This window comes from Ceratotherium simum, chromosome 26, assembly GCF_057802395.1.
Source record: "Ceratotherium simum simum isolate JZ-2026a chromosome 26, ASM5780239v1, whole genome shotgun sequence".
Classification (NCBI taxonomy): domain Eukaryota; kingdom Metazoa; phylum Chordata; class Mammalia; order Perissodactyla; family Rhinocerotidae; genus Ceratotherium; species Ceratotherium simum.
Window position 1 is genome coordinate 16,531,766 of NC_141925.1, and position 72,089 is coordinate 16,603,854.

A 72,089-nucleotide genomic window follows, 5' to 3' on the forward strand; every position below is an offset into this window, starting at 1 on the left:
CTTAACGAGTTTTTGGGGGCAGCATCCAAATTAGTTGGAGTTAGGTATTATAGGCCTAAACTGCCTAAAAATAAATTGATTCAAGTTGATCTATTCTACGGGTCTGTTGTCAAACAGGATTATCTTATTGCTGAAACTGAGGAGGAGGGGGTTAATTGTTTGCGGTGATAAAGTACTTGAATCTCAAAGATGTTTGCAAAGTGGCTTTCTTCAGGCAACTTTCTCATGGAAAGATAGTTCTAGCTTGAGGCAATTTGCACAATCAAACTTCAAGAAGGACCCTATAAGTGAGGGTTCTGTTCCCATGTTAGGGGTATTTGTTGGGATCTGGAGCGGCACAGAAGCTGCATTTCGTATGTCAGTTCTAATGGATTGGTAATAGCCGCCCGGAAGCTGTCCTGGGGAAGACCCTGAAGCTAGATCCCAGTCCAACGGAGAAGGTGCTGTGATGTTAACCTGGTCTGTCCTGAGTATGGTGGTGTATATTTGTCAACACTCTTATTTATAGTCTCAAGTGACAGAAACCTAATCTCAGGCAGGAAAATTGGTTGGCTTGTAGAATCCAGGACAGGATATTAACAAGAGAGGAGTAGAGATGTAGAAGGGCCTCCGGAACAGTGTGAATCAGTGACTTGAACTCCTCTGAGATACTCTCTGCCCCTCATCTCCACGTCTCTGCACATCAGTTTTCTTCTCTCATGTAGAGTGGATACCTCCACATGACGGAAATAATAACCACAGACAATTCCCAAAATGTGCATTTTATGGCTTCCACCAGAGAGAGACTGCCTGATAGCCTCTTCAGTAACAAGCACATACACAACAATTTTGGAGAGGGATTATGATTAGCCCAGTTTGGATTTGAAAATTGTGGGAAATGACTGCTAAACCCTGAACCAATCAACTTTAGACAGGAGTTGGAATCATCTAAAAACATGACAGCTGGGCTGGCCCCGTGGCTTAGCAGTTAAGTGCGCGTGCTCTGCTACTGGCGGCCCAGGTTTGGAACCCCGGGCGCGCACCAACGCACCGCTTCTCCGGCCATGCTGAGGCCGCGTCCCACATACAGCAACTAGAAGGATGTGCAACTATGACATACAACTATCTACTGGGACTTGGGGGGCAGGGGAAAGGAGGAGGATTGGCGATAGATGTTAGCTCAGAGCCGGTCTTCCTCAGCAAAAAGAGGAGCATTAGTGTGGATGTTAGCTCAGGGCTGATCTTCCTCACCAAAAAAAAAAAAAAAAAAATGACAGCTTCTATGAGAACCATATTTTTGTTGGGCTCAGCGGGAAGACAGGTCTCAAGAGCAAGGATAGCATGGGATATAGGACTTTCAGAATGGTGAGTTTCTACCACAAAGCAGATGTCCACACGGCTGCCATCCTGAGCTTAAATCCCAGGGGGTGAAGGAGAAGACCCTCAGGAACGAGTACCAACCTCATCTAGTATCTACAGCTTCTCCCTGTCATTTTCTACCCTGTGCTTCCTCAGCTGGGAAGAACATCCCCACCTAAATCAACAAGTTGTGCCCTCCAAATTCCAGTGAGCTGAAACAAAGCCATAACTCTCGCAGTTAACCAGGAACGTGCCTCCTATTTTGTGGAGGAAATTCCTGCTCCATGACCAATCTATTAGCCATCTCTTGCCAAGGCAGATGGTGACCTGAGAATTCTGTGCCTGCTTCCTGAGGACTGCCCACCATGCAGTGGCTGATGAGGTTCCGGGTCCTCTGGGGCATCTACAAATCCTGCCATGGGGGCTTCGTCCCTGCCCCTTGGCACCTGCGCTGCCAACCTTTATCAGGAGGTGAATCCCCAAGATGGAATGACCATGACACACCTGAGGAATTTAACTTTGCAAGTGATATACTGGATTATTGGACTCAAATGGAGAAGGTGAGGAGGCATCTGTGATCGGAGGTGAGAACAGGAGTGGCCTCACTGGCCTTATCTTGCTCCTAGTAGGCTGAGGGGCACAGAACCAAGAATAGCTTCTGCCTCAGCTTACCAGTGTCATAGATAAAACTTATGTTTTGGGGTTCAATTCTCAGCCTAGTGACTTCTTCACTTCTCTGATCCTCAGTGGTTTCATCTGTGAAATGGGGATAATCTCATTTAAGAAACAAGACAGCAGGTACACAGTCAGTGCTCCATAATTGTGAACAAGTACAAAGTTCTAATCACAAGGTCAACAAATTGATGTTAGTCTGAGTCTGTTAGTCTTCAACGAATGGGATTGTGAATCTAACTGGAATTCATCTCATCAAACTTGGGCTTGACTTCAGGCTACACTCAGAGGGAGGGGACAGACCACCTCATTGTGCACATGAGCATCTGACACATGTAGGTAAGTCATGTCATCCATCTTCCTGTGAGGATGGCATGTCCAACTGGCGTCCTCCCTATCAACTACCTATGGGAACATGGCTTTAGGGTATGTCCAGAGAAACCTGTCCCTGTGGCCTCTAAAGTTTACATATCTCTGCAGAAAAACTCAATTTCTTGGTTTGCCTTTTCCCCAGAGACAGACCGGGAGAGCAGCAGTGGTAACACTAGGACTTAGGGTAGATGATGGGTGGTGTTCCGGCTACTAAGTTCCAGCTGGTGATGTCCACCACCCAACACTGTCTTTGTACAGAAGAGAGAATTCGCCTGAGATGGAGTCAGAGATTTGGTATAATTTTTAAGTTTCCTATGAACGTGTTTTCATATGTTAGTACTCAAAGCTTATATGCCTTTCATGGGGGCTTCCTCCCCACCTCCTTTTTTTCCCTTCCTCTGAATTTCTGTAATAACCCCAAGGAAAATAGAGAGCATCTTTTATTTGCCATGTCAACACTTTACATTTAATACTCTGATTAGATGAGTGCTTTTTTTTTTTTAATTTTATTTATTTATTTATTTTTCCCCCAAAGCCCCAGTGGATAGTTGTATGTCATAACTGCACATCCTTCTAGTTGCTGTATGTGGGACGCGGCCTCAGCATGGCCAGAGAAGCGGTGCGTCGGTTCGCGCCCGGGATCCGAACCCGGGCCCCCAACAGCAGAGCGTGCGCACTTAAATGCTAAGCCACGGGGCCGGCCCAGATGAGTGCTTTTATTACCCCAGTTTCCAGATGAGGAAACTGAGGTTCCTAGGGTTTAAATAGCCTATAGAAATCACATACCTAATAAGTGAAGGAGCAGAATTTGGGTCCAGGCTGATTCTGTAATCCATTACAATTATGCATTGCATAAGGACATTTTGGTCAATGACAGACCGCATATACAACGGTGGTCCTGAAGATTAGTACCATATAGCCTAGGGATATAGTGGGCTATACCATCTAGGTTTGTTTAAATATACTCTATGATGTTTGCACAACGATGATACCGCCTAACGGTGCATTTCTCAGGACTCAGAATAGTATGCTCATCGTTAAGCGATGGATGATTGTTTAACCTAGTCTCACAACTGATTATGCCAAAACATCTCTGCCTTCAGACGATAAACTGAGTTTCATTGCTGCCCAGACCAGAAATCTGGTTAAGACCTTTGGAATCACGGTATGGGCTGGAGAGGGAGGAGGTAGAGAGGAGGAAGTGATGCCATCACTTTTCCCTCGTTTATCTTCATAAAGTCCTTATTAGTTAGTTCATGCATCAACCCATTTAGATAACCATCAAGTAAATTCCCCCAGAGAATGCCAGTCTTTGTTGGGTTTTACATCTCATTATCAGTCATGGTCAATTCCTCCATGTATCCAAATTTCTCCCACCCCCAGGATCCCCATCCCAATAATTTTCATTCTCACAACACTTCTGATCTGTCTGTTTCCATTTTTCCAATTGCCTTGATCATGGTCAGTGTCTTTCTAATGATACATGATGCCTGACACCTAGCAGTCCCTTGATAAATGTTTGTAGAATGAATTAATTTTGAAACTTACATTATAAGCACCATAGGTTTTATTGCCGCTCCTATGAAAGACCCCTCAGAGGGCATGCCACCACAGTCCACTCTGGCTTCCTGGACCTCCCCTTACAACTTAATGAACATCACCCAGAAGCTGATCCATGGCTAACACATTACAGCCCAACAACACAGCCCAAACCATAACAGATTGACAGAATTTATTTTGACTCACTTTTCAAGACATTTTACCTGTAAAATGTAAGTTAGAAATCCAACATTTTTATGTGAAATCTTCTGATTATTTTTTTAGTGTTTCCAAAGAATTCATTATAAAACAAAAGAAAATGCATTGTAAGCTAGACAACATAGGTCCATGGGTGGAATACAGTTGCTCATTCAGGCCACCAATTTATAACCCCTGACTGTCCTTGTAAATTAAACCCTATGTTACTCTGGGTTCCTAGAGGGAAATTAAACCTTATGTTACTCAACTTCAATTGATTCCTGGAGCAGCTTCTCAAATCTATTCAGGAGAGGTCACATTCATGTCCAGATTCATTCATTCTGTCTCCTTGATACTGTATTCATTCATTCAGCTAAGACTTGGTGAGTACCTCACATGTGCCAAGCATTATTGTAGATAATAGGAATAGAAAAGTAAGCAAAACATAGAACTCTTCATTTTTACTCTTTAGATAATGTACTTCCCCACTTCATGTCTTAGGAAAGATGAGTACAGCATCTGTGACACTAACTTCTGTTTGTTTTGGCAAAAAATCATGACATAAGCAAATTCTTCCTGCCAGTCTCTGATGAAATTTAACATTAAACATTGCTCAATAAATATAGTCAAATATGTATTAACCGCAAAGATTAAAAAAAAAACAGCTGAATGTCATTGCCACATAATGTCTGGCTCTTTGTCCTATAATGTTTGCTCAAGGAAATTAATTTATATGCTGCCACACATTCCAAATGCCTTACTATTCAATATTCGTGTCTGCCTAGATTTCTTTGAGCCAATCAGTCTGTGTTCTGTGGCTCCTGAATTTAATTCTGTAATTTTACGTAAACAATTAGTAACAGTCCTAGGACCTATACAATTTTAAAGGGTCCTCATGTTCCTATGAAACTATTAGACTTTTGTCCCAACATCCCATAAAGGACTCCTCCATGGTATTCACAAAGAGTCTAAATCTTTTGTAATTCTTATACACATGTAGTGTCATTGGCACTACAGTGTAAGCTCCATGAGATCATGGAACTCTTGCTGTTTTGTTCACTGTTGTATCCCCAGAGTACAGAACATGCCTGGCACATTAACTATTTGTTGAAAGAATCTAAATGCATGCAGACCCTGGACAGCAACACAAACAGCACAAGAAACACAACATGGGGGCCTGGCCATGACTTGGTTGTATTTTGGCAAAGGGCTGTTTACTTTCTCATGGATGTATTGTAAACGTGCCTGGGAAAATACGGGAAGCTTTGGCACAGGCAGCCCTCATGCAGAGAAGGCAACAGAGTTCAGGAACCAGAATTGGGCTTTGGGGCTTCTTATGTAAAAATCACATCTCAAAGTGAACATTCATTCCTGTATGGCAGCAGTTGGTAGAGCTAAATGGTTGCTGCCCCCTTGGGAGGTGTGTGGCTCTCCAGTTTGCCCCAGAGGAACCTGGCAGGCTTCTCTCATTTATGTTACTTGCCTGGTCCCTGTAGGCTCTGGGTTTCCGACCTCTGGTATAAAAACAAGATTATCTCAACTTATCTAAATATTAATGGAATAATACATATTATTTCCCAATTAAACATAATGCAAAAAGTTTTAACTTCCAGACCTTTAGAGTAGTCTTCCTTGGTAAATTCTTTTAAAGTCTGGGTATCAGTTAATTACTGGTTCATCCATGTGAGTTGATTCTCCATGACTGTGTCTCCCAGTTTGACATATTATACTACATATTAGTCATTTGGTGAGCCTGTAAGGAGTTCATCCATTTTTTATCAATGGCAATCTACAAAGGAATAGCATGCCATTTATCATTTTAAATTACATTTAAACTACTTTCTTTGTAAGTTAAATTACAATCAATCTTATATGTAGCCATATTTAAAATGAATAGTTTGGTCGTAATCTACATCCAGAAAATTTGATCACTGCCCAATTTAGAAAAACAAATCATTCCCTTTATCCAAAGAAATAAAAGCCTGATCTCATCTTTAGATTTAATTTAACCCGGAAGTTCCTTATCATTCCTTATTTGTATCCCAGAGTTGTTTTTTATTTATTCCTTCAATAAATATTGACCGAACATTTACAGTGTGCCAGGTGCTCTTCTAAGTGCTTTCATAAAGAATTTAAAAGTTTATTACTATTTTCTTTTGTTGTTGTTTTATTGAGAAATAATTGACATATATCACTTTTCTTAAAAAACCAAAAAACATCAATTTTTCAAGTCAAACTCAACACACTTGTATCCATACAAAAAATTTTAGAAATAAAATCTAGGGTTTTCATTGTAGGAAAGCTTTTAGTAATAGACTTACTTTCTTGAATAGATACAAGGTTATTAAGATTTCAATTCTATCAGATTTGACAAGTTGTATTTTTTTTTTACCATAGTCATCTTATTTTTTTTCATTCTTTTTTTTTTCTTTCTTGTGAAATTTTTGTTGTACATCAGTGTTTGTCAGTCACCATATAAATGCATCCCTTCACCCCTTGTGCCCACCCCCCACCCCATTGCCTCTGGTTACCACCAAGCAGTTCTCTCTGTCCGTGTGTTGGTTTTTCTTCCACTTATGAGAGAAATCATGCAGTGTTTGTCTTTCTCTTTCTGGCTTATTTCGCTTAACATAATACCCTCCAGGTCCATTCATGTTGTTGCAAATGGGACGATTTTGTCTTTTTTTATGGCTGAGTAGCATTCCACTGTATGTGTGTGTGTGGTGTATATATATATATAGATATATATATATATACCACATCTTCTTTAGCCACTCATCAATTGAGGGACATCTGGGTTGCTTCCATGTCTTGGCTATAGTGAATAATGCTGCAATGAACATAGGGGTGGGTAAGCCTCTTTGGATTATTGATTTCAGATTCTTTGGGTAGATACCGAGCAGTGGGATAACTGGATCATAAGCTATTTCTATTTTTAATTTTTTGAGGAATCTCCATACTGATTTCCAAAGAGGCTGCACCAGTTTGCATTCCCACCAGCAATGAATTACGGTTCCCATTTCTAAACAGCTTCTCCAGCATTTGTTTTTTTTTGTCTGGGTGATTATAGCCATTCTAATGGGTGTCAAGTGATATATTAGCGTGGTTTTGATTTACATTTCCCTGATGATTAGTGATGTTGAACATCTTTTCATGTGTCTATTGGCCATCTGTATATCTTCTTTGGAGAAGTGTCTGTTCGTTTCCTCTTTCCATTTTTTGATCAGGTTGTTTGTTTTTTTGTTGTTGAGTTGTGTGAGTTCTTTATATATTATGGATATTAGTCCCTTTTTGGATATATAGTTTGCAAATATTTTTTCCCAGCTGGTAGGCTGCCTATTCATGTTGGTCCTGGTTTCATTTCCCTTGTAGAAGCTCTTTAATCTGATGAAGTCCCACTTGTTTATTTTTTCTTTTGTTTCCCTTGGCAAAGTAGACATGGAATTCGAAGAGATCCCTTTATGACCAATGATGAATAGTGTACTGCCTATATTTTCTTCCAGGAGTTTTATAGTTTCAGGTCTCACTTTCAGGTCTTTGATCCATGTTGAGTTAATTTTTGCATATGGCAAAAGAAGATGGTCTACTTTTGTAAGTGGCTGTCCAGTTTTCCCAGCACCATTTATTGAAGAGACTTTCCTTTCTCCACTCCTTTGTCGAAGATTAGCTGTCCATAGATGTGAGGTTTTATTTCCGGTCTTTCAATTCTGTTCCATTGATCTGTGTATCTGTTTTTGTACCAGTATGATGCTGTTTTAATTACTGTCACTTTCTAGGATGTTTTGAAGTCAGGTATTGTGATGCCTCCAGCTTTGTTCTTTTTTTCTCATGATTGCTTTAGCTATTCGGCGTCTTTTGTTGCCCCATATGAATTTTAGTATTTTTTGTTCTATTTCCATGAAGAATGTCCTTGGGATTCTGGTTGGGATTGCATTGAATCTGTAGATTGCGTTAGGTAGTATGGACATTTCAGCTATGTTTATTCTTCCAATCCAAGTGCATGGAATATTTTTCCATTTCTTTATGTCATCATTGATTTCACTCAATAATGTCTTATAGTTTTCATTGTACACGTCTTTCACTTCCTTGGTTAGATTTACTCCTAGATATTTTATTCTTTTTGTTGCAATTGTAAATGGGATTGTCTTCTTGAGTTCTCTTTCTGTTAGTTTGTTATTAGAGTATAGAAATGCAACTGATTTCTGTAAGTTGATTTTGTACGCTGCAACTTTGCTGTAGTTGTTGATTATTTCTAATAGGTTTCCAATGGATTCTTTAGGGTTTTCTATATATAATATCATGTCACCTGCAACCAGCAAGAGTTTTACTGCTTCGATGCCTATTTGGATTCCTTTTATTCCTTTTTCTTGCCTAATTGCTCTGGCCAGAAGCTCCAGTACTATGTTGAATAAGAGTGGGGAGAGTGGGCACCCTTGTCTTGTTCCTGTTTTCAGAGAGATAGCTTTCAGTGTTTCCCCATTGAGTATGATGTTGGCTGTGGGTTTATCATATACAGCCTTTATTATACTAAGGTACTTTCCTTCTATACCCATTTTTTGAGAGTTTTTATCATGAATGGATGTTGGATCTTGTCAAATGTCTTCTCTTCATCTATAGAGATGATCATATGGTTTTTAACCCTTGTTTTGTTAATGTGGTGTATCACATTGATTGATTTGCAGATGTTGAACCATCCCTGTGTCTGTGCTATCAATCCCACTTGATCATGGTGTATGATGTTTTTAATGTATTACTGTATTTGGTTTGCCAATATTTTGTTGAGGATTCTTTCATCAATGTTCATCAGGGATAATTGTCTGTAGTTTTCCTTCCTAGTATTGTCTTTGTCTGGCTTTGGTATCAGGGTCATGTTGGCCTTGTAGAATGTGTTGGGAAGTGTTCCATCTTCCTCTGTTTTTTGGAATAGTTTGAGAAGAATAGGTATTAAATCTTTGAATTTGGTAAAATTCTCCAGAGAAGCCATCTGGTCCTGGACTTTTATTTTTGGGGAGGTTTTTGATTACTGTTTCAATCTCTTTACTTGTGATTGGTCTATTCAGGTTCTCTATTTCTTTTTGATTCAGTTTTGGGAGGTTGTATGAGTCTAAGAATTTATCCATTTCTTCTAGATTGTCCAATTTGTTGGCATACAGTTTTTCATAGTAGTCTCTTATAATCTTTGATATTTCTGTAGTATCTGGTGTAATTTCTCCTGTTTCATCTGTTTCATTTCTAATTTTACTTATTTGAGCCTTCTCTTTTTTCTTGGTGAGTCTGGCTAAGGGTTTGTCAATTTTGTTTATCTTCTCAAAGAAGCAGCTCTTTGTTTCATTTATCCTTTCTATGGTTTTGGTTTTGATTTCATTTATTTCTGCTCTGATATTTATTATTTCCCTCCTTCTGCTGACTTTGGGCTGTGTTTGTTCTTCTTTTTCTAATTCTCTTAGGTATAGTTTGAGGTTGCTTATTTGAGCTTTTTCTTGTTTGTTAAGGTGGGCATGTATTGCTATGAGTTTCCCTCTCAGGACTGCTTTTGCTGCATCCCATATGAGTTGGTACAATGTATTTTCATTTTCATTTGTCTCCAGATATGATTTGATTTCTCCTTTCATTTCATCAATGATCCATTTGTTGTTCAGTAGCGTGTTGTTTAGTCTCCACATCTTTGTCACTTTCCCAGTGTTTTTCTTGTGGTTGATTTCTAGCTTCATGGTGTTATGGTCAGAAAAGATGCTTGTTATGATTTCGATTTTCTTCAATTTATGGAGGTATGCCTTGTTTCCCAGCATGTGGTCTATTCTTGAGAATGTTCCATGTGTGCTTGAGAAGAATGTGTAATCTGCTGTGTTTGGATAGAGTGCTCTATCTACATCTATTAAGTCTATCTCGTCAAGTTTTTCAGTTCAGTCCGTCATTTCCTTGTTGACTTTCTGTCTGGATGATCTATCCATCGATGTAAGTGGAGTGTTAAGATCCTCTACTATTATTATGTTGGTATTAATATCTCCTTTTAGGTTTGTTAATAGTTGCTTTATGTACTTTGGGGCTCCTGTGTTGGGTGCATATATATTTATAAGTGATATGTCTTCTTGGTGGAGTGTCCTCTTTTATCATTATATATTGCCCCTCTTTGTCTCTCATGACCTGTTTTATCTTAACAGTCAACTTTGTCTGATATAAGTATGGCAGCACCTGCTCTCTTTTGTTTGCCATTAGCTTGGAGTATTGTCTTCTATTCGTTCACTCTGAGCCTGTGTTTGTCTTTAGAGCTGAGATGTGTTTCCTGGAGGCAGCATATGGTTGGATCTTGTTTTTTAATCCACCCCACCACTCTATGTCTTTTGACTGGAGAGTTCAGTCCATTTACATTTAGGGTAATTATTGATATATGAAGGCTTAATGTTGCTATTTTATCGCTCATTTTCTGGTTCTTTTGCATTTCCTTTGTTTCTCTCCCCATGTGTTTCAGAATACCAATTCAGTTTGGTAGTTCTCCTAGTTTTCTCTTTATTTATTGTGTGTGACTCTGTTCTGATTATTTGGTTAGTGGTTACCACGAGGTTTGTATAAAAAATCTCATGGATGTGATAGTCCATTTTTTGATGGCTTCTTTTTCTCTTAGACTAAGTAGATTCAATCCTCTTCCTCTTCCCCTTCTAAGTTATTGTTGTCATGTCTTATTCCATCTTGCGTTGTGAGTTAGTCTTTAAAGTGATGAGATTATAAGTTATTTTTGGTGTCTCCCTTCCCTTGATCCTTGGTTTTATAATTAACTGTTTGCTAATCTATTCTGATAGAGAGCTGCAATTTTTCTGGTTTTGTTGCCCTATCTTCCTCCTTATTCAAAACTTTGTATCCTCTTTCTCTTTTTTTTCTCAAACATGAGGGCCTTCTTGAGTATTTCTTGTAGTGGGGGTCTTGTGGCAATGAACTCCCTTAGCTTTTGTTTATCAGGGATAGTTTATTATTTCTCCATCGTATCTGAAGGATATTTTCTCCTATGTGATTCCACTCTCTCCTAGCCTGTAAAGTTTCTGTTGAGAAATCGTCTGTAAGCCTGATAGGAATTCCTCTGTACGTTATTTATTTATTTTTTTGTCTAGCTGTCCTTAGTACTTTTTCTTTGTTGTTGACTTTTGCCAGCTTTACTACTATATGCCTTGGAGAGGGTCTTTTCATGTTGATATATTTAGGAGATCTATTGATTTCATTCACTGGTATTTCCAGCTCCTTCCCCATGTTTGGGAAGTTCTCAGCTATTATTTCTTTGAACAAGCTCTCTGCTCCTTTTTCCCTTTCTTCTCCCTCTGGAATACCTATAATCCTTGTATTGGATTTCCTAATTGAGTCGGATATTTCTTGGGGAGTTTCTTCATTTCCTTGTAGTCTTAGTTCTCTCTCCTCCTCCATCTGGAGCATTTCTGCATTGCTGTCCTCAGTATTGCTAATTCTTTCCTCCTTATTGTCAGCTCTGTTGCTTAAGGCTTCTAGATTTGTCTTTAGCTCCTCTATTGTTTTTCATTTCTAAGATTTCTGATTGGTTTTTCTTTATTGTTTTAATCTCTTTTGGGAAGAAATTCCTGATTTCATTTAATTGTCTATCTGTGTTTGATTGTATTTCATTTAGCTTTTTTATGATAGCTGTTTTGAATTCTCTGTCATTAAGGTTATACATTTCTGTGCTTTCAGGGTTGATTTCTGGGTGCTTGTCATTTTCCTTTTGGTCTGGAGATTTAATATATGTTTGCATAGTGCCTGTCAGTGTTAACTTGTTTCCTCATAGTGAAAATATCTGGTCGCAGTTTCCTCTTGTCGCCGCTGGCTGGGGGTTAAGACCTGTGTATTCTGTGCCCAAGTCCATCCATGGGTGTTCTGGTTGGCCTGCAGCTGAGCTGGGGCACGGCGGAGCTGAAGCGTGGCTGAGCTGAAGTGCGGCTGAGCAGAGGCTGCTGGGGCTAGAGTGCAGGAACAACTGGAGTTGGAGTGTGGGAACAGCTGAGACTGGAGCATAGCTAGGCTGAAGCACCTGGGGCTCAGGTGTGGGTGTGCTGAAGAAGCTGGAGCTGAAAGGTGGCCCAGCTTCAGTGCGGCTGAGCAGAAGCAGCTTGAGCTGGAGTGCAGGAAATGCTGGAGCTGGGGTGTGGCTGGGTTGATGCAGCTAGAGTTGGAGTATGGCTGGGTTGAGGCAGCTGCAACTGAAGTGCAGCTGGGCCGAAGAAGCAGGAGCTGGAACCCTGCTGGGCTGAAGAAGCTGTGACTGGAGTGCAGCTGGGCTGAAGCAGCTGGCACCAAGTCAGCTGGAGCCTGAGCGTGGCCACACCAAAGCAGCTGGAGCTGGGGGGTGGTCGAGCTGAAGGAGCTGGGAGCAGGGCATGGTTGAGCTGAAGGAGCTGTGGCCAGGGCGCCATTGAGCCCATGCAGCTGGGGCCATGGCGCAGTTGAGCTGGGGCAGCTGGGGCCTGGGCGCAGTCAGGCCTGAGTCACTGGGGCTGGGGCGCCAAGGAGCCAGAGCTGTTGTGGCCGGGGCATAGGCACACTGGAGCCGCCGTGGCCAGGGTGCAGGCAGGCTGCTGCCATTGGTGCCTGGGCACCAGGGTCCGCCACCTCTGGGGCCAGGGCTCTGGGGAGCCACTGCCTCTGGTGCTGGGGACGGGCACCCTGCTGCTGCTGGGGGGACTGGGGCACTGGGTGGTCACCACTGCTAGGGCCGGGGTGTGGGTGTGCCACCGCCACTGCCACTGGTGCCTGGATGCTGCGGGGCTGCCACCTCTGGGGCTGAGGCATGGGCATGGTGCCGCTAGGGCCAAGGTGCAGGTGCGCCACTGCCACTGGTGCCAGGGTTCCGGGAAGCCACGGCCTCTAGTGCCGGGGTGTGGGAGCACTGGTGCCACTGGTGGAACCAGGGTGCTGGGGGCTTGCTGCTGGTAGGGCCCGGGCACAGGCGCACCACCACCGCTGGTGCCTGGGCACATGGGGACCGCTGCCTTTGGGGTCTGGGTGTGGGCACACCACCTCCACTGGCACGGGGGCTGGAGTTGAGCTGAAGCTCTGCTGAGCTGAGGCTTCAGGGCCGCTGTGCTGAAGCGCCAGGCAGGCAGGGTGGAGGGACGCTTACTTTGCCTCCCCAATCCCAGATGTTTCTCGCTTCACTGTCACTCTCTGCTCTCCTGAAGGGCTAGCTTGTCGAAAGTACCCTCACGACAAGGGGGGAGCAATTCCCCACGGGCTGTGAGGGATCTTGGAGAGCACTGGTTTTCTTGTGGAGGGCTGCCCCTCCCCCCTCCCTGAGAGCTGCGTGGTCTCAGTCTCAGGTTTGCTGTCCTTTGGGAGTGAGGGGAGCTCCTCTTACCTCCTTCCACTTCCTCTGGGGATTCCAGCACCTCAGTCCTCGGGTGTACAGCTGCGTGAGTGCCTCAGACGTCCCTTGTGTTGTGTTAACAACTTCTGTTGGAATGTGAATGTCCTTTTTGTTGTGTCTTAGACAGGAAGAGTTCAATAGGGGAAGCTCACTCAGCCATGATGCTGACATCACTCTTCAAGTTGTATTTTTTTCCTTTGAACAATTTGTCCATTTCATCCAAATTGTCAGATTTAATGACATAAAGTTATTTATAATTTTCTCTTATTGCTGCTTTAATGTCTGTAAGAATTGTAATAATGTATACTTTTCATTCCTGATATTGTTAATATGTTTGTTCCCTATTTTTCTCTTGATATGTCTTTCTAAGAGTTTATCAATTTTATTAATCTTTTCAAAACCAGCTTTTACTGGTATTCTCTATTGTGTATTTGTTTTCCATTTCATTGATGCATGCTCTTATCTTTATTATTTCTTTTCTTCTACTTTCCTTTGATTTGATTTGTTGGTATTTTTTTAGCTTCTCGAGATGGAAGCTTACATGCTTACTCTTCAGCCTTCCTTCTTTTCTAATATATGCATTTAAAAATTTGAATTTCCCACTAAGCACTTCTTTCAGGTGCATTACACAAATTTTGATGTCATATTTTAGTAACACTCAGTTCAAAATATTTTCTATTTGCCTTTTTGATTCTTCTCTGACCCATAGATTATATAGAAGTGTATTGATTAGTTTCCAGACAGTTGGGGTGCATTTCTCGTTGTCTTATTGTTGATGATTTCTAGCTTAATTTCATTATGGTCAGAAAACATACTCTATTTTAATCTTTGGAGATTGGTAAATGTTCCAAATGCAACGGAAAATAATGTGAATTATATCACTGTTGGGGAAAAGTGTTTTATCTATGTCAACTAGGACTTAAATTTTCTCAGTCTGTCATATTCTATCATTAATTTACAGAAATCATGAAATTTCAACTTGTGTTTCATTTTAATTAATACTGAGGCAAACTCTTTCTATAGACAATAAACTCTGGTGTGTTTTAATATTCAGAAAGAATCTTCTCACTCATGAATCACCTAAGTATTTGATAAGCCTTTCAATTTTCCTTTTTCAAAGTATATTTTAGTTAGAGATTAGCAAGGAGTAGCTATGTAGGTTTTTGTTTATTTAAATCAACTATATTGATGTATGACTTACATAGAATAAAATGCACACATTTTAAGTGTAAAGTTTAATGAGTTTTAGAACATTTTATCACCTCAAAAGTTTCGTTTTGTCCTTTCCCAGTCAATACCCACCCATCCCCACCCCGAGTCTGAGGCAACGACTGATTTGCTGTCACAAAAAATTATATTTCTCTCCCCTGAGTTTCATGGAAATGAAATAACACAGGATGCATCCTTTTGTGTCTGGATTCTTTTACTCAGAATCTCAGCATAGTGTTTTTTTTTTGTTTGTTTTTTTTTTTTTGCCCCCAAAGCCCCAGTACATAGTTGTCTGTCACAGCTGCACATCCTTCTAGTTGCTGTATGTGGGACTCGGCCTCAGGCTGGACAGAGAAGTGGTGCCTTGATGCACACCCGGGATCCGAACCCGGGCCGCCAGCATTGCAGCGCGCGCACTTAACCACCAAGCCACAGGGCCGGCCCTCAGCATAGTGTTTTTGAGATTCATCCACGTTGCTTTGTGTATTAGTTGGTCATTTATTTTTATTGCTGAGTTGCTTACTCAACATTTTATCTTTTAAAATGATTTCTTGATTTTCCTTGGCTTCAAATCTCACTGCATGAAACTTTAAATTTCAAATCCAGTGTAAGGGTTGTATTTTTTCTTCCACCCTTCTCTTAATATCACATTATCAGATTACTCCTTAGCACAAAAGTCCATAACTGCTTAAACAATATCTTCTTTAAGTTGTGAAAGTTAAGGGCTAAAATACTGTCTGAATTTTGAGCAACAACAGTTGTTTTCTACCTTGATATGCCGGCTCTTCCATCATTTTTTAAACTCCTACAGGAACATTCCATGCTCTGCTCCCCTTATATAAACAGTGCACACCAGTCATTTACACTTGCTAATATTCTTTAATCTGTTGGGCAAGGATGTTTTTCATAGCACTGATGTTTTCATAGATATGAATACATATATATGTATATACATATATATTAATCTTATCTCAAACGATACTTTCTTTTGTTCCAATCATCTGAGTCAAAGGTAGTAGGGTCATGTTTGTACATATGTGGAAAACATTCCTGGAAGAATATGCACCAAACAGTTTTCAGTGTTAACATTCAGGGAGTGAAGATTTGATGAGAACTTTGAAGAAATTTTTCTGTTTCTAAGAAATTTTCCGCTCATAAGCCTCTGCATTGCCTGAATTTTTACTCTGAACATGTTTTGTTTTGGGAATAAAAAAAAATGAAATCTTTAAAAAAAAACATGCTCATTATAGAAAATGTGGGGAAAATAAGAAAGTTGATTTAAACAAGAAAACAAAAATTGACCATAAATATTAAAAACCATTTACATATGTGTGTATATGTGTGTCTTGTTCACCATTACATCCTTTTGGTCTAAGAACATGATGGCCTCTAAAAACATTTGGCCTCAGAAATAATGAGAACTTGGAAATGTTTAATGAAGGAATGAATATTACTATATAAACTTGGATTATAATGTAAATATGGTTTTGCTTTTCTTTCTTTTCTTTTTTGGTGAGGAAGATTGGCCCTGAGCTAACATCCGCTGCCAATCTTCCTATATTTGCTGAGGAAGATTAGCCCTGAGCCAACATCTGTGCCTGTCTTCCTCCACTTTGTGTGTGGGACGCTGCCACAGCATCACCTGATGAACAGTGTGTAGGTCCGCACCCAGGATGATAAACCTGCAAATCCCGGTTCTGCCAAAGTGGAGCGTGCAAACCCAACTACCACGCCACCGGGCCTGCCCTGGTCTTGCTTTTTAAAATTGATATTATATTCTGGGCATTTTTTATTGCAGGAACATTTCTGAGAGTTTTTTTTATGGGTTTTATCATATTCTATCATTTTGTAGACAGCATACAATTTGATCCTGTTCTTTTTATTGATTCTGCCAATATTTGTATTTTGATTGGGAAATTTAGTCCACTTACATTTAAAGTAGTTACTGATAGGGAAGGACTTACTATTGCCATATTATTAATTGTTTTCTTGATGTCATAGCTTTTTTTGTCTCTTATTCCCTCTTTTACTGCCTTCTTTTGTGCTTGGTTGATTTTTTGTAGTGATATGTTTTGATGCTCTTCTCATTTCCTTTTGTATTGTACATATTACATATAATATCCTAAAGTTATAACAATCTACTTTAAGCTAATAACAACTTAACTTCATCCACATACAAAAATCTATTCCTTTCCAGTTCCATCTCACCTCTCCACTTCATATTATTGGTGTCACAGATTACATCTTTATATATTGTGTACCCATTAACATAGATTTATAATTATTTTTATGCTTTCATCTTTTAAATTTTGTTACAGAATAAAAACCAGAGTTATGCATAAAAATTACAATAGTGGTTTTTATATTTGTCCATGTTTTTACTTTTATCAAAGAACTTCCTATTTTCACATTTGAGTTACTCTGTACTGTCCTTTCATTTCAACTTGAGGACTCCTTTTAGCATTTCTTACAGAGAAAGTCTAGTGGAAATGAACTCCCTTAATTTGGTTATCTGGGAATGTCCTAATTTCTCCCTCATCTTCAAAGGATAAGTTTGCTGGATATAAAATTCTTGGTTAACAGTTTTTTTCCCCCTCAGCACTTTAAATATATCATCCCACTGCCTTCTGGCCTGCAATCCACTGATAATCTTATTAAGCATTTCTTATACATGACTTTTCTCTTGCTGCTGTCAAGAGTCTCTCTTTGGCTTTGGCTTTTATCATTTGATTATAATGTGTCTCTGTGTGGATCTCTTTGTGTCTTCCTACTTGGAGTTCATTGAGCCTCTTGTATGTGTATATTCAGGTCTTTACTCATATTTGGGAAGGTTTCAGCTGTCATTTCTTCAGATAAGCTCTATGTCCCTCTTTCTATCTTTCTTCTTCCTCTTTGACTCTCATAATGTGTATATTTGTCTACTTGCGATTGTTCCGTAAATCCCGTAGGCTCTATTCACTTTTCTTCATTTGTTTTCTTTTTGGTCCTCAGACTCCATAATTTCAAATGACTTGTTTTAAAGTTTACTGATTCTTTCTTCTGCCAATTTGAGTCTGCTGTCGAACCCCTCTAGTAAGGTTTTTTATTTCAGGTACTGTATTTTTCAGCATTTCTGTTTGGTTCTTTTCTGTAATTTCCATCTCTTTGTTCATCATCTCATTTTGTTCATATATCATTTTCCTGATTTGCTTTAGTTCTTTGTTGGTGTTTTCCTTTAGGTCTTTCAGCATATATAAGATGGCCATTTAAAAGTCTTTGTCTAGTAACTGAAGGCTGTGTTTCTTTAGGGTCAGTTTCTAGAGATTTATTTTGTTCCTTTGAATGGGCCATATTTTCATGTTTCTTTGTAGGCCTTGTGATCTTTTGTTGAAAATTGGAGGTCTGAAAAAAGGAGCCCCCTCTCTCAGTCTGTGCAGATTGGCTCCATGTGGGGGAAGACCTTCAGTAATTTTCTCAGTGTGAAAACTTAAGGCCTTCTCAGGTCTTTTCTGGCATGTTTCTTTCCTGGGCCTGTGCGTGTTCTTTTTTCCAATTTTCCCGTACACATGGCTGATCTTATATACCTTAATTTCCATAAAAGTCTCATCCTTGCTTCTTCTTGGGGCCTTAGCGGTTCTATTGTATTCCTCTGCCTGCAGTTTGTTGCCCCTAAGTGGCTACGGGTCTACAGTCTTCACACACCATGGCATCTGCCAGTGCTTCCAGAGACCTTCAACCTGATATTCAAACTATGCCACCCTTCCCATCTGAGCACCAAGTCAGACGAGACAGAAACCAGTCCCTCAGGCAGCCGCCAGACAAGCCGGAATGTTGCAAACAAGTTACACAATTTTTCTTCTGTCCCAGGGAGGGGCTTGGAATTGGGTGGCTTCCTCCTGACTGTGCTGTGCCACATCAGAGAGGGGGTGGTGCAAGAGTAGGCAAAAACATCACAAAATGTCCTACCATTTTGAGTATGGCTCTTATTGTTTGGGCATTTGTTGGTTGCTGCAGACCCTCGACTATTTCAAGAGCTCCCATAAAACCATTTTAGTCTGTTGTTTACTTGATGTTTCTCTGAAGGAATGAGGGCCTGGAGCTTCCTAGTCTGCCTTCTTGCTGACTTCACCTCTAGAAGTAATTTATTTAAAAATATTCCCCCAAATATTCAGGAACTAAATTAGCCTATTTTATTTTATTGTGTAGCAATAATAATAATAGTAATATTTATTGAGCACCTACTTGATCCAGGCACTGCTTTGTACACTTTATTCATTTAAATAGCTCATTTAAACTTCACTACCTTCTAGGTAGTATTATTGTTGCCATTTCATAGATGAGAAAACTGAGGCATAGAGGGGAACCCACTGTCTATATGGAACTAAGACAGACACATGGGGGAATGGAGCTTTAAGTCTTCAATAGGAGACATGAAGGTTATTCATGGTTTTATGTGACTTGAGAGGAGGTGGCTACAGTAGGCCAGAAGAACTTGGTTGCATCACACCCACTCCTAACTTCTCTTGGCTCTTTAATTGCTTTAAAGTTGGGTCTCAGTGCTTGAGCTGTGCTCATACTGGAATATGACTATGGCAGTGGATTGGCCAAATAAGTGCCCTTTTCCTTTGAAGCAGGAAGTAACACATGGTGTATGATCTTGACCAGGAGGGCAAGAGAGGTCCAAACCCAGCCCTGTGGTGGTTGAATAACCAAGGGGATGAAGTGAAGTGGAGTTTCAGAGAGATGACAGACTTAACCCGCCATGCAGCCAACGTCTTCACGCAGACCTGTGGCCTGCAGCAGGGAGACCGTCTAGCCTTGATTCTGCCTCTAGTGCCTGAGTGGTGGCTGGTGACTGTGGGCTGCATCCGAACAGGTCAGTGACTCAGAGAGACCCCAATAGACCTTAGGGCTGGCCTAGAGTCAAGTGGTCCTGGAATATTAGGTGCTTTCTCTTCCCCTACCTCCTTTCTTCTTCACAGTCTTTCTCTTTCTCAGACTCCCTCATGTATTCTTTTATCCTTTGTCACTCACTCTCCCTCACACTCATCCACTCTCAAACACAATGTCGTAATTCTCTCCCATTCACACACACACACACACACACACACTTTCTTTTGTACAGTCTCAGACATTACTACTTTCTTTTGAAGATTCATCAATTGTTAACATTTTGCCATATTTAAGCCCCCTTCCTCACTGAATCATGTAAGAATCAGTTGCAGACATTGTGATATCCATAAATACCAGAAAAATACCCATAAGCACTGGAGTATGTATCTGCTAAGGTCCAACACATTCCCCTCACGTAAACACAACAGAGTTATCACACAAGAAGTTTAACACTGATACAATATAGTTACTGATACACATGCATAGTCAAAATTCCTCAATTGTCCCAATAATGCCCTTTATAGACTTTTTTTTCTTTAAATCCAAAATCTAATCAAGGATCATGCATTGCATTTAGTTGTCATGTCTCTTCAGTCTCTAATATAGAATGGCTCCCTAGCCTTTGCTGCATGACAATGACATTTTTGAAATATCTAAGCCAGCTGTTTTACAGAATGCCTCTCAGAATTTGTATTTCTGACTCTTCCTTTATGATTATATTCAGGATAAACATTTTTAGCAGAAATAGTAGATGGGCAATCTTGTGTCTTTCTCAGTGCATCACATCAGGGGGTATATGAGTTGGTTTGTTCCACCACCAGTGATATCATTGTATCACTCTGGTAAGGTGGTACCCACTTTTGTAAAGGCAATTTTCCCCTTGCAATTTCCCCTTGCGATTAATAAGTAATCTGTGGTGTAATACTTAGGAGACTGTGTGAATATCTCTTTCCCCAACAGTCTTTCAGCCTGTGGTTTGAGTATCCATTGATGATTCTTGACGGAATTGACTATTATTATGGTGGTTTTATATGAGGATTTTCTATTTATATCATTCCCTCTACATTTGTTAGTTAGCATTTTTCTGTAGAGATTTTCCTTCCCCTTTTAAATACCTATCAATTTAGCTATATAATTTGGAATCAGTCTGGGATTCATGGATTTTTTAAATCACTTCAGTTATTCTATGCATGCTCATACAACAATCCATCATGCTCCTGCTCATATTTGTCTCTCTCTCTCTCACTCATATTCTCTCACAAATAAAATAGTTGGTTAATCAATCAAGGTCATGTGGAATCAAGAACTTGTAGCAACGACAGAGGGAGCATAGAGAAACCGTGTCATCTGTAGATCTAAGAGAAGGCCCATGGGAAATCCAAAACATGAGCAGAGCACCCTGGGATGAGCAGAATTACAGAGGAGTAGAAGCAAAGGAGGGGAATTCCGTGAATGGGCATCGCACATGCAGAAGCTTAGAGTCAGGCGTAGCCTAGGTGAGAATGGCCATTTTGAAATAGAGATTAGAGTTGTGGGAGAGAAAGGTGGAGAGTGGGCAGCACCTTCAATGTCAGGAAGGAGAGTGTGGTGCTTTCTTGGAGAGAGGGCACAGGTGTTAGTGCAGAGAAGTGTGGTGGGGAAAAGTCAGTGCTCTGTGGAACTTAAGCAGGTAATAATATGAAAGATGGGTGGCTGGAAGATTCAGGGCAGGGCATCTGGTGGAGAGATTAGAATCCAATAGGAGCACACAAAGGCTTGACCTAATTGTTGGTGATGGAAGATGGAGAGGAAGGGAGGAAAGTTCAAAGGACAATGAGGTTAAATTTGGATATGAGGAATGAAGGAAAGAGAAGAGATTCAAGATGACAACAGGGAACTGACAGAGAGGGAAGTGAGAGGAGAAAGACGGGGATGGGGATGTGCTAGTCCTGATGTCAGGGACACTGTCCTACTTGCACCTGTATTCCCAGATCCCATGTGAAATTGTGTAAAGTAGGGTCCATCTGTCTACCAGCTGGATCCATCTGGTGTAGGAAAGGTGAGGGCAGCATTTTCACACTTTAATGTGCATGGGAATCACTTGGGCATCTTGTTAAAATGCAGATTCTGATTCAGTAGGTTTGAGGTGGGGTGTGAGATTCTGTGTATCAGTTGGTGCTGATGCTGGTGGTCTGCAGACTGTACTTTGCAAGCAAGAGGTTAGGGGATTTCTATGCAGACAATGCAGACTTGAAGCCCATGGTTGTGAAAGAGAAACTAAGACAAACTTTTCCTTTCTCATCCCCAGGGATTGTCTTCATGCCAGGGACCACCCTACTGAAGGCCAAGGACATTCTCTACCGACTACAAGTGTCTAAAGCCAAGGGCATCGTAACCACTGATACCCTTGCCCCAGAGGTGGACTCTATGGCTTCTGAGTGTCCCACCCTGAAAATCAAGTTCCTGGTGTCTGACCACAGCCGTAAAGGGTGGCTGGACTTCCGATCACTGATTGAGTGAGTTTCTGGTCTGATGAATGTGCTTTCTGAGGAATGGCGGGAGAAGGCCCTCCAGTCCCAAGTGCTGGTAGACAAGCAGCCAGTGACAGGAAGCTCACCAGGTCTAAGGCCAGAAAACTTTTCTTCCCGGCTATGCCACTGCCTTGCTATGTGACCCTGGGCTAGTTCCTTCTCCTCTCTTGGCTGTGGTTGCTTTATCTGTAATATAAGGAAATTGAACTTCTGTGCTTCTCTCACTAAAGTATAATCACCCTGGGACTGTGCAAAGGAGATGTCTAAGGTCGGATGGTTATTGTGTTACATCTTCCTTGTAGATAGGAAATCTAAAATATTTTTTTATATAAGAAATAAATATATGAAGAATTTGGATGAAAGATTAAAATGAATTTTTAAGATGAAACTGGAGACTGCAAGGAAAATTGAGGCTGTGGCTGGCAGGAAGCTTTGGGAGCAAACACTCCATCTCCCAGGGGCTGAGTGCCTTTAGGGACATTGCAGGAAAAGTTAGGGAAGTGTTGGCAGTTAGGAAGACTCCCTTCCACCTCCAAAACTCTGATTCTGTGAGCCTTCTGGCACTTTTCATATCACACACACAAACCACACTGGGTCTGCTTTCCTGAGGCAACCCCTCAGTTTTTAAAGCTCTTTACTTCAACTCCCAAAGGCAAACATTACAGTGAATTCACATCTTATTCTAGATTCTGAAGTCAAAGAATTAAATGAAATAGTTAAATAGAGAATACTTTTTGAAAATTCCTTAAATTGACCAGTCAGTATGGTCTTGCCTTCTCAGCAAGACCAGTGGAGCTATTGTTTCCTCCAGCACTGGGATGATTTGCAGTTCTTTGACTGAACACCACAGGAGGCTGGGATTTACCCTCATAGATGCCCCAAGAGACTCCCAGTCTAGGAGAAGAGCCCGGGCATCCAGGCTGACTGCAGGAACTGCAGGTTCTATCTGTCATCTCAGGCTCATGCCAGGGCAGATGCACAAATGTGTTTCTTTCACTCTCACTCTCCCTCACGTTCTCTTCCCACCCCTCATCACCATGGTTATGGAGTTAAATTTTTTGATTTCTCCTTTGATTTCTTCATTCATTCAATTGTTGTTCAGTAGCATTTTGTTTAATCTCCACATATTTGTGACTTTTCCAGGTTTCTTCTTGTAGTTGATTTTTAGTTTCATACAATTGTGGTAAGAAAAGATGCTTGGTATTATTTCAGTCTTCTTAAATTTATTGAGACTGGTTTTGTGGCCTAGTATGTGATCTATCCTGGAGAATGTTCCATGTGCATTTGAAAAGAATGTGTATCCTGCGGTTTTTGGATGGAATGTTCTGTATATATCTACTAAGTCCATCTGGTCTAATGTGTCATTTAAGGCCACTGATTCTTTATTAATCTTCTGTATGGATTATCTATCCATTGATATAAGTGGAGTGTTAAAGTCCCCTACTATTATGTGTTACTGTCTATTTCTCCTTTTATGTCTGTTAATAATTACTTTATATATTTAGGGGCTCCTATGTTGGTTGCATGGATATTTACAGGTTTTATATCCTATTGTTGGATTGTTCCCTTTATTATTATGTAGTGCCCTTCTTTGTCTCTTGTTACAGTTTTTATTTTAAAGTCTATTTTGTCTGATGTAAGTATCGCTACCCCAGCTTTCTCTTCATTGCCAGTTGCATGGAGTATCTCTTTCCATCCCTTCACTTTCAGTTTGTGAGTGTCTTTAGGTCTGAAGTGAATCTCTTTTATCCAGCATATATATGGGTCTTGTTTTTTTATCCAATCAGCCACCCTGTGTCTTTTGATTGGAGCATTTACTCCATTGGCATTTGCAGTAGCTGTTGATAAGTATATACTTATTTCCATTTTGTTACTTTTTTTCTGGGTGTTTTAGTAGTTCTTCTCTGTTCCTTTCTTCTTCTCTTGCTCGCTTTCCTTGTGATTTCATGGCTTTCTTTAGTAATATATTTGGGTTTCTTTCTCTTAATTTTTTTTGTATTTATTATAGGTTTCTGGTTTGTGATCATCATGAGGTTCGTGTATAATAACCTATGTAAATAGCAATCTATATTAAGTTGATGATCTCTTATATTGGCCTCTTACTAAAAGCCCTATGCTTTTACTCCCTCCCCCCACATTTTATGTTTCTGATATCATATTTCACCTCTTGTGTGTGTGTGTGTGTGTGTGTAACCTCTTATCATTGGAAATAGATAATTTTAGTACTTTCATCTTTTGACCTTCCTATTAGTTTTATATGATCTGCTACATTTGCTGTGTATTTGCCTTTACCAGTGATTGTTTTTCTTTGATAATTTTCTTATTGCTATTTGTGGTCTTTTCTTTTCCACTTAAATAAGTCTTTTTAACATTTCTTGTAAGGCTGGTTTATTGATGATAACCTCCTTTAGTTTTTGCTTGTCTGGAAAACTCTTTATCTTTCCTTCCATTTTGAATGATAACCTTGCTGGGTAGAGTATTCTTGGCTTTAGGTTTTTTCTTTTTAGCACTTTGAATATATCGTGCCACTCCCTTATAGCCCGTAAGCTTTCTGCTTAGAAGTCAGCTGATAACCTTATGGGGTTTCCTTTGTATGTAACTTGTTGCCTTTCTCTTGCAGCTTTTAGGATTCTCTCTTTATCTTTAATTCTTGATATTTTAATTAAAATGTGTCTTGGTGTGAGCCTCTTTGGGTTCGTCTTGTGTGGTGCTCTCTTTACTTCCTGTACCTGGATGTCTGTTTCCTTCCTTAGGTTAGGAAAGTTTTCAGCTACTGTTTCTTCAAATAGGTTCTCTGCCCTTTTGTCTCTCTCTTCTCCTTCTGGGACACCTATAATATGGATGTTAGTACACTTGATGTTGTCCCAGAGATCCCTTAGACTGTCCTCATTCTTTTTAATTCTTTTTTTCTGTTCAGCTTGGGTGATTTCATTTATTCTTTCCTCCAGCTCGCTGATCCATTCTTCTGTGTCGTCTGCTCTGCTGTTGACTCCCTCTAGTGAATTTTTCATTTCTATTATTGTATTCTTCAGTTCTGATTAGTTCTTTTTTATATTTTCCAATTCTCTGTTGAAGTTCTCACTGTGTTCATCTATTCTTCCAAAATCAGTGAGCCTCTTTATGACTATTAGTTTGTACTCTTTATCAGGTAGACTGTTTATCTCTGTTTTGTTTAGTTCTTTTTCTGAGGATCTGTCCTGTTCCCTTATTTGGAACATATTCGTTTGTCTCCTCATTTTGCTTACTTCTCTGTGCCTATATCTATGTATTAGGTAGATCAGCTACATCTCCCAATTTTGGATATATGGCCTTGTGTAACAGGTGCCTCATGGGGCCCAGCAATGTGCTTCCCTCTCCTCACCAGATTCAAATGTTCCGGGAGTGTCACCTGTATGGGCTACATGTTCCCTTCTGTTGTGGCAGGATTGCTCTTGCTGCAGGTGCATGGGTAGGCTAGGCTGACCCCCAGGCCAGCTGGTTGTAAGGCTCAGCTGTGTGCAGCTACTACAGTCACTTTAGTCACTTTATTGGGCACGAGGAACCCCAGCACAGCTGGCTGCAAGGTCTAATAGCACACACCTGCTGCTGATTTGCTGTTAAGTGAGTCAGGCCCCCAATGTGGCTGGTTGCTAGGCTCAGGGGCTCACAATTGCTCTAGGCCTCCAGAATGTGAGCCTGTTGTCAGCTTTCTCGGGGGTGCAGCTGAGTGGGGCTGGCCCCAGGCATGGCAGCATACAATCGTTTCAGGCATTGGAAGGTGGGACAGATTTCCTGTGTGGTTGTGTAAAGAGGCCAGTGGCACAAGTCTGCTGCAGCTTACAAGCCCCACCACCCACCGACCCACACACCTGGCCAATGCAGTCTTGTCCCATGTGCACATCTGTCCCACTGAAGCAGACCCACTTGCTCCGCTGAAGAAGTCCCACACACTCTGCCAACACAGGCCCACCCCTCCTGCATGCACTACCCCACAAAGGCGGACCCACTCACCCCACTGCAGAGGTCCCACACACCCCACCTATGCAGGCCCACAAGTTCTCTGGGCTTGCTGGTGGGTGGGGCCAGTCCCTAGGGCAGACTGCCTGCCCTGGCTGAGCTGGATTAAATCAGAGCTCTAGTGGGTGGGGCAAACCCTTGGGCTAACAGGCCGGGGGAAGAACTCCAATGGCATCTGCCAGCATCTGTGTCAGCATGCCTGTACTAGGTCACAGCGATGGCTGCCCCCAGTGACTCAGTCCCTGGGGAGGTGGGCCTAGCTGCCTTCTGCCTCTCTGAGACAGCTTTTCAAGTGAGTCTCTGTTACCAAAGGACTATGCACCTTTCTTTCTGATGATTTTTTGTTGGTTTCTGGAACGGATGAATTTGTGTGTGGGCCTTTTAAGGGAAAGCTTTTCTTTCTCTTATGTTTGATAGCTTTTCTGGGGGTATTCCCCATTGGTTTTCATAGCCAGCAAAGCCAGGTATTATGACAGGCATCTCCGTTGTGCTGAATTCAAAGGCTGCTTATTGTGGCGTAGCTCTCCTGCACAAACCCCCTGTTCCTCCAGGAAAAGCTTTGTACCTTATGATTGTTCCTGGCTGTGAGGCACTGCAGCTAGAATGGGTTTTTTTCTGCAGCAGAAGGGTATTTCTGCCTCTTCCACCTCTGTCAGTGTTGTCCCTTGTTGTTGGGGTTCTTTTTATCCAGTTTCCAGAACTCTCTCAGAGGTGATTGTTCCACAGGTAGTTGTAAATTTGTTGTGTCCGTGGGACGAGGTGAATTCAGAGTCCTCCTATGCCGCCATATTCACAGCAATCCCCTCAGCTAATGTTTTGTCAGAGATTTCCTTGAGTGCCAGGAGCTCAAACAAGCAAACACAAACAGCAACAGCAACGACAACAGAGAACGACCCCTGTGAAGACTGGCTCTGTGTGAGGAGCTCCCCACAACTTGGCCAGCCTTGCTCTGAGCCTAGGGATCAGCCTGAGGTGGAAGCTTCAGGTCCTCTCAGGACGTTCTGAGCATGCGTTGCCTGGGTGTGTGATGGCTTTCTAAATCCCGCATGTTCATAGCTGTCTTGGATATCTCAATTTCCTGGAAAGTCTACCCTAACTTCTCCCCCAGACCTTGACGGTCTACTGTATATCTCCCCCATAGTCTCTCATCTCAGGCGTCTTTAGTTGTAGTCCACCGTGTAGCTTTTACGAGAAGTGCCTGCTGCTCTTCCCGTCTGCATTCTGAGTCGTGTGAAATGAGGGCCTTGCATCAGCCCTTCAGGTGTCCCCAGAGAGGTTAGAACAGATTACACAATAATTTGCAAATAAGATCTGCTCTGCTCCCTCTGGTTGGAGCAGGGGTACTGGGAACCGGGCTGCTGTCTACTCAAGACCAAATCTGCCATGCTGGGGAAAGGTGAGGCAAGGTTCCAATGTTTTTTTCTGGAACCTCTTAAAATCATGTCATGTCCCACAACAGGGAAGATCCCAGTGCATTGCTTGGTGATCAAGTGCATGGGCTGTAGAGCAAAAATGGCATGAAATGTGAGTAAAAATGGCATGAAACTTCCCTACCGTTTTGAAGGTGGTTTTTCTTGATTGGGTATTTGCACGGTTGTTGTAGACCTTTGACTCTTCTAGAGCTCCTACAAAGTCAGCTCAGACAGCTCCTGGTAGTTTGTTTGTTTGCTTGTTTGTTTTTGATGTTTTGTAGCGGAACAAGAGCTTACAGCTTTCTAGTAGGCCATTTTCTTTATATCACTCCCTAGTAGCACTTTTGAAAAGCAGTCAAGGTTGAGAACCCACTTGGGTGTCTTTGTGGACTCTGCCCACGTCTGTGTGGTAGATAGGATACTGTGCCCCTACCATTAAGGAGCTTTTCTTTGGCGCTGGGAGCATGATTCCTTCCCTGGATGTGTGAATCCCATCATCCAGGTTCCAGTCTCTGATGATTGTCATCAAGAAAGTTCATTTCCTCCTGGAAGGCGTGTCCACAAGGGTGTGTCAGGCCAACTGTACCAGCACACAGTACACTGAGCTGGACAGCAGTTCAAGTGGTGCGTGAATGGGGGTGGGACTTTGCTGTACCCCTTGATACAATATTTCCTAAATTTGAGTCATCCATGTCCACATCCACTATTTTTTACCTTATCTGTGCACCATCTATATTTATCACTTACTTAATTGTTCTCTCTAAATCCACTTATTATTTTACTTTAAAACATTTCCTTTTTAAAAAAGTTGATGTGGTATCACAAGTGGAAAACAGTAGCACTTGCCAAAAGCAAAAGGCAATTGTAACCATAACTATAATACAAACCAAACAACTTTCTTAAATTTTAGCTACATCCTGTTCCCACTAAAAGCTCTGATCTTGAAACTTACCTTCCTCTTGGTAGTTCCAGAGCTTTTAAAAATATGTCGGAGCCAAATCAGAACAATTGGAAGGGAATCTAAAAAGGAATGTGATCCGATGTTTTTTTCTGGAACCTCTTAAAATCATGTCATGTCCCACAACAGGGAAGATCCCAACACATTGCTTGGTGGTCAAGTGCATGGGCTGTAGAGCAAGAATTAAAATCAAATACCAGCCCTTCCACCGACCAGCTGAGTGGCTTTGAGCAAGTGATTGTGCCTCTCTGAGCATCAGTTTCCTCTTCTGTAACATGGGCTATGAAAAATGCCAGCCTCACACAAAACCTGTGCCTGAATATTCATAGTGGCATTATTCCTAATAGCTAAAAACTGGATGGGGCCGGTCCCATGGCATAGTGGTTAAGTTAGGCATGCTCCACTTCGGATTTGCGGGTTTGGATCCCGGGTGCAGACCTACACCACTCATCAGCCATGCTGTGGTGGTGACGCACATACAAAACAGAGGAAGATGGGCACAGATGTTAGCTCAGGGAGAATCTTCCTCAGCAAAACAAAACAAAACAAAACAAAACTGGAAACAACCCAGATGCCCTTCAATGGGTGAATGGGTAAACAAACTGTGATTCATTCATAACATGAAATACTGTTCCGCAATAAATAGGATTGAACTATTGATGAACACACCAACCTGGATGAATCTTCAGAGAATTACACTGAATGAAAAAATAAAAAGAGCCATTCCCAAATGTTACATTCTATATGATTCCACTTATGTAACATTCTTAAAATGACAAAATTATGAAAATGGAGAATAGATTAGGCATTGCCAAGGGGTTAGGGATGGAGAGGGAGGGAGAGAAGGAGGAGGAGGGGGGTGGACGTGGGTATAAAAGCAACATGAGAGCTCCTGGTGATGACGGGACTGTTCTGTCTCTTGACTGGTGGTTGATATACACATGTGATAAAATTGCATTGTACTAAATACACTTAGACACACACACACACACACACACACACAAATGAGTACAAGTGAAAAACTGTGGAAATCTGGGTAAGATCGGTGGATTGCATCAATGTCAGTATCCTGGTTGTGATGTTGAACTGTATAGTGTTGGAAGATGTTACCGTTGGGAGAAACTGGGTAAAGGGTACATGGGATCTCTTTGTATTGTTTCTTACAGTGTGCATGTGAATCTATCATTATCTTAAAATAAGTTTAATTAAAGTAATACCAGCCTCACAGGCTTTCTGTGAGGATCAAATGAGGTAGTGTTTTGGGAAGAAAATTCGTTCAGCAAATGTTTATTGACACCTCCCGTCTGTCCAGTTACTGTGTGAACGCTGAGCTTCTCACAGTGAATCAAATACACGGAGTTCATGGTGTAGGAAATCGTATTCTACTGGAGAGCCACACAAAAGTGAGGCGTTATTTTAAAAAATTATCCTTAAAATTGGTGTAATATTGCCCACTAAATCAGCAGTAGAGTGCATTGAGTGTTTGCATGTAAAGAAAATAGACTTGGAGAGATGACAAAACTTGCCCAGGTGCCAGGTGGAGTGACAAGGAGGATTCGGACCCAGATCTGAGCCCCAGGTTGTGGCTCTTCATCTCTAGACTCGCTGCCTTCTCCACAGAGGGGTGCTGTTCTCTTTACAGGATGACCCGGTGAGGACAGCCGAAGCGGAGTGTGGGGACTTTTACAGCACTGGGGACAGAGCAACCATGGATGCAGAGGGCCACATCTGGTTCCTGGGGAGGGGCGATGATGTCATCAATGCCTCTGGGTAGGTGTGGCTGACCCTGAGCCGGGAGGTGTCACCCTCACACGCCTGGTGGGATCTAGCTGGCCCAGACGTTCCTCCATGCATTGGTCATGGGACCCTCAGGCTAATTCTGAACAGAGCCATGTCTATGGGGCCCTGGCCCGGGGGTGTCTGTGAACCTCCCCCAACCCCTGCATCCAGAAGAAATAGTCAAAATGAAGTTCAGGAAGGTCTGGAAGAACAACCATAATAAGACACAATGCAATTTAAAGAGGAAGGGAGACCTTGCTTTGACCCCTATTGATGGGAGGAAATTATTCTCTGTGCTCCTCTGATGGGGCACAACATGTCACAGAAAATAATAATAATAATAATAATAGCTAACCTTTATGGAGTGCTTACTAGGTGAAAGCACTCTCCTCGGTGCTTTGTATAACCCAGTAGATGTTATTATTATGCCCATTTTACTCATGAGAAAACTGAGTCACTGACCAGTGAAGTAAGTTTCCTAAAGTTTCAAAGACAGTACAGGTTGCATCCCAGATTCAAACCAAGGTGGTCTGGCTCCCAACCCGTTGTCCCTAACCCTTACGTGTTTTAGGGGGAAAAAATGACACAAGTAACAAGTTCTCTTGGTTATTTCAGGGAAATGGAGTTTGTTTTATTTTGTAATTTCTAAAACAAATGCTGACGTAGTGGGGACTAGGATGGAGAATTTTCATGAATGTTTAAGATCAAGTTTGGGGCTTCCAAGAGGTTCCATGCTGGAGGAAGCTCCTGAAGCCAGGCCGCAGAGCTCTGGGAGGACAGAGCTCTCTCTCTCCTCCTACCAGAGGCAGTGAGTGAGAAGAGAGCACCTGTGCCTTGTATTTCTTAGCATGGAGCGTCCAGGTCTTCCTGCAGTGGTCCCACTACACAGCCTGTCACAGGCCTCTGACCCCCTGTGACAGTTTCCCTCTGTCAAGTGCCAAGGGAAAATACGATCCTCCAGAACATGAGATCTGAGGGCTTGGTCGCCCCAGCCCCGGTATCTGCTCAGAACCAGAGAATGAACCTTTGATCCTGCAGGTATCACATCCGGCCGGCAGAGGTGGAGAATGCCCTGGCCGAGCATCCAGCAGTGGCTGAGTCAGCTGTGGTGAGCAGCCCGGACCCGATTCGAGGGGAGGTGAGGAAGAGGACACGGGGGTCATCGTGTCTGTGTGTGGGCACTGGGGAGGCAGTTGCAGGGGAAACTTCCAGGCCATGTCTACCCAGGACCTAGAGTGGAGAGAGGGCGCAGTTGGTGTGTGTGTGCACTTACACGATGTGGTCACCAGGGGGCACTGTGGCCTCATCTGTGACTGAAAATGCTGCTGCTGACATCTAACATTTAATGAGCTCCTATTATGTGCCCGCTCATTTTTCCCCCCAGTAACCTAATGAGTTCAGGACTCTCATTATACTCTTTTATAGATAAGGAAACAGGGGCCTAAAGAAGTTATTAAGTTGCCCAGATGACACAGTGGTGGAGCCAGAACGGGAATCTAAGCAATCTGGTTCCAGAGTGTATATTCATTGATTCAACAGGTGTTTACTGGGCACCTACTATGTGCAAGGCCCTGTGCAATTAAGTGGGGACATAAATAATAATATAAGAATAATAAATTACCAACAATTATTAAATGCCCACAAGGTTCCAGGCACAGACGTATACATACAACAATAGTAAAAATGATGAAGATAACGCTGATGATAGGAATAATAACAAAGTTAAACTAGCCTCATGTTTTACATGTATTATCTCGTGAAATCTTTACCTAAACCCAGTGAGGAATGAACCTGTACTGTCCCCGTTTCGCAGGGAAGGAAATTGAGGGTGAGAGAGGTTGAGTAACTTTCCAATCATAGAGTGGAGACTGGAGTATTGGGACTAGAACCTGGTGTGTCCTTTTCCAAAGGCTCAAGTGTCAGCTTGGTGTTTTCGCTCATTAAATAAATATTCACTTTGTAAACTAGACAATTCACTGGCGCTCACCCTGAGCCTCCGCTCTGGTTCTGCACGGCAGGTGGTGAAGGCGTTTATTGTCCTGGCCCCACAGTTCCTGTCCCGGGACAGGGACCAGCTCACCAAGGAGCTGCAGCAGCACGTGAAGTCAGTGACGGCCCCGTACAAGTACCCTAGGAAGGTGAGTGAGGCGGGTGGATGAGGCTGGTCCCCCTGAGCCGTCCTGGCGCTCCGCGGCCCCGAGTCTCGTCGGGTGGCTGGGCTGAAGCTTAAACAGCCAGTAGAACTAGCATTTTTCTCTTCAGAAGAAAGAATTGGGGTAGGGGTAGGGTGGAGCCAACTGAGATGGAACCTGTGGCAGAAACCCAAAAGGAATCCGTTGCTGGCACGTTAACCTAAAGAAAAAAAAATCAGACAAGTGCCCAAAGATATCCAAGAAGGGTATTTAATATCTTTCAAAATTTGAGAAGGAAATCCAAATCAGCAGCTTCCAAACTGTTTTTAAAAATAATTCATGCTTGGAAATACATTCTATATAGCAACTCAATACATATATACATACGTAACAAACAAAAATTAACAAAATGATATTTATCTTTATAACATGCCATATATTCCGATATTTTTATTCTACTTCATTTGTTTTAAATGCTGTGTGCAAACTACAAAAATGTCCAACAATAGAGAAATGATTAAGTTCATGAAATTTAATATTATCCTGTATTTTAAAATGATATTGCAGATCTTTTATTTTTAATGTAAAAAGATCACAATATATTATTAAGAGAAAAAGCAGGCAATGAAAGAATGTACATGATATTATCCTATTAGTTTAAAAGAGTTTGAGCGGATACATGTGCCGAAAGTCCGCATTTCCTTCTTTTGTGATAGTGCTTTGCTCCGTCGTCTGAGCGCTGACGGTCCATCCAGATAGAAAGCTGCAGAGCTCACGTCTAGTGAACATGCGCCATGTGGGCCGGGCCCTGGACTCAGTGCTGCACACGCGTGACTATTTCATTTCATCGTCCCCACAGCCTGAGATGGTCTCACCACTCTGCTTCCCAGAGAGGAGCTGAGGCTCAGAGACTCCCAGTAACTTGCCTGAGATTAGAGTTAATAAAAAGCAGAGCAGGAACCCAAACCCCTGTGTATCTGACAATGGAGTCCCTGCTTCTAACATCAGGCTCTGTGGCCTCACAGAGAGGAGAACAGAGGGCACGCAGCAGGCAGGATGGGCTAGATGTTACTGTGGGTGACAAAGACCCCCCAAAGTCTTAGCGGCTTATAACGAGGAAGGTGTCTTCCTTGCTCCTGTCACATGTCCACCATGTCCAGGCCCTCCTAGGGCCTCTGCTCCACACCCCCTCATCTCGGGACCAGGATAACGGAGCAGCCACCATACAAGTATCTGCCAGGTGCTGTAAGAGATGGACAGAGCTGGCGGCCAGGCTCACTGGTTCCCAGCTCTTCTGTTAGAAGTGGCACACTTCACTCCCACTCACATTTCACTGGTCAAAGCCTGTCCCAAGGCTGCATCCAACTTCAGGGGGTCAGGAGGAGAACCTGGCATCCTTGGTGGGCCCCATTAAGGCCACCACATGGTGCCAGCCTGTCTGGGGGACTGTGCAGGGGCAAAGGAGGAGAGGGGGGACTGGTAGGAAGTGACAGTGGGACTAAGTCAGGATGGATTTGCTTTCGCCTCAACCAGGTGGAATTTGTCCCAGAGCTGCCCAAAACCATCACTGGCAAGATTAAAAGGAGTGAACTTCGGAAAAAGGAGTTTGGTCAGATGTGATCGTCAATAAACTCAGAAACCACTGTGTGACTTTGGGTAAATCCCTGGCCACCTCAGTTTCCCCATATGGCGAGGGTGAGGATGGGGGTGTTGAGAGAGTTGATTTGGAAGGATATCAGGAGTGCCAATATTTCAGCGTTTTTGTTTCTTTCAGATTAATATCAGTCACTCTTCTTCCTCCAAGTCTCCTGTTCCTTCTGGATTGCCCAGATGAGCCCACAGATTGGGGCTGGAGGTAATAAAATACGAATATGAACATCAATGGTGTGCCTGTGTTGTGCATTAATTCTGTGGATGAACCTGTGCTAAGTGCAGTCCCTCTGTAATTCTCCCCAGTCCCCATCAGAGAGAGCCCAGGGCCTGATTCTCCCTGCTGGCCTCAGCTTCCTGGGTGGCCCTGTGCACCCAGTAGATGGCCAGGACACAGAGGTCCAGAGAGATGCTCCGAGCAGCCCCAGGCACCAGCCTCTCCTAGGTCCCAGCCTAGGTCCCGCATGGGTGAGTGAGGGACCTGCTCTCTGGGAACCCAGGAGTCTCGTAGGACTCTTCCAGACCTCTCCAGAGGTACCCAGTCCCTCATTCATACCCAGGGGCTTTCACTCCTCAGCTTTCCCCCATCTGCGCCCACCCGCTCTTCTCTTCCCAGGGCCCAGGACTCCCCCAGCCCTTTCCCAGGCGCCCAGTGTCCTCGCCACACACCCCTCCCCCACATTCTATAACCCCCTCCTGCTATCCAGAGCCCCCCTGACCCCCTGGTCTGGGGTCCTGTGAACTGATCCTTTACTCCATCCGTCCTTGGGGCCTGAGATGGGACCACTGGGGGGAAAACCAGAGGCTGGGAGGAGCAGGGGCAGAGGGGCCAGGCCTGGGGGTGGGAGAAGCACATATTCTCTCCTTCTCACCCACCACTGCGTCACCCTTGGAGAGATCCCCTCTGCGGCTGCCCATTTCTGGGGTTCACAGACACACACACTCACAGGGAAATAAGACACCACAAGCACCTAGAAACACAGGCACAAAATCACCCCCATCTCACCTGGGGACTCAGGCATAGGGCTCATGGACAGGCTCACACACAGACCCACACTGCAGACACAGGCAACGACCCCTGAGAACACAGACACACACACTCAGGGCCACATGAGACAGCCCCACAGGGCAGACCCTACACACAGTGGACACACACACACAGAGATACAATCAGGAACACCCAAAGGGGCAGCAAATTCACACACACAACCAACACACACAGAGATATAAAACACAGACACACACAGATGCTCCAGCAGGGACACACATGCCCCGAGACAGATTTGCACAACCAGCATACACTCATTCACAGATATCAGACACAGACACACAAATGCACACAGAGACACACAGAGAATGCCACACAGTGGAAAACTCACGTCCACGATCAATACTCACACAGAGAAACTCAGACTCGCAGGTACATAATGCAAAATTACACAACCAAACACACATGCGCACACACACACTCCCAGACCCTCACTTCCCTACCCCAGCCCACAGCGCAAACAGAGAGCTCTGGCACTCAGTGGAGGCCACCACAGGCAGACAGGATGAATAGACCGTGGCATGACCTGCCCCACCTAAGCTGACATGGAAGGGGGTGTTTTCCTGGTTCCAACCCGAGTGCTGGACACCTGCCCCATCCCAGGGCCTCCTGGAAGGCTATACCTGGGTGCTGAGATGCCAGAGAATGACCAGGGTAGGGTTGCTCTGGGGACAAGGGCCCAGGGTAGGGACAGGGACACTGACAGGGCGCACTTAGAGTGGAGGTGTTGCGTGGAGCTTAGCAGATCCCCAGGAGAAGAGAGAGAGAGAGGCGAGCCTCCCCAGGACCCTGCCATGTGTCAGAGTGGGCTTCACCCTCTCCCACAATAACAACAACAATAACACATCAGCAGGGCTATCATATGACAATATTATCATCAGCACAGCAATGACTGACCACTGGTCCCAGGTCGAGGAGCAAGGGGTGTGACCATGGCTGCCAGGTTTGGCCTCGTCTTCAGAGCAGGGCAGACCCCAAGCAAAGCTGGGCCCTGGGTAAAGCTTCTCTCTGGCCCCTTCTCCCTCTGGAGGCTCCAGGCGTCAGCCTCCCCCTCTCCCAACATCCTCTCCCAGACCCAAGTCACCTCTGACCTTTTTCTCAGCCTGGGTACAGCCCTCTCCCTGACCACTCTGAACCTGACTCCCCATCAGTGCGATGGGGGTAGAAATGGTACTGACCTCAGGACCCCATGACATGATGCCTGCACAGTGCAGTGCTTAGCACAGGCCCGTAACTGGAGGGGCCTTTGGTTGTATCATTGTTGCCTTTAATGGCTGCACACCTTCAAGGCAGCAGGTCTGGGAGGACAGATGCCCTTGGGAGATGATGATGCTGATGTGCTCAGGGGCTCAGCCTGTGGCTCCTTCTTGTCCTTGTTACAGTCTTTGGACACAGGCATGGACACTCCCATTTTAATGAAGGAAACCCGCTCAGGGTCACACAGTGGGAAGCAGCACAGTTGAGCTTTGAGCCCAAGGCTCCTGGCCTGGCCTCCAGGGGTCATGAGGGGCTCCCCTGCATGAGGTTGACACTGGCTTTGCGGGGCAAGCGCTTCCTTGGCTACATGAATGACCTGTTCCAGGCCCCCAAGCTCTGTCACTTCTCCTTCTTTCCCTCCTCCCTGCTGGAGCTGTGATCAGGGTGACCCTGGCACCCTTCCTGGAAGCCCCCAGTCCCTGACAGGCTGGGCCTCTCTCCCATTCACTTCTGGGCTTGTGTGACTTCCAGCCCTCCTGTACTGGTCTCTCCTTGTATAACCAGGACAGGCCGGCTCTGGGGCTCTTCAGGCAGGCAAAAGCATCTCAACAGAATTTAATATGCACCATTGTTATGTTGTCCTTGTTTTGCTTGCTTTTTTTTTTAATGGTTTCTTTATATTTATGGTAAAAGACATTGATTTTCCATTATAACAGTGGTAGAATGTTTCCTGTTTAGTATAAATTTACATAATAATAAAAAGTGGTGGGATTTAAAGCAATGATTTTAAGCTGCCATGGGCCTGAATGAGTTGGGGAAACACTGTGTGCAGTCCTGCAGAACAGCACCTTAGGAAGCTCAGGATGGGGCCCAGGAGAGATGATCACCAGTGGGGTTTGTCCCAGTCACCTGGGTCCCTGGGCCCCTACCCACTTGCTTGGCTCTCCCCTCCCATCACTCCTGGTGCTGCCAAGTGCTCTGGATCTTGTCCCCAGGTCCCCAGGAGAGAAGATGATGAACTTTTTCTCTTAAAATGCTGACTTTCCTCGAGACCCCGGGAGATCAATCATGAAAGTCAGCTTGGATTTTCCCCACTGAGGTTCATAACGTAAAGCCTGTGCTAACAGGTAGCAGGGTGACATAGATAAGTGACATATTCACCATTGTTTCAGGTGTGAAAATGTCTGGTTAATTAGGAATGATTTTGAGATCATACAGTCTTGTCACACTAAGTGGAATATCCCACCTAAAAGAAGACATATTTTATCACCATTTAATAATGATCCTATCATTCAGTTCAAATGTAGCCTCTTTTCCTTTGGGATTTCTTACACCCATATTTCATTTATAAAGGTACTTCTCAGTTTCCAAACATATGGGAATTTCTAGTTAGCTTTCTGTCAGTGACTTCTAGCCCAATTGCATTACCAGAAATGTGCTCGGTGTGATTTCATTCCTCTGAAATATATTAAAATTTGCTGTATGGACAAAATAAAAATAGTTAATTTAGTAAACGTATCATATCTTCTTAAATTAATGGGCCCTCAACAGTTGTTATATGGGTATAGATGGATATATGGATACATCTACATGATTAAGATGGTTTGCTGTTAAGATCTTTTGCATCTTACAGATGTTCTGTCTGCTTATGGTATGAATTGCTGAGAGGGGGGTGAGAACCACCCACTCTGCTTGTGTATCCGATTCTTTTCTCACTTCGCTCATCTTTTGCTTTGTATGCTTTTCACCCAATGGCCATTGGAAACCTTGGGAGGTCAGAAAGGAAGGAGGGAGTGCCAGAAGTGGGGGACAGGGGACGGACCAGAAACCAGAAGATCTGTGAACGTTCCAGAGAGGACCTGTCATTGGGATGGCTCTTGGTTGGGCACCAGTGGGGAAAAGTCATTCAAAAAATGAGGTCACATGGGGTGTCCTCTGTGATGACCCAGGGGTGAAGGCAGGGGATTGGTCAAAGGCGAGTATAAAGCATCGCGGTTGCTAAGGCAGCGCCCAGACAGGAGAAGACTCGGAGGAAGACGAAGCCCTTGTCCCCTCCAACTGCTCCTGAGAGTCCACTTCACTGCTCCTTGTGTCCTGCTGACCTACTGACCTACTGACCTGTCTAAACCCTCCTCCCTCCCCTCTAGGACTTGATCTGACCCAGTACTTTCCCTAACACCCCTCTTCTCTTCCTCCCAGGTGCCCAAAACCACCCTTCCTGCCACACCCCCTCCCCAAGCCCACCCCCAATTCCAACCTGTCCCCATGACCCACTCCCCCCCTCTCCCCCCCCCCCCCCCCCCCCCCCCCCCCCCCCCCCCCCCCCCTCCCCCCCTCCCCCCCCCCCGCCTTCCTCGTGACCACAGGTCCCCTGAGAGGACCAGGACATGGAGGTGCAGAGGTTGATCTTCTGGCTCCTCCTGCTCGGGTTTCCCGGTTACCCAGACACAAACGTGAGTAAACATTGGCATCAGATGTTTCCTCCTTTTTATTGGGTTCTTTCACAAGGTGGTTAAATAACAGCTTTTACATGGGTTCCTGGATGGGAACTCAGACATTCCTGAAGACTGAGGACCTCAGGCCAGATTGCTTGCCCAGCCTGAATGGGTTCTGGCCACAGCTGTCCACATCAAGTTCTGGGTCCTGTCAGCATTGCTTGGACCAAACACAGCAGGGTCTACAGGATGGCAACCTGAAAATAGTAACTTTATAGCATCAAGAAGGAAGGATTTGTGAATATACTGAAAGCCATTGAGTTGTATGTCTTCAATAGGAGAATTGCAAGATATGTGATTTATATCTCAATAAAGTTGTTTTTAAAAATGTGAGGAACTCTTATTTAATAGGAGTCATGGGAGTTAGCCTAGCTCCTGGAAGCCTTGTCAAGATCCTGCTTCAAGCTCTGCAGGTGTAGGGTCCATCTCTTGTGTAGTTTGTTTCCCTGTGAGTACGTGATTCATATATGTGAAGGCTGGCAGCCCTGGCAACAGGGGTATCTAAGCATTGGTCTTGGTACTAGTCTGTTAAAAAGTGGATGTCATTTGTGCTCTGGGCTTTCTGGCTTATTGACTTTTAGCAACTTATGAGTCGTCCCTTCCTTTCTGCTCTTGGAAGCTGCCCCCAGGGACTCTGTGTCCAACCAGGTTGATGGGAGCCCTGAGAAGTCCATCAGAAAATAAGTGGCTGCATCCTGCTGGGATGTTTATAATGGGGAAATCATTAGGAGTGACATGACCAGGAGGTGAATGAGTTATCCTTTCCTTCGTAAAGTGTTCATGTCCAGAGCGTTGATTTACACAAAGCAAAAAGGGTCCTTAATGTCCTTAGGACTGTCCAAATATAAAGAAATTACAGATTCCTTCTGTGAAAGTTTTCCTATTCTCTCATTAAAAAACACCTCTACCCTCAGAGGAGAGAGAGAGAAAGAGTCAGAACAGTTCTTAGAGATAAGTAGATTTGTTTTGATTGGCATGCACCAGATTCTTAGGGATCTGGAAAGGTCCAGTGGTCAGGAATCATCCCAAAGAATACCTCCCATCAAGAAGAATCTATTCTGTTTCCTTAGAGTCTACTAAGGCGGAAATTCCTTGATAGTCTTTGTTGGAATTTCCCCCCCTCTACCTAGGCTGCATTCTCATAGATGAGTTAAGCTCTCTTTCCTACCTCATCTTTGAGCACCTGGATAAACTCACATGTCTTGCATTTCCCACATCCACCCATGCTCATCGTCATTGAATATCAGAACCTCGGCTTTATTGGCCCCATTGGATCGAATCTAGGTAGGAGTGAACTACTGATATCAGCTCCTGACAGTTGCCAGATGTAACAAGAGTGCCCATGACTGGGGATGTTTTACCAGGTAGTAACAAAATGATCTTTGTCTTTTTGTGCATTTGATCCACATGTCTAACCATTGTGCTGAGCTACTGCTCTCTCAGACAGTGGTGACTCAAAGACAGTGTATGTTTCCCATGAGCACACATTTGACTGACCCCAGCTGTGAGGGCTGAAGATGAAAATGTTATTGGTTTCAGAGTCCACTTTCTAGGGATGTTTTATTTGCACAAAACTGAATCTTGGTATATGGATTAGTATGAATTACATCATGAGTTTATTTTCTTCTAAAATACTTACAGATCTAGGTTTTGTAAAACAATGTTTGCCTTTTGTTTCGATGAACATACATCCTAAAATTTTATATTCCTTTACAAATTAATTTTCATGATTGCTATTGATTGATTTCGGTGCAATATTGTAAAATACGAATGTGAATTCTTTTTCTTGGCTATTTGGAAGTGTGGTTTTAACTAACTTCAATTCTCATAGTTTTAATTATAATATGCAAGATCACACTGTTATGCAAATGTTTATGTATTTCAGAAATCTGACATTATGTGCTCTGGTTCAGAATCAAAGTGAACATTGAAAGAAAACCTCAATAGTTTTAGAAACTTGGACTAAACAAAAATCTGGAATGAATTAATTTTTGTGGGAGTAATAATCCCAGTGTTATTATAATAGTAGCTGCCCATGTCTCTCAGTTATGTGCATTTCTATAGACATCTCTCTCTCTATTATTCTCATTTGTATCTTTAACACACATTTTTGATTGTTATTTTTCCCAGTCATCCATACATTTCAGTGTATTTTTGGAGATGTTCCCCAATAATTTTATCCAGGTACTTCATGAATATACAATAGAAGACCTAGGCTTTCCGTCCACTCTAAGTTTGATTTTAATTATTTTTCAATTTTAATTGGATTATAAATTCATTTTAAGTTCTGTTAACTATTTTAAAAAATATTTGCAATGTGTTTGTCAGCAAAATAAAATCTCTAACAGTATGCATATTAGATTTTTTTCCTACTGCTTAAGTGTGGTAGTAATTTAAGTATAATAACAATTTGTTGATATTTCATATATGTATGCAGCAATGAAACCAACACCACATTAAGACAGTAAACACACTCATCACTCCCAAAAGTTTCCTCCTGCTCCTTTTAATCCATCTGTCCTCCTTCTTCTCCAAGGGGAGATATTTGAGGGTATTGGTAACTCCTGGAGGCTGGTTTAGGGTTTCTAAAGATGACTCTTTGTGACAGATGTATTGCAAATGTCTTTGAGGTTCCTCATGATCTCCAATATTATGTCAGCCACTCCATATTCTGCCTGACCATTTCCGTCTTGGGCCTGATGTTTTTGGAATTCTGTGGAAGTTGACCATTATTATTACTTCTTTGGGAATTTCTGCACTTTTAATTTTCCTCTGGAGAACTGTCCTTGCTGTGAGTATACTAAAGTACTTTAAGGATAGACTTTTAATCATAAATAGGTATGAATTTTGACAGTCACTGGACCTTTTATTTCATGCAGTACTACAAATTTCCCTCTAAGTACTGCTTTCACTGCATCCCACAAATTTTAATAAGTCCTATTTTCATTATCATTTAGATTGAATTATTTTTAAATTTCTGTTGAGATGTCTTCTTTGACCCATGTGTTCTTTAGAAGTGTGTTATTTAGTCTCTAAATTTTTTGTAGTTTTCCAGCCATCTTTCTTTTATTGATTTCTAGTTTAAATCCATAATGGTCTGAGAACACAGTTTCTATGATTTCTAGTAGTTTAAATTTGTTAAGTTGTATTTTTTGGCTCAGTATCTGGTGTATCTGAATGAATATGTTCTATGTGAACTTGAGAAGAATGTATATTGTACTGTTGGATGAAGTCTTCTACAGATGTCAATAGATCCAGTTGATTGAAGGTGCTGTTCTGTTCAATTGTATTCTTACTGAATTTCTGTAAGCTGGATCTGTCAATGACTGACAGAAGGTGTTGAAGTCTCCAGCTCTAATAATGGATTCATCTATTTCTCCTAGGAATTCTACCAGTTTTTGCCTCATGTATTTTGACACTATTATTAATACATACATATTAGGGATTGCTATGTCTTCTTGGAGAATTGATCCCTTTACCGTTAAAGTTCCTCATTATCCATGATAATTTTCCTTACTCTGTAGTGTTGTTTTGAAGGATAAGTTCACTGGCTTACAGAAACTGGTTGATGGTTCCTTTCTTTTAACATTTTAAATATTTTATTCCACTTTCTTGTTGATTGTACAGTTTCTGAAGAGAAGTCAGATGTATATCTTATGCTTGTTCCTCTACAGGTAAAATGTTATACCGCCTACCCCTGCCCCACCATTGGCTTCTTTCAAAATCTTTTCTTTGCCTTTGCTTTTCTGTAGTTTGAATATTATGTGTCTAGGTGTACATTTTTTTCTTATTTGGTATTTATCCTCTTTGGAATTCTTTGAACTGCCTGGATCTATGGTTTGGTGGCTATCATTAATTTTGGAAAAGCATCAGTCATTATTGCTTCAAATATTTCTTCCTTTTCTTTCTTCTCCTGATATTCCTATAATGTATATGTTACATCTTTTGTAATTGTCCCACTGGTCTTGGATTTTGTGTGCTGTATTTTGGGGATTTTTCTTTGCATTTCTTTCTGTTTTGGAAGTTTCTACCGGCATTTCTCAAGCTCATTGATTCTTTGCTCAGCTATGTCGAGTCTGTTAATGAAAACATCAAAGGCATTCCTCATTTCTGTTATGGTGTTTTTGATTTCTAGAATTGCTTTTGGATCCTTATAATTTTCATCTCTTCTTATGTTGACCATCTCTTCTTGCATGTTGTCCACTTTTTTTGCTAGAGCCCTTAGTATGTTAATCATCACGGTTTTCGATTCTTAGCCTGATAATTCCATCATCTCTGCCATACTGGGTGTAATTCTATTGCTTGCCCTCTGTGTTCAACCTGTGTGGTTTTTTCTTTTAGTCTGCCTTGTAAGGTTTTTTTGAAAGCTGGATGTCATGTCCTGGTTTAAAAGAACAATTGAGGTAAATAGGCCTTTAGTCTGAGGATTTATATTTATCTGGCTAGGGGTTAGGCTGAGTTTACTCTTAGGTGAGACAGGAAGAAGAGAGAGCTCTGGAGTTGGGTATTTCCCTTCACCTAGGTCACTTAGTCTTTGGAAAAACACCAGTAAGTCTCTGCTAAAGTAGTTTCTCTTGTGGGCAGGTCTTTTTAAGAATAACAGAATACTATGAATTTATTTCTAAATGACTATTTTTCCCCTGTCCCTGCCAATAGCATGCGGGGATTTTTCTCCAGTATTTACTGTAAGAGCCTGTTAGGATTCCTGGAGATAAAACTCACACAAGTATGGGAACCCCTTGAGATTGGGCACTGTGGAATTTTTAAGTCTCTTGCTTGTCTACAATGAGCCTCCAGGAATTCATCACTTACAGTATAAGTTTTCCTACCATGGCGTTCTTGTTTCCACAGAGATTTCTGACCTTGGGCTTCTGCTCCAATAAGTGGTGACTGTCTGTACCTGCCAGTGTGGTTCTCTAATTCTGCAGGCAAGAGTTGGCCCTCTCACATCAGTTCTCTGATACATCTATGAAGAGTTTTTGACCTTCAATTTGTTCGCTTTTTTCTTGTTACGTGGACAGGAGCGACAACTTCCAAGCACCTTACAAGCTAAACTTGAATCTAGGAGTCTTGTTGTTTTATTTATTTCCTTTAGATTACTAGCTTGAACATAAAAATGTTTGAAATGGAAGTTAACTTTGTAAAATACTCTAAAAAGAACTAAGTGAGTAAGACAGCAATATATTCTTTTTTTTTTTTATTGATGTTTTAATGGTTTCTAACATTGTGAAATTTTGGGTTGTAGATTTTTGTTTGTCCATCACCACATATATGACTCCCTTCACCCCTTGTGAGCAATATATTCTTAATGATAAAACTACAATTTATAAACCCTGCCCTTTAAAAAGAGAACATAAATATTAACTATTTTAGGAGCCCATCCCTCATTCCACTTGCCCCTGCCATTGGGTTGGGTGACAAGGGACAGGGAAACTCACTGTTTCCTTAGCATCATGTGAAGTTGAAGGAATATCCGTGATTTTCCATTTGCCCTTCATGGATGCATTGTGGTATAACAACTTTATTATGCATGACTTTTGATACTGTAATGATATTCCAATATCTTGGCAAGTTTTTTGGACTGGCCTCAGCATCTGATCATCATTTAAAACTTTTTAAAGGGAAAATATGTTTTAGGGGTCAAGAAAATGAATCTTTCCATGGTATTAAAATGGGATTCTTTTTTTTTTTTTTAAAGAGTAAATTTTTTTTTTTTTTTGTGAGTGAGATCAGCCCTGAGCTAACATCCATGCTAATCCTCCTCTTTTTGCTGAGGAAGACTGGCTCTGAGCTAACATCTATTGCCAATCCTCTTCCTTTTTTTTCCCCCAAAGCCCCAGTAGATAGTTGTATGTCATAGTTGCACATCCTTCTAGTTGCTGTATGTGGGACGTGGACTCAGCATGGCCAGAGCAGCGATGCGTCAGTGCGTGCCCAGGATCTGAACCCAGTCCACCAGTAGCGGAGCGCGTGCACTTAACTGCTAAGCCACCGGGCCGGCCCTGAAATGGGATTCTGTCTGGATTTATTGAGCTATAATTCCACAGGGGATGACTCCTATCTGGGAAGAACTTTTTGCCCTTTCTTGAAATCTTAGCTGTCATTTCTGTTGTTGGTTGTGCTTGTTCTCTAGCCATCTCCCACTCCATTTCTCATTTGATGACCCTCTACTTTTAGTGGCCTGAGAAAATCATAGGACCTGATGTGCTGTAATTCTTTATCAATTCAGCAAACAGCCAACTCTGTAAGATTTCAGAAAAGCTTTCTAGTGAGTGAAAGAGGCATATCTTAGTACAAAGATTTTGCCTCTCTTTTTCATTTGATTTTTTTTGGATGCTTTTAAAACAATCCCAGGTTCTGGACTTCAGTGTGGATATTGGGGTTGACAAAAAAATTCGAGTAAATGATGCATTGGTGTGTGTATAAAAATGCCTGCCACGTTCATTATGAAAATGAAATGTTCAGTGTTCATTTAGCAGAAGGTAAACAGATCTTTTGATCAACAATAAGTTAGTTACTTTGTGCTCTTTATCAAGAGCACAAACTTTGTGAAGTTTCATGACTTAAACAGGAAATTATAATTTCTTATTTTTAATCCTATGAATCATTATGCTGAACAAAATGATAATTATAATTTCACTGGGTTATTATTTTGATATTCTATCAGGAACCATACATTTTTACTACTAATAATAGTTTTGACATCAAATCTAATTATGTTTCTTCTTCTCTTAGATAAAGCCTCAAGTATATCAAGATAAGATTTTAGGCTTTAGTTTTCTTTGTAACATTTTCTCAGTGCTGGTGTTTGATGTGGATTTAATTCAATTGGGAGTAAACACAGTGACTTCTGATGTCTAATTGACTTTTTAAACCTTGAAAATTTTACTCTTCCCAGGTAGGACTCTAAATGACAATGTAGAGGGAATTGCCATCTATTGAGATAAGAGACCAGCAGGAGGAACAGATCGTGGGAGTAAGGAGAATAGGATGAGTTTAGTTTTGCATAGAAAGGTTTAGGAAGCAAGTGATGGCATGAGGCTGAAGTTTGCAGTGAGTACGTTGACACGACCTGGCTCTTGGTGAAATGTAGAGATGATGAAACACTATTGGAGCCGATCAAGAAGCTTAAGGCTTAGAGAAGAACCCAGGTATTGCCAGGCAAAGTGTGTGTCATACCATGGGTTATGAGTCTGAAGCGGAGGGAGCCGCTCATGCCAGTGGAGAATGGGTGGAAATGAACCTGATGCAAAATAGGGATAAGACATTCTGTACGGGCTTCCTAGACTGTGATGATTAAGTGATGCTGTCTGTTGAGAGCCAGGGTGGCTGCCTGGCGCTTAGTACGCCCTCAGCTGCTGGTGTTTGTCACAGTGAATGCAGCAGTGCTGATGGTGAGAAGAGTGACCAGGGTATCAGAGCTCTCACATTGGGCAAATAGAAGATAAGGTCAGGTGAGAGAATTCAATGCCTCTGAGAGGAGTGTGTAATTGTGGGCTGTGTTCTGGAGCTTTCCATGTGTTATCCATCTCTTACTGGGTGCTTTACGTGTGCTGTATTCCTGTAATGGTGGATGGTAACATTCTCATCTTGGGGCTGAAGGATATTGTCTTATAGGGATTGTGAGTTATCCAGGTCCTCTAGCAACTAAGTGGTAAAGCCGAGATTGCACCCAAGTGTGTTTGGTTCCAAAGACCTTGTCCTCCTGAGCCTCCCACCCGGGCTTTCATGAAGGGGATTCTGCTGGGCAGCAGGAAGGCATTAGAGGCTTTTCAGTAGCCTGTCAAGTGACATTTAGAGGAATCTCTCTGGGTAATATTAAAGGGTGGGGAAAACCTGGAAGAAATCAGGTGTTTTGTATTTTTCTTTCTTTTTCCTTTTGATTTTTGTTTTTTAAAGCAGTTGCACTGATCTGTTCATTTTATTTGATATTTGGAGGACAGAATATAAGTACATAGGTTGCTTGAATTTTCTCTGTTTCCCCTCTGGTGATGACAGGGCTATTTGAACTGTTCACATTTTCTAAGAATATTGCCTAACGATGGGATGTTAGGCCAAGACGTTGTTTCCCCATCTTTGAAAAAAGATTAAATGGGAATCTCATTGAAATAGGGTTCTTCTTTCTATATTTGTTTCCTGCATTTAAAATGCCACTAACTGAAGCTTCCTTTCCTCAGGGATCATAGTCGCGCTAAAAAGTTATTTACGCTCTTAGTGCCAATAGTGTGCCTTTGCTGTTGACACATTGGGGTAATTCAATTTTATTGGTTTTGGTAATAATCTGAGAAATAGTTTTTATCTCTTTTAGTTAATTTACATCAAATTTCCGAGAAGATGAGGAATTACTTGAAAGAAAACTCACAACTTGTCAAAAAAATATCCATTTGTGAACAGAAAGTATAATCCTCCTTTAATGTTTATTTTCTTGGCTTCACCTTGAAGTACTTCCTCTTTCTTCTAGTTGACTTAGTTTGCTGTCTTTTCTGTCATCCTAGTGTCCCATTTCATTACATTGTGTAACAGTCTAAATTCAAAGCAAGCCTTTTATATGTAAAGTACGTGTTTTTTTAATTTCTGTGAGGACTTACTCATGGCAGATATGTTTTGCTATCACTGTAATTAATATTTTTGAATTCTGAATCTTTTATTACATATTTGTAGCTCAAGGAAGCAAAGAAATGTGCTCAAGAAAAAAGAGGCAAAATAAGATAATCTGTGATGAAGCACATAAATTTAATGTAAAAATCCCTTCTTTTTCCTAGATTACACTCTGAAAACAGAAGTAAAAGTAATGAGTAAATATTACTAATCTCTATATGTTTTGTTAAAGAATAGTATCAAAAGAGTAGTATCAAAACACTTGAAAGCACTAATGAAATCATTAATAACATTGTTCAAAGTATACAGGTTAAGTTGCAATCCGAGGGAAATCGGAATGTCAAGAACCATGACTTGGTGCAAGTTTTGCTACTAAGTTATTACCGTAATTTGACTTTTGAACCTTTTTGTTCATTGGGTGAATTGAGCCTTGCGTTATTCCCTGCTGTTTCAAGTAGTAATACCACAATGTCATTTTTAATTTAAGGACTTAGGAATATTTTTGTTTTTATACCATGGGTTAATTTTTTATATCATTCAGCACTCCCTCCCCTCCAAGAAATGTGGAACTGAGAAATTGTACAACAGATTTCTAGCTATGTTGGACAGTCCTGTCCCTCTTAGTACAGAGCACAGAATTTTCAAAGTGAATCTGGTGACAATATTTACTTTTCACTAAGAAGAGCTGTTCATTTGAGCTGTTTGGCTTCAAGATTTTAGGCCTTCTTTGTTTTTGCCTTGTCACCCAGTCAAGTATCTCAGTCTTGAACGTGGGAAAGTCAGAGCGCCCAGGAAACATTTCTGACTTCAACTATTCTCTGAGTTCCTCATTTCTTTATGTGTTTGACTTTTCTCCTTGGCTCAAACCGGATCTACTGCTTTTAGTGATACAGGGGCTGATGTGAGACATGTTTTGTTGGCATTTCTTCTTTTTAGCGTGTCGTCCAGTGTTTCTATTGAAATCCAGTACATGTTTTATTTCTATCCTACGTGCAAATATCAGAAAAGAAAAATCTACAGAGAACTTAAGAGGTGATATTTCAATGAACACCTCAGGAATTTCAGAAGTAAACTACCTATATTTGCTGCAAGGATTTCATTATACACCTTAGCTTTGGTGGAGAACAAATGTGTGGTGTCTTAGAATATTAAATTTATATGTTATCTATTAGGGATTTTTCTTCTTGAGAACTAAGTCATTAGTGAGAATGTTTTGCTTTACGTTCGAATTCCCCTTAGTGAAGTTCATGTCAATAAAGCAAAATTGAAGTGTGAAGAACAACATATAGAGAAGGAAAATGCTCAGCTTAAGATCAAGAGGGGGATCAAATAGCAGAAAGTTACTCCCATAGATTACATAAATCAGAGAACTAAACATCATTACTTCTTTTTTAATTTTCTTGTTTTTAAGTATGGTAAAATACACATAACATAAAATTTACCATTTAACCATCTTTAAGTGTACCTTTTAGTAGTGTTAAGTACATTCACATCGTTGCACAATCATTACTTCTTGAATACCTTTTCTCAAATCTGTCTTAAAGTCAGGAGATGAGAGTGGAGGATTCAAGGATTCGAAGCAGACAGCCTTGACATCTGAAAAATGTAACCTGGAAGGTGTGTTGCTTGTTGGGACGAAAACCCCATATGGTAAAAATGTGTTTGCAGTGGGAAGGTAAAAAATGGCTTCTTACCTTCTAGATTCTCTCCTTTCTCCTCTCCCCACCACAACCAAGTTCTTTGGAACACATGCACACAAAGAAAATTGTCTTATGCTTTACAAAAAGGAGAAAGAAACTAGAAGACAACTGTGAGGCATTGAGATTTGTTAAAGGGGCAAAGGAAGCAGAATTAAAAGTGCTAAAGAAGAACATAGTCATTCTTGATGAAATCTGTGGACAAAGAAAGAGGGTCACAGAAGAGTAAGATATTCATGTGTTGATAGTTACATATACGGTTGTATTAGTGAATGTGCAGACCACTGTAGATAATTATTATTTTTTTAGAATATTGACCACCATTTTTTTGCCATATTCAGTCAGTACAGAATTGTGTTTCTCCTTTCTGCCTTGATTTTTGTAATCTGCATCTTCCTTTCCATTCTAACTGGTTGTCAGAGATTCTTTATTATAATTAATTTAAGATTGGAGGGAGTACTGGTTCCAGCTTTAATCACTTCCTTATCTGGAACCCTCTGGGTTCATTTACTTTGTACTCTAGGTTTCAATCCCATCATATCGTCTTGACCTGCCATATGTCTATCATTTCTTACTAAATTCTAGACATTGGGTAGAAAATATTTAGAGAAAAATTGAGGCCTATTCTGATGTCATCTTGCTGCAGAAAAGATGGGAGTTTACATGTGGCAGGTGATCAGGGACGCCAGCAGTACTGAATCCTATTAATCCAGTTAGTGACTGAGACCATTCACTGCAGGCTTAGTCCCTCCTAAGGCCAGTGTGTTTTCTGTCCGCCTTTATTCTCAGTTTGTAAGTCACCTGGGACCCCGCTGAGGCCCGCAGCATTTTCTAGGGTGACCTTCGCTGACTGACCACGAAGTCCAGTTGTTTGACTTCTGTGCCCAGGGATGTGTGCAAACGCAGCTCAGCGTCTTTGCATCCCAGAAGTCTCCTCTGGGATTAGTTGATGAACCTTGGGGAAAGTGGCCCCAAATGCCAGGCTGACCTTAATCCTGGGCATCCTTCTTCTCCATCTTGCCCTGAGTTTCTTTACTGGCTTGTTAGCAATCTGGTGCATTCTATCATGAATTTCATATTTTGGCCAATGTTTCCTGTGGTTCTCAGGGGGAGATGAGGGACTTCAGACCCACTCATCCATGTTCAAAGGCAAAACTTTTCTTATATTCCCACAAGTGCCAGGTTTGTGTTCTCCCTGCCCAGGACTGGGGTAGGGTTGCTCTGTCCTCACTGGCGTCTTGTTTGCATTAATCTATGAGATGTTTTAGGGTGGTGATAGTGCCCTACTTCTCTCTATATCCCCATCACCGTACAATGCACCCACTCTGTTCCAGCCAGTCCAGAAAGCATTTGCTGAAAGATTGGCTGGGTGGCCAGAAACAAATGCGTGAACTTTGTCTCTTTAGTTTTTTTGTCCCTGTTTCCTAGAGCTCTTTTAATTTTGTGTGTGATCCCTAGCAAATCCAATATCAAGTTGAGAATCTTTTGAATCAGAACCTTTTTTTTTTTTTTTAATTTTTTGTTTATTGCAGTAACATTGGTTTATAACATTGTAAAAATTTCAGGTGTACATCATTGTACTTCTATTTCTGCATAGATTACATCATGTTCACCACCAAAATACTAATTACAACCCATCACCACACACATGTACCGAATTATCCCTTTCACCCTCCTCCCTCCCCCCTTCCCCTCTGGTAACCACCAATCCAATCTCTGTCCCTATGTGTTTGTTTATTGTTGTTATTATCTACTACTTAATGAAGGAAATCATGCGGTATTTGACCTTCTCCCTCTGACTTATTTCACTTTGCATTATACCCTCAATGTCCATCCATGATGTCACAAATGGCTGGATTTCATCGTTTCTTATGGCTGAGTAGTATTCCATTGTGTATATATACCACAGCTTCTTTATCCATTCGTCCCTTTGGGCACTTAGGTTGCTTCCAAGTCTTGGCTATTGTGAATAACGCTGCAATGAACACATGGGTGCATGTACCTTTACAAATTGGTGTTTTCAAGTTCTTTGGATAAATACCCAGCAGTGGGATGGCTGGATCATATGGTAGTTCTATCCTTGATTTTTTGAGGAATCTCCATACTGTTTTCCATAGTGGCTGCACCAGTTTGCACTCCCACCAGCAGTGTATGAGAGTTCCCTTCTCTCCACATCCTCTCCAACACATGTTGTTTCCTGTCTTGTTAATTATAGCCATTCTGACGGGCGTCAGGTGATATCTCATTGTAGTTTTGATTTGCATTTCCCTGATAGTTAATGATTTTGAACATCTTTTCATGTGTCTGTTGGCCATCTGTATATCTTCTTTGGAGAAATGTCTGTTCAGGTCCTTTGCCCATTTTTTTTTTTTTTAAAGATTTTATTTATTCATTTTTTTCCCTCCAAAGCCCCAGCAGATTGTTGCACGTCATAGCTGCACATCCTTCCAGTCGCTGCATGTGGGACGCGGCCCCAGCATGGCCGGAGAAGCAGTGCGTCGGTGCGCGCCTGGGATCCGAACCCAGGCCGCCAGCAGCGGAGCGCACGCACCCAACCGCCAAGCCACGGGGCCGGCCCCTTTTGCCCATTTATTAATTGGGTTGGTAGTTTTTTTGTTGGTAAGATGCATGAGTTCTTTATATATTTTGGAGATTAAGCCCTTATCAGAAGTATGGTTTGCAAATATCTTCTCCCAACTGTTAGGTTGTCTTTTCGTTTTGTTGATGGTTTCCTTTGCTGTGCAGAAGCTTTTTAGTTTGATGTAGTCCCATTTGTTTATTTTTTCTATTGTTTCTCTTGCCCGGTCAGATGTGGTGTTTGAGAAGATGTTGCTAAGACTGATGTCGAAGAGCATACTGCCTATGTTTTCTTCTAGAAGTTTCACAGTTTCAGGTCTTACATTCAAGTCTTTAATCCATTTGGAGTTAATTTTTGTGTATGGTGTAAGGTAAGGGTCTACTTTCATTTTTTTGCATATGGCTATCCAGTTTTCCCAACACGATTTGTTGAAGAGACTTTCTTTTCCCCATTGTATGTTCTTGGCTCCTTTGCCAAAGATTAGCTGTCCATAGATGTGTGGGTTTATTCCTGGGCTTTCGATTCTATTCCATTGATCTGTGTGTCTGTTTTTGTGCCAGTACCATGCTGTTTTGGTTACTACAGCTTTGTAGTATATTTTGAAATCAGGGAGTGTGATACCTCCAGCTTTGTTCTTTTTTCTCAGGATTCCTTTAGCTATTCGGGGTCTTTTGTTGTTCCATATAAATTTTAGGATTCTTTGTTCTATTTCTGTGAAAAATGTTGTTGGAACTTTGATAGGGATTGCATTGAATCTATAGATGGCTTTAGGAAGTATGGACATCTTAACTATGTTAATTCTTCCAATCCAAGAGCACGGAATATCTTTCCATTTCTCTGTGTCTTCTTCAATTTCTTTCAGAAATGTTTTATAGTTTTCGGTGTACAGATCTTTCACCTCTTTGGTTAAGTTTATTCCTAGGTATTTTATTCTTTTTGTTGCAATTGTAAATGGGATGGTATTCTTAATTTCTCTTTCTGCTACTTCGTTGTTAGTGTACAGAAATGCAACTGATTTTTGTATGTTGATTTTGTATCCTGCAACTTTACCATATTCGTTTATTACTTCTAAAAGTTTTCTGGTGGATTCTTTGGGGTTTTCTATATATAAAATCATGTCATCTGCAAATAGTGACAGTTTCACTTCTTCCTTTCCAATTTGGATCCCTTTTATTTCTTTCTCTTGCCTGATTGCTCTGGCTAGGACTTCCAGTACTATGTTAAATAGGAGTGGTGACAGTGGGCATCCTTGTCTGGTTCCTGTTCTTAGAGGGATGGCTTTCAGTTTTTCACCATTGACGATGATATTAGCTGTGGGTTTCTCATATATGGTCTTTATTATGTTGAGGTACTTTCCTTCTATACCCATTTTATTCAGAGTTTTTATCATAAATGGATGCTGTATCTTGTCAAATGCTTTCTCTGCATCTATTGAGATGATCATGTGATTTTTATTCTTCATTTTATTAATATGGTGTATTACGTTGATTGATTTGCGAATGTTAAACCATCCCTGCATCCCTGGAATAAATCCCACTTGATCATGGTGTATAAACTTTTTAACGTATTGTTGTATGCGATTTGCTAGTATTTTATTGAGGATTTTTGCATCGATGTTCATCAGTGATATTGGCCTGTAATTTTCTTTTTTTGTGTTGTCCTTGTCTGGTTTTGGTATCAGGGTAATGTCAGCTTCGTATAATGAGTTAGGGAGCTTCCCCCATTCCTCAATTTTTTGGAAGAGTTTGAGAAGGATAGGTATTAAGTCTTCTTTGAATGTTTGGTAGAATTCACCAGGGAAGCCGTCTGGTCCTGGACTTTTATTTTTGGGGAGGTTTGTGATTACTGTTTCGATCTCCTTACTGGTGATTGGTCTATTCAAATTCTCTACTTCTTCTTGATCCAGTTTTGGAAGGTTGTATGATTCTAAGAATTTATCCATTTCTTCCAGATTGTCGAATTGGTTGGCATATAGCTTTTCATAGTATTCTCTTATAATCTTTTGTATTTCTGAGGTGTCTGTTGTAACCTCTCCTCTTTCATTTCTGATTTTACTTATTTGAGCCTTCTCTCTTTTTTTCTTGGTGAGTCTAGCTAAAGGTTTGTCAATTTTGTTGATCTTTTCAAAGAACCAGCTCTTGGTTTTATTAATTTTTTCTATTGTTTTTTTGGCCTCTATTTCATTTATTTCTGCTCTGATTTTTATTATTTCCCTTCTTCTACTGATTTTGGGCTTTGTTTGTTCTTCTTTTTCCAGTTCCTTCAGTTGCATTGTTAGATTGTTTATTTGAGATTTTTCTTGTTTGTTGAGATAGGCCTGTATCACTATAAACTTCCCTCTTAGAACTGCTTTTGCTGTATCCCATAAATTCTGGCATGTCATATTTTCATTTTCATTTGTCTCCAGGTATTTTTTGATTTCTTCTTTGATTTCTTCGTTAACCCAGTCGTTGTTCAGTAGCATTTTGTTTAATCTCCACATATTTGTGGCTTTTCTGATTTTCTTCCTATAGTTGATTTCTAGTTTCATACCGTTGTGGTCAGAAAAGATGCTTGGTATTATTTCAATCTTCTTAAATTTATGGAGACTTGTTTTGTGGCCTAATATGTGATCAATCCTGGAGAATGTTCCATGTGCCTTTGAAAAGAACGTGTATTCTTCGGTTTTTGGATGGAATGCTCTGTATATGTCTACTAGGTCCATCTGTTGTAGTGTGTCGTTTAAGGCCAATGTTTCCTGATTGATCTTCTGTTTGGATGATCTATCCGTTGGTGTAAGTGGAGTGTTAAAGTCCCCTACTATTACTGTGTTACTGTCTATTTCTGTTTTTATGTCTGTTAATAATTGCTTTATATATTTAGGTGCACCTACATTGGGTGCATAGATATTTATAAGTGTTATATCCTCTTGTTGGATTGTTCCCTTGATCATTATGTAATGCCCTTCTTTGTCTCTTTTTACAGTTTTTGTTTTAAAGTTTATTTTGTCTGATATGAGTACTGCTACCCCACCTTTCTTTTCATTGCCATTTGTGTGGAGTATCTTTCTCCATCCCTTCACTTTCAGTTTGTGAGTGTCTTTAGGTCTGAAGTGTGTCTCTTGTATGCAGCATATATATGGGTCTTGTTTTTTTATCCAGTCAGCCACCCTATGTCTTTTAATTGGAGCATTTAGTCCATTGACGTTTAAAGTAGCTATTGATAAGTATGTACTTACTGCCATTTTTTAACTTTTTTTTTCTCAGTGTTTTAGTAGTCCTTCTCTGTTCCTTTCTTCTTCTATACAGAATTGATGGTCACTTTAGTTTGACCTCTGTCTGAAAGCTGTACTCTTTAACTCCCCTCCTCCCTCATGTTTTTGATATCATATCTAACCTCTTTGTTGTGCATTTGTATCCATTACGCTCTAATCATGGAAATAGATAATTTTTCCTATTTGTGGTCTTTTCTTTTCCCCTTAAATCAGTCCCTTTAACATTTCTTGTAGCACTGGTTTCTTGGTGACAAACTCCTTTAATTTTTGCTTATCTGGGAAAATTTTGATCTCTCCTTCCATTTTGAATGATAACCTTGCTGGGTAGAGTATTCTTGGCTGTAAGTTCTTTCCTTTTAGCACTTTAAATATATCGTGCCATTCTCTTCTAGCCTGTAAGGTTTCTGCAGAGAAGTCAGCTGATAGCCTTATGGGGTTTCCTTTGTACATAACTTGACATTCTCTAAGTGCTTTTAGGATTCTCTCTTTATCTTTAATTCTGGACATTTTGATTATGATGTGTCTTGGTGTGGGCCTCTTTGGGTTTATCTTGTTTGGGGCTCTCTGTGCTTCCTGTACCTGGATGTCTGTTTCCTTCCTTAGATTAGGGAAGTTTTCATCTATTATTTCTTGAAATAGATTCTCTGACCCCTTGTCTCGCTCTTCTCCTTCCGGGACACCTATAACACGGATGTTAGTGTGCTTGATGTTGTCCCAGAGGTCCCTTAGACTGTCCTCACTCTTTTTAATTCTTTTCTCTTTTACCTGTTCACCTCGGGTAATTTCTTCTAGTCTTTCGTCCAGCTCACAGATCCGTTCTTCTGTATCCTCTACTCTGCTTTTGAGTCCCTCTAATGAATTTTTCATTTCCAGTATTGTATTCTTCATTTCTGATTGTTTCTTTTTTATATCTTCCATTTCTTTGTTGACATTCTCACTGAGTTCATCTATTCTTCTCCCCAGATCAGTGAGCATCCTTAACACTCTTAGTTTGAACTCTCTGTCAGGTAGGTTGCTCATTTCTGTTTCACTTAGTTCCTTTTCTGGGGTTTTGTCCTGTTCCCTTACTTGGAATGTATTCTTTTGCCTCTTCATTTTGCCTCTTTCCCTGTGCTTGTGTCTACGTATTAGGTAGGTCAGCCACGCCTCCTGCTCTTGGATAGGTGACCTTATGTAAGTGATGGCTTAGGAGGCTTCCAGTGTGCTTCCCTCAGTTCTCAATGTTCCAGGGGTGACCCCTATGTGGGCTACATGTATCCTTCTGCTGTGGCCTGTTTGCTCTCCCTGTAGGCGCCCAGGGAGGCTGAGTTATGCTCCTGGCCAGCTGTTGTAATGCTCAGCTGCTTGTAGTTGTTGTGGGCCCTTCAGTCTCTTTATCAGGTGTGGGGAGCCCCAGCACAGTTGGCTGCAAGTTCTAATACCACGTTTGTGTTGCAGTATTTCTTTTAAGTGAGTAGGCCCCCAGCGTGGCAGGTTGTTAGGCTCAGGGCCTTACAATTGCTGTAAGCCTCTAGCCTATTAGGTCTCTTGTCAGCTCTCTGAGGATTGCAGCTGGGTGGGGCTGGCCTCAGGCACAGGAGCACCCAATTGTTTCAGGTTTTGGAAGGTGGAGCAAACCTCCTATGTGGGTCTTTGAGAAGTACAAGTCTTCTGCGGCTGAGAAGCCCTGTCGCCCACGGGTCCACACACACAGTCAACACAGTCTTGCCCCGTGTGAGCGCCCCGACCTCCCCAAGTGGACCCAGCCTCTCCACAGCGGGAGCCCCACACACTCTGCCACCGCCCCACACTCTCCACCCGCTCCTTGTGCACACCGTGCCCCGCTCAATTTGGCTCAGTTGCCAGGCTGCAGAGAATCCAGTCACCAATCTATGCAGGCCCACAAGTTGCCTGAGGGCTTTTTGTTGGGTGGGGCCAGTCTCTAGGGTGGGCTGCCTGCCCTGGCTGAGCTGGATTAAATCAGTGCTCTAGCGGGTGGGGCAGACCCTGGGCTAGCAGGCCTCAGGGAGAACTCCAATGGTGTCTGTGTCAGCACGCCCACACCAGGCCACAACAATGGCCGCCACCAATGTCCCACTCCCTGGAGAGGTCTCACCCCTCACCGAGATGCACTCAGGGCCTATTAGGTGAGTCTCTTGTCACCAAAGCACTGTACACCTTTCTTTCTGGTGATTTTAGGGTGCTTCCTGAAACGGGTGAGTTTGCGCGCGGGCCCTTTAAGAGCCAGTTTTAGTTTCTTTGTGAACCGGGTTTTCTGGGGGTGCTCCCCAGTGTTTTAGTAGCAGGCACAGTCAGATATTATGCCGCTCATCTCGATTGTGCTGGGTCCACAATATGCCCACAGCGGGGGCGCTCCCCGGCTCAGGGCCCCGCGTCTCCAGGGAGGCTGCGTACCTGTGAGCTGCTCCCCGGGGCCGTGAAGCTGGCGGCTTGTGAAGGCGGCGTTTTTCCTCTCCAGAAGGGAGTCTCTGCCTCTTCCACCTCAGTTAGGATTGTCCGTTGTTGCAGGAGTTCCTCTCATCCAGTTTTCAGTTCTGTCTCAGGGGTAATTTTTCCACGGGTAGTTGTAAATTGGCTGTGTCTACGGGAGGAGGTGAGTTCCGAGTCTGCTTACGCCGCCATCTTGACTCCTCTCCTCTGAATCAGAACCTTGAACAAAGTAGTTTGAAGGCAACACAACACATCTGCCTTAAGCCATTGCCCTTTGCAGCCTTCACTGTCAATGAAATCGAGGTACTTGTTAATGAAATCAATCTACCTGTTATTGATATCCTCAATTTGAAAGTTTTTCATTTTCAGGACATACCCTGATTATGGGGCTATTCAGATAATTTTTCCTTCAGCATGGTTTCCATTCTCCTCAACTAGGATCTTTGAAGTAGGTGGCAGGAGTTCCATTCTTGAACTGTAGAAGTGTCTAGTAGTTGATTGTCCGATGTTATGACCCCATGTCCAGCAAGGATCTATGGCTGTGTCATGGCGTCAGGTCTCTCCCTGAGAGAAATCAGACAAGTCATGAACCTCTGCTTCATCCTAATGTGCTTACTTGTGATGAGCTGAAAGAAAATGAGCTTGTGCTGTCCCAGTCCCGAGAGCCTGAGCCTGGGAGGGCACATGGTGCGTCTCATATGTGCTTTTTATATTTGTTTAGTTCATTTACTAATGACTAGGAACACAGAGCTGTGAAGAGAAGCTCAGAATTGCCAAAGACTTGCCAGCAGGAGGGAGTTTGATTTTTCTTTGTGCTCTGATGGGGGGCTTAAATTCTTTCCTCTGATTATATTTGTCCATCTAGGCATTTGTGGGGTAGGATGGGAGGGGACATTTGAATCTTGCCCTTTGGAGTTCTGGGAGGGGAGAAAGGCAGAATTTCACATGGGCTACGGATAATGCATATGTCTTTCCTCTCTTAGGAAGCTGAGAATGAAAGACCGCGAGCGGGGGGAAAAGGAGCAGCAGCTCTCAGCGGCAGAGAAGAGACTGAAACTGGCTGCAGAAGAAACGCAGAACTACAGGTGAGTTCAGCTCCTGAATACCAGCGGCTCGTAAAACATTTGTTGGATTTTTTTTTAACTTTGGTACAAGGTTTAGACCCAATCCATATACAAATATAAACAAATGTTCAGAAGACATTTATATAGAGATTTCACACAAGAAAGAAAAATGTTAAGTTTTACAAATGTCACATTAAAATATTAACTTAAAAAAAGTAAAGTTCCTAAAAATTTTCTGATCCTCAATGTTGACCAGACTATGTGGAAACATGGTTCACAAAAATGTCTCTGGAGGAGGTAAAAATTGTTGTAAACCTTAGGGAAGCAGTTTGGTGTCAGATGAATCACATCAATAGATATGAGCACTTCTGGAAGGGCTGTGCCTGGGTCCTGATGCCAGAGAGTGACCAGGGTAGGGTTGCTCTGGGGACAAGGGCCCAGGGTAGGGACAGGGACCCTGACAGGGTGCACTTAGAGTGGAGGTGTTGCGTGGAGCTTAGCAGATCCTGAGGAGAAGAGAGAGAGAGAGGCGAGCCTCCCCAGGACCCTGCCATGTGTCAGAGTGGCTTCACCCTCTCCCACAATAAGAACAATAACAATAATACATCAGCAGGACTATCATATGACAATATTATCATCACTACAGCAATCACTGACCATTGGTCCCAGGTCGAGGAGCAAGGGGTGTGACCATGGCCAGCTGGTTTGACCTCGTCTTCTGAGCAGGGCACACCCCAAGCAAAGCTGGGCCCTGGGCAAAGCTTCTCTCTGGCCCCTTTTCCCTCTGGAGTCTCTTAGCCTCAACCTCCCCTCTCCCAACATCCCCTCCCAGACCCAAGTCCCCTGTGACCCTTTTCTCAGCCTGAGTACACTCTACTTGTGTATTTGATTCTTCTTTTCACTTCACTTCAAAGTCACCCTGTGCTTTGTCTGTTTTTCAGTCAATGGCCATGGGAAACCTTGGGATGTCAGAAAGGAAGAAGGGAGTGCCAGAGTCGGGGAGAGAGGACCTGGGTTGGGAAGGACCAGAAACCAGAAGGTCTGTGAAGGTTCCAGAAAGGACCTGCCATTGGGGTGGCTCCCAGTGAGGCACTGGGTGGGGGAGGGGCATTCTAAAAGTGAGGTCACACGGTGTCCACGGTGATGAACCAGGGGTGAAGGCAGGGGATTGGTCAAAGGTGAGTATAAAGCATCGCGGTTGCTAAGGCAGCGCCCAGACAGGAGAAGACTCGGAGGAAGACGAAGCCCTTGTCCCCTCCAACTGCTCCTGAGAGTCCATTTCACTGCTCCTTGTGTCCTGCTGACCTACTGACCTACTGACCTGTCTGAACCCTCCTCCTTTCCCTCTAGGACTTGATCTGACCCAGTACTTTCCCTGACACCCCTCTTCTCCTCCTCCCCGGTGCCCAAAACCACCCTTCCTGCCACACCCCCTCCCCAATCCCACCCCCAATTCCAACCTCTCCCCCCGACCCACTCCCCACCTCTCCCCTCACCCCCTTCTTCCTCCACCCCTCCCCTCACGCCCTTTGCATCCCTCCCTCCACACCTCCTTCCTCCTGACCACAATCCCCTGAGAGGACCAGGACATGGAGGCACAGAGGTTGATCTTCTGGCTCCTCCTGCTCGGGTTTCCCGGTTACCCAGACACAAACGTGAGTAAACATTGGACATCAGATCTTTCCTCCTTCTTATTGGGCTGTTTCACATGGTGGGTAAATAAATTTTTCATGGGTTCCTGGATGGGAACTCAGACATTCCTGAAGACTGAGGACCTCAGGCCAGGTTGCTTGACCTGCCTGAATGGGTTCTGGCCACAGCTGTCCACATCAAGTTCTGGGTCCTGTCAGCATTGCTTGGACCAAACACAGCAGGGTCGACAGGATGGAAACCTGAAAGTAGTAACTTTATAGCATCAAGAAGGAAGGATTTGTGAATATATTAAAAGCCATGGAGTTGTAAGTCTTCAATGGGAGAATTGTATGATATATGAATTATAACTCAATAAAGTTGTATTTAAAAATGTAAGGAATTCTTATTTAATGGGAGTCATGGGAGTTAGACTAGCTCCTGGAAGCCTTGTCAAGATCCTGCTTCAAGCTCTGCAGGTGTAGGGTCCATCTCTTGTGTAGTTTGTTTCCCTGTGAGTACGTGGTTCATATATGTGAAGGTTGGCAGCCCTGGGAACAGTGGTATCTAAGCATTGGTCTTGGTACTAGTCTGTTAAAAAGTGGACTGTCTTTTGTGCTCGGTGCTTTCTGGCTTGTTGACTTTTAGCAACTTGTGAGTCGTCCCTTCCTTTCTGCTCTTGGAAGCTGCCCCCAGGGACTCTGTGTCCAACCAGGTTGATGGGAGCCCTGAGAAATCCATCAGAAAATAAGTGGCTGCATCCTGCTGGGATGTTTATAATGGGGAAATCATTAGGAGTGACATGACCAGGAGATGAATGAGTTATCCTTTCCTTCGTAAAGTGTTCATGTCCAGAGTGTTGATTTACACAAAGCAAAAAGGGTCCTTAATGTCCTTAAGATTGTCCACAGTTAAAGAAATTCCAGATTCCCACTGTGCAAGTTTTCACTCTCTCATTAAAAAACACTTCTACCCTGAGAGGAGAGAGAGAGACTGAGAACAGCCCTTAGAGATAAGTAGATTTCTTTTGACTGGCATGCATCAGATTCTTAGGGATCTGGAAAGGTCCAGTGGTCAGGAACAACCCTCACATTGAGGCAGAATCATCCCAATGAATACCTCCAATCAAAGGAGAATCTATTCTGTTTCCTTTGAGTCTATGAAGGCAGAAATTTCTTGATAGTCTTTATTAGAATTTTCCCCTTCTGCTTAGGCTGCATTCTCAGAGATGAGATAACCTCTCTTTCCCTACCTCATCTTTGAGTACCTGGATAAACTCACTTGTCTTGTGTTTCCACCTCCTCCCTTGCCCATGGCCATTGAGTATCAGAACCTCAGGTTTATTAGCCCCATTGGATCGAATCTAGGTAGGATTGAACTACTGATATCAGCTCCCAACAGTTGCCAGATGTAACAAGAGTGCCCATGACTGGGGATGTTTTACCAGGTAGTGACCAGATGGTCTTTGTCTTTTTTGTGCATTTGATCCACATGTTTAACCATTGTGCTGAGCTACTGCTCTCTCAGACAGTGGTGACTCAAAGACAGTGTATGTTTCCCATGAGCACACATTTTACTGACCCCAGCTGTGAGGGCTGAAGATGAAAACATTATAGATTTCAAAGGCCACTTTCTAGAGAAGTTTTATTTGCACAAAACTAAAGCTTGGTATGCAGATTAGTGTGAATTACATTGTGAGTCTATTTTCTTCTAAAATACATATAGGTCTAGTTTTTGTAAAATGACATTTGCCTTTGTTTTGATGAACATACATCCTAGAAATTTTGTATTCCTTTACAAATTAATTTTCATGATTGCTATTGATTGATTTAGGTGCGATACTGTAAAATAGGAATGTGAATTCTTTTTATTGGCTATTTGGAAGTGTGTTTTTAACTAACTACAGTTCTTTTAGTTTTAATCATAATATACAAGATTATACGGTTATGAAAATCTTTATGTGCTTCAGAAATCTGACATTATGTGCTCTGGTTCAGAATCAAAGTGAACATTGAAAGAAAACCCCAATAGGTTTAGAAACTGGGGCTAAACAAAAATTTGGAATTAATTTTTGTGGGAGTAATAATCCCAGTGTTATTATAATAGCAGCTGCCCATGTCTCTCAGTTATGTACATTTCTATAAACATCTCTCTATATATTATTCTCATTTGTATCTTTAGCACACATTTTTCATTGTTATTTTTTCCCATTCTTCCATACATTTGGGTATATTTTTGGTGATGTTCCAAATAATTTTATCCAGGTACTTCATGAATATACAACAGAAGACTGAGGCTTCCCATCCACTCTAAGTTTGATTTTACTTATTTTTCAATTTAATTGGTTTATAAGTTCATAGTTCATGTTCTGTTGACTATTTAAAAAATATTTGCAATGTGTTTGTCAGCAAAATAAAATCTCCAAGTGTGCGTATTAGATTTTTTTCCTACAGCTTAAGTGTGTATAATTTTTGTATAATAACAGCACCATTTTAGTGAATACAATTTGTTGATATTTAACATATGTTTGCAGCAATGAAACCATCACCACATTAAGATAGTAAACACACTCGTCACTCCCAAAAGTTTCCTCCTGCTCCTTTTAATCCATCTGTCTTCCCTCTCCTCCATGAGGAGATATTTGAGAGGTTTGGTTACCTCCTGGAGGCTGGTTTAGGGTTTCTAAAGGTGACTCTTTGTGACAGATGTATTGTAAATGTCTTTGAGGTTCCTCATGATCTCCATTATTATTTCAGCCAGTCCATATTCTGCCTGACCATTTCCGTCTTGGGCCTGATGTTTTTGGAATTCTGTGGAAGTTGACCATTGTTATTACTTCTTTGGGAATTTCTGCATTTTTAATTTTCCTCTGGAGAACCGTCCTTGCTGTGAGTATACTAAAGTAATTAATGGATAGACTTTTAATCATCAATAAGTAGGAATTTTGGTAGTCACTGAAACTTTTATTTACATTCAGTACCACAAATTTCCCTCTTAGTACTGCTTTCACTGCATCCCACAAATTTTAATAAGTCCTATTTTCATTATCATTTAGATTGAATTATTTTTAAATTTCTGTTGAGATGTCTTCTTTGACCCATGTGTTCTTTAGAAATGTGTTGTTTAGTCTCCAAATTTTTTGTAGTTTTCCAGCTGTCTTTCTGTTACTGATTCCTAGTTTGAATCCATTGTGGTCTAAGAACATAGTTTCTATGATTTCTTTTACTTTAAATTTGTTAGGATGTATTTTATGGCCCCGAATATGGTGTATCTGAGTGAATTTTTTATGTGAGCTTGAGAAGGTATATTGTGCTGTTGGATGAAGTCTTCTACAGATGTCAATAGATCCATTTGATTGAAGATGCTGATCAGTTCAACTGTATTCTTATTGAATTTCTGTAAGCTGGATCTGCCAATGATAGAGGGTTTTGAAGTCTCCAGCTATAATGATGGATTCATCTATTTCTCCTAGCAATTCTGTCAGTTTTTGCCTCATGAATTTTGCCGCTTTGTTGTTAATGCACACATGTTAGGGATTGCTATGTCTTCTTGGAGAATTGACCCTTTACTGCTAAAGTGATGCCCCTCATTATCCCTGATAATTTTCCTTACTCTGTAGTCTTGTTTTGAAGGATAAGTTCACTGGCTACAGAAATCTAGGTTGATGGTTCCTTTCTTTTAATACTTTAAATATTTCATTCTACTTTCTTGTTGATTGTACGATTTTTGAAGAGAAGTTGAACGTACTTCTTATCCTTGTTCCTATATGGGTGAAACGCTATACCCCCCTGCCCCTGCCCTGCCCCTTGCTTCTTTTAAAATTTTTTGTCTTTGCTTTTCTGTAGTTTGAATATTATGTGTCTAGATGTACATTTTTTCTTGTTTTGTATTTATCCTGCTTGGAATTCTTTGAGCTTCCTGGATCTATGTTTTCACGACTATCATTAATTTTGGAAACTTCTCAGTCATTATTGCTTCAAATATTTCCTCCTTTCCTTTATTCTGCTGGTATTCCCATTATGTATATGTTACATCTTTTGTAATCGTCTCACTGGTCTTGGATTCTGTGTGCTGTATTTTGGGTATTTTTTTTTCTTTGCATTTCTGTTTTGAAAGTTTCTACTGACATTTCTTCAAACTGGTTGATTCTTTCCTCAGCCATGTCGAGTCTGTTAATGAATGCATCAAAGGCATTCTTCATTTCTGTTATGGGGATTTTGATTTCTAGAATTTCTTTTGGATCCTTATAATTTTCATCACTGCTTATATTCACCATCTCTTCTTGCATGTTGTCCACTTTTTGCTAGAGCCCTTAGCATGTTAATCATCATGGTTTTCGATTCTTAGCCTGATAATTCCATCCTCTCTACCATACTGAGTGTGATTCTAATGCTTTCTCGCTGTGTTCAACCTGTGTGGTTTTTTCTTTTAGTTTGCCTTGTAAGGTTTTGTTGAAAGCTGGATGTCATGTCCTGGTTTAAAGGAACAATTGAGGTAAACAGGCCTTTAGTCTGGAGGATTTATATTTATCTGGCTAGGGTTAGGCTGAGTTTACTCTTAGGTGAGACAGGAAGAAGAGAGAGCTCTGGAATTGGGTATTTCCCTTCACCTAGGTCACTTAGTCTTTGGAAAAACACCAGTAAGTCTCTGCTAAAGTAGTTTCTCTTGTGGGCAAGTCTTTTTAAGAAGAACAGAATACTGTGAGTTTATTTCTAAATAGCTATTTTTCCCCTGTCCCTGCCAATAGCATGAGGGGATTTTTCTCCAGTATTTACTGTGAGAAACTGTTAGGATTCCTGGAGATAAAACTCACACAAGTATTGGAAACCTTCCAGATTGGGCACCCTGGCATTTTTAAATCTCTTGCTTGTCCACACTGAGCATCCAGGAATTCATCAATTACAGTAAATGTTTTCCTACCATGGTGTTCTGGTTTCTGCAGAGATTTCTGACCTTGGGCTTCTGCTCCAATAAGGGGTGATTTTCTGTATTGGCCAGTCTGGGTCTCTGATTCTGCAGGCGGCGTTTGTGACATCAGTTCTCTGATAGATCTATGAAGAGTTTTTGACTTTCAATTTGTTCAGCTTGTATCTTGTTATGTGGACAGGAGTGACAGCTTCCAAGCTCCTTACAAGCTGGATCAGAATCCAGGAGTCCAGCTCTCTTATTTCCTTTAGATCACTAACTTGAACACAAATTAACGTTTGAAATGGAAGTGAACTTTGTAAAATATTCTAATCTTTTTAGTAAAGAACTCATTGAGCAAGACAACGATATATTTTCAATGAGAAAACTACAATTTATAAACCCTTCCCTTCAAAAAGAAAAGACCAATATTAAGTATTTCCTGAGCCCATCCCACTTCCCACTTGTCCCTGCCTGTGGGGTTGGGTAACAAGGGACAGGGAAGTTCACTGTTTCCTGAGTATCATGTGAAGTTAAAGGAATATCTGAGATTTTCTGTTTGTCCTCCATGGATGCATTTACCTATGACATTGTTATTATGACTGGCTTTTGATACTGTAATGATATCCTAGTACCTTGGCATGTTTTTTGGGCTGACCTCAGTGTCTGAGCATCATTTAAAACTCTTGATTGGGAAAATATGTTTTAGGGGTCAAGAAAATGTGTCTTTCCGTGGTATTAAAATGGGGTCCTGCCTGGATTTTATTGAGCTGTAATTCCACAGGGGATGCCTCCGGGCTGGGAAGCACTTTTTGCCCTTTCTTGAAATGTTAGCTGTCATTTCTGTTGTTTATTGTTCTTGTTCTCTAGCCATCTCCCACTCTCTTTCTCATTTGATGACCCTCTGTTTTTAGTGGTCTGGGAAAAGCATAGGACCTGATGTGCTGTAATTGTTTATTAATTCAGCAATCAGCCAACTCTGTAAGATTTCAGAAAGGCTTTCTATTGATTGAAAGAGGTATATCTTAGTACAAAGATTTTGCCTTTTCTTTTTAAGTTTTTTTGGAGGCTTTTAAAACAATCCCAGGTTCTGGACGTCAGTGTGGATATTGGGTTTGACAAAAATCACGGAAATGATGCATTAGAGTGTTTATAAAAATGTTTGCCATATCCATTACCAAAATTAAATAGATTAGTGTTCACTTAATAGAGCATAAACAGATCTTTTGATCAAAAATAAGTAATTTACTTTTGTGCTCTTTATCAGTGATGGTTGTGAAGTTTTATGACTTAAACAGGAAATTATAATTTTCCTTATTTTTAATCCTATAATTAATCATTATGCTGAACAAAAATGATGATTTTAATTTCATTGGATTATTATTTTGATATTTTGTCAGAATGATAGATTTTCACTAATAATATGTTTTGACATCATATTTAATTTTGTTTCTTCCTCTCCTAGGTAAAGCCTCGAGTATATCAAGGTAAGAGTTTAGGCTTTAGTTTCCTTTGTAATATTTTCTCAGTTCTAGTGTTTGATGTGGGTTTTAATTCAATTGGGAGTAAATACAGTGACTTCTGATGTCTAATTGACTCTTTTTTTTGTGTGTGAGGAAGATGGGCCCTGAGCTAACATCTGCCAGTCCTCCTCTTTTTGGGGAGGAAGAATGGCCCTGGGCTAAGATCCATGTCCATCTTCCTCCACTTTTCATGGGACGCCCACAGCAGCATGGCTTGACAAGTGGAAAGCGCCGATGCGCGCTCGATCCGAACCGCTAACCCCGGGTCGCCGCAGAGCAGCAAGACGCCAAGACTTAACCTCTTGCGCCACTGGGTCGGCCCCGCTTAATTGACTTTTTGACGCTTGAAAATTTTACTCTTCTGGGGTTGGAAACTAAATGACAACATAAGGGGAGCTGCCATCTATTGAGATAAGAGACCCGCAGGAGGAATGGATCATGGGAGTGGGACGATAGGGTGAGTTTAATTTTGCATAGAAATGTTTAGGAAGCAAGTGATGGCATGAGGCTGAAGTTTGGAGTGAATATGTTGACATGACCTGGCTCTTGGTGAAATGTAGAGATGATAAAACACTACTAGAGCCTATCAAGAAGTTTATGGCTGAGAGAAGAACCCAGGTATTGCCAGGCAAAGTGTGTGTCACAACCCTGGGTTATGAGTCTGAAGCGGAGGGAGCCACTCATGCCAGTGGAGAATGGGTGGAAATGAACCCAATGCAAAATAGGGATAAGACATTCTGTACAGGCTTCCTAGACTGTGATGATTAAGTGGTGCTGTCTGTTGAGAGCCAGGGTGGCTGCCTGACACTTAGTAGGCCCTAAGCTGCTGGTGTTTGTCACAGCGAATGCAACAGTGTTGGTGGTGAGAAGAGTGATCAGGGTATCAGAGCTCTCATGCTGGGCAAATAGAAGATAAGTTTGCACTTTGTGGTCAGGTGAGAGAATTAAACGCCTCTGAGAGGAGTGTGGAATTGTGGGCTGTGTTCTGGAGCTTTCCATGTGTTATCCATCTGTTACTGGGTGCTTTACGTGTGCTGTATTCCTGTAATGGTGGATCGTAACATTCTCATCTTGGGGCTGAAGGATATGTCTTATAAGGATTGTGAGTTATCCAGGTCCTCTAGCAACTAAGTGGTAAAGCCAGGATTGTACCCAAGTGTGTTTGATTCCAAAGACCTTGTCCTCCTGAGCCTCCCACCCTGGCTCTCATGAAGGGGAATCTGCTGGGCAGCAGGAAGGCGTGAGAGACTTTTCAGTAGCTGGTCAAGTGACATTTAGAGGAATCTCTCTGGGTAATATTAAAGGGTGGGGAAAACCTGGAAGAAGTCAGGTGTTTTTTTTTTTTTCTTTTTTCCTTTAGAGTTTTGTTTTTTAAAACAATTGCACTGATCTGTTTATTTTATGTGATAATTGGAGGACAGAATATAAGTACATAGGTTGCTTGAATTTTCTCTGTTTCCCCTCTGGTGATGACAGGGCTGTTTGAACTGTTCACATTTTCTAAAAATATTGCCTAACGATGGGATGTTAGGCTAAGACATTGTTTCATCTTTGAAAAAGATTAAATGGGAATCTCATTGAAATAGGGTTCTTATTTCTATATTTGTTTCCTGCATTTAAAATGCCACTAACTGAAACTTGCTTTCTTCAGGGATTGTAGTTGTGCTAAAAGTTATTTACGCCATAGTGCCAATAACGTGCCTTTGCTATTGACACATTGGGGTAATTCAATTTTATTGGTTTTGGTAATAATCTGAGAAATAATTTTTATCTCTTTTAGTTAATTTACATCAAATTTCTGAGAAGAAGAAGAATTACTTGAAAGAAAACTCAGAACTGGCCAAAAATATCTATTTGTGAACAGAAGGTATAATCATCCTTTAATTTTTATTTTCATGGCTTCACCTTGAAGTACTTCCTCTTTCTTCTAGTTCACTTATTTTGCTGTCTCTTCTTTCATCCTAGTGTCCCATTTCATTACAATGTATAACAGTCTAAATTCAAAACAAGCCTCTTATATATAAACTACCACTTTTTATATCTGTAAGGACTTACCCATGAGAGAGAGGTTTCACTATCACTATAATTAATATTTTTGAATTCTGAATCCATTATTATGTATTTGTATAGATCAATGAAGCAAAGAAATGTGCTCAAGAAAATAAGAGGCAGAACAAGATTCTTGGCGATTTAAGCACATAAATTGGAGGTAAAAATCCCTCCTTTTTCCTAGATTACACTCTAAAAACAGAAATAAAAATAATGAATAAATATTACTAATTTCTATATGTTTTGTTTAAGAAAAACATCAAAATGCTTGGAAGCATTAATGACATGATTGAAAGTATATTTGCTGAACTGGCATGTGACAGAGATGGAAACAGCGAGAATCGACTTGGTGAGAGTTTTGCTACTAAGTTATTACCATAATTTGACTTTTGAGCCTTTTTGTTCACTGGGTTAATTGAGCCCTGCCTTCTTCCATGCTGTTCACTGCTGTTTCAAATACTAATACCACAGAGCCTTTTTAAATATAAGGACTTAGGAAGAATTTTTTTCTGTTTTTACAACCTTGAGTAATTTTTTTATATCATTTAGCAATCCCTCCCCTCCAAGAAACGTAGAACTGAGAAAGTGTAGAACAGATTTCTAGCCATGTTGGACAGTCCTGTCCCTCTTAGTACAGAGCACAGAATTTCCAAGGTGAATCTGGGGACAATATTTACCTTTCACTAAGAAGAGCTGTTCATTTGAGCTGTTTGGCTTCAAGATTTGAGGCCTTCTTTGCTTTTGCCTTGTCCCCCAGTCAAGTATCCCATTGTCTTGAGTGTAGGAAAGTCAGAGTGCCCAGGAAACATTTCTGACTTCAACTATTCTCTGAGTTCCTCATTTCTTTATGTGTTTGACTTTTCTCCTTGGCTCAAACCGGATCTACTGCTTTTAGTGATACAGGGGCTGATGTGGGACATGTTTTATTGGCGCTTCTTCTTTTAGCATGTCGCCCAGTGTTTCTATTGAAATCCAGTACATGTTTTATTTCTATCCTACGTGCAAATATCAGAAAAGAAAATCTACAGAAAACTTAAAAGTTGATATTTCAGTGAACACCTCAGTAATTTCAGAAGTAAACTACCTATATTTGCTTCAAGAATTTCATTGTAGACCTTAGCTTTGGTGAAGAACAAATGTGTCATGTCTTAGAATATTAAATTTATGTTATTGATTTAGGGATTTTTCTTCTTGGGAACTAAGTCATTAGTGAGAATGTTTTGCTTTGGGTTTGAATCCCCCTGAATGAAATTCGTGTCAGTGAACTGAAATTGAAGTCTGAAGAACAGCATGTACAGAAGGAAGATGCTCAGCTTAAGATCAAATAGGAGCAAATAAAAAAAGTTACTCCCATAGATTATATAAATCAGAGAACTAAATATCATTACTTCTCTTTTAATTTTCTTATTTTAATTGAGACTAAATACACGTAAAATTTACCATCTAACCATTTTTAAGTCTACATTTTAGTAGTGTTAAGTACATTCACATTGTCGCATTAATCATTACTTCTTGAATACCTTTTCTCAAATCTCTTAAAGTCAGGAGATGTGAGTGGAGAATTCAAGGATTCAAGCAGACAGCCTCGACGCCTAATAAACGTAATCTGAAGGTATGTTGCTTGTTGGGAAGAAACCCCATATAGTAAAAAATGAGTTTGCAGTGAGAAGGTGAAAACTGACTTCTTGCCTTCAGGATTCTCTCCTTTCTTCTCTCCCCATCACAACCAAGTATTTGGAACATGTGCACACACACAAAGAAAATGGTTTTATGCTTTACAGAAAGGAGAAAGAAACTAGAAGACAGCTGTGAGGCACTGAGATCTGTTAAAGAGACAAAGGAAGCCGAATTAGAAATGCTAAAGAAGAACACACGTATGGTTGATGAAATCTGTGGACAAAGAAAGTGGGTCACAGAACAGTAAGCTATTCATGTGTTGATTGTTACCAATACTGTTGTATTAGTGAATGTGTAGACCAATGTAGAGAATTATAATTTTTTTTAGAACATTTATCACCGTATTTTTGCCATATTCAGTCAGTACAGAATTGTTTCTCCTTTCTGCCTTGATTTTTGTAATCTGCATCTTCCTTTCCATTCTAACTGGTTGTCAGAGATTCTTATTTGTAATTACTTTAAGATTGGACGGCGTACAGGTACCAGCTTTAATCACTTCATTATCTGGAACCCTCTGGGTTCATTTACATTGTACTCTAGGTTTCAATCCCATCATATTGTCCTGACCTTCCATATGTCTATCATTTCCTATTAAATTCTAGACATTGGGTAGATAATATTTAGAGAAAAATTGAGGCCTTGTCTGATGTCATCCTGCTGCAGAAAAGATGGGTGTTTACATGTGGCAGGTGATCAGGGACGCCAGCAGTACTGAATCCTATTAATCCAGTTAGTGACTGAGACCACTCACTGCAGGCTTAGTCCCTCCTAAGGCCAGTGTGTTTTCTGTCTGCCTTTATTCTCAGTGTAAGTCTCCTGGGACCCAGCTAAGGCCCGCAGGATTTTCTAGGTGACCTTCGCTGACTGACCATGAAAATGCAGCTCAGCTGCCTTTGCATCTCAGAAGTCTCCTCTGGGATTAGTTGATGAACCTTGTGGAAAGTGGCCCCAAATGCCAGGCTGACCTTAATCCTGGGCATCCTTCTTCTCCATCTTGCCCTGAGTTTCTTTACTGGCTTGTTAGCAATCTGGTGCATTCTATCATGAATTTCATATTTTGGCCAATGTTTCCTATTGTTGCCAGGGGGAGATGAGGGACTTCAGACCCACTCATCCATGTTCAAAGGCAAAACTTTTCTTATATTCCCACAAGTGCCAGGTTTGTGTTCTCCCTGCCCAGGGCTGGGGTAGGGTGGCTCTGTCCTCACTGGCATCTTGTTTGCATTAAACTATGAGATGTTTTATGGTGGTGATAGTGCCCTACTTCTCTCTATATCCCCATCACCTTACAATGCACCCACTATGTTCCAGCCAGTCCAGAAAGCATTTGCTGAAAGATTGGCTGCGTGGCCAGAAACAAATGTGAGAACTTTGTCTCTTTAGTGTTTTCGCCCCTGTTTCCTAGAGCTCTTTAATTTTGTGTGTGATCCCTAGCAAATCCAATGTCAAGTTGAGAATCTTTTGAATCAGAACCTTGAACAAAGTAGTTTGAAGGCAGCACAACACATCTGCCTTAAGCCATTGCCCTTTGCAGCCTTCACTGTCAATGAAATCAAGGTACTTGTTAATGAAATCAATCTACCTGTTATTGATATCCTCAATTTGAAAGTTTTTCATTTTCAGGAGATACCCTGAATATGGGGCGATTCAGATAATTTTTCCTTCAGCATGGTTTCCATTCTCCTCAACTAGGATCTTTGAAGTAGGTGGCAGGAGTTCCATTCTTGAACAGTAGAAGTGTCTAGTAGTTAATTGTCCGATGTTATGACACCATGTCCAGCAAGGATCTATGGCTGTGTCATGGCCTCAGGTCTCTCCCTGAGAGAAATCAGACAAGTCATGAACCTCTGCTTCATCCTAATGTGCTTACTTGCGATGAGCTGAAAGAAAATGAGCTTGTGCTGTCCCAGTCCCAAGAGACTGAGCCTGGGAGGGCACATGGTGCGTCTCA

General features: G+C 41.6%; 1 protein-coding gene and 1 long non-coding RNA gene across 3 annotated transcripts in view; both read left to right on the top strand.

The window, feature by feature from the left end:
• Positions 1 to 1,703: 1,703 nt before the first annotated feature.
• On the top strand, positions 1,704 to 34,216 carry LOC147913583 (acyl-coenzyme A synthetase ACSM1, mitochondrial-like). The gene is made up of 7 exons (XM_087417811.1): positions 1,704 to 1,898; positions 19,331 to 19,541; positions 21,846 to 22,053; positions 30,055 to 30,204; positions 31,252 to 31,351; positions 32,232 to 32,351; positions 33,879 to 34,216. The coding sequence occupies exons 1-7, from the start codon at positions 1,704 to 1,706 to the stop codon at positions 33,963 to 33,965; spliced, it is 1,071 nt and encodes a 356-aa protein (XP_087273937.1). The 3' UTR covers positions 33,966 to 34,216.
• A 35,937-nt stretch (positions 34,217 to 70,153) lies between these two features.
• LOC147913584 (uncharacterized) overlaps positions 70,154 to 72,089 on the top strand; it is a 3,446-nt gene continuing 1,510 nt past the window's right edge. For both annotated transcript variants that reach the window (XR_015548540.1, XR_015548539.1), the window contains exon 1: positions 70,154 to 70,381. This is a non-coding gene — a long non-coding RNA (uncharacterized LOC147913584). The remainder of the gene's footprint in view (positions 70,382 to 72,089) is intronic.

Excerpts from the sequence above, each read along its gene's own strand:
- LOC147913583 (XM_087417811.1), top strand. The coding sequence starts at position 1,704 with ATGCAGTGGCTGATGAGGTTCCGGGTCCTCTGGGGCATCTACAAATCC. Across the intron at positions 1,899-19,330 it reads ATTGGACTCAAATGGAGAAG|GAGGGCAAGAGAGGTCCAAA; the intron begins GTGAGGAGGCAT and ends GATCTTGACCAG. Across the intron at positions 22,054-30,054 it reads GACTTCCGATCACTGATTGA|AGGGGTGCTGTTCTCTTTAC; the intron begins GTGAGTTTCTGG and ends CCTTCTCCACAG.